Consider the following 51,896-nt stretch of genomic DNA (forward strand, 5'->3'; position numbering starts at 1 on the left):
GGTCTATATAAACACAATACACTTCTATGTCCAACTACTGCCACTCCTGTGACAGCTACCTCCTATCAGGGGCCTGTTTCAGAAATCAGGTTCAGTGAAAACCCGGAGTGAATGTTAAGCCAGAAATGAGAGAAAGTAAGCGCTCAATGGATAGTAGTAAGGTCTAAATGGATACCAGTTACAGACACAATGTTCCTAATGATAATGAACAAGGGTCTAATACGGGTTGTTTTTTTTTTAATTTACCCAGGGATTTGGTTAATTACTGCATACATTTGTATGCTTGTCTGCTTGATTAAACATGACAGCTAGGTTTTTACTGGTATTATTTTTTAAGGTAGGATGACTCTCTAGCCATCTCCACCACCTCTTCAACATGTAATTTCCAGTAATAAAATGCCATCAATATGGTGCTTTTCTTAGAAATTACATCCTTGTATATCCAGTACAGGGCGCATACTGACTACTCATGCGGTACTGAAAAGCCAGCAGCACATGCATACTAAAACCAAGCACTTAGCCTCAGTGGTAAGATTATCATAACTAGTTTGTGAAATAAGGCAGCACGGTGGTGCAGTGGTTAGCAATGTCACCTCACAGCATGAAGGTTCTGGGTTTGAGTCCCACCTTGGGCATGGGATCTTTCTGTGTGGAGTTTGCATGTTCTCCTCATGCCTGCATGGGTACTCCAGCTTCTTCCCACTGTCCAAAGACATGCAATAGGGGACTTATATCTGGTAGTGTGTATATATACTATTCTACCAGAGGCCTGGGAGCTTGAGGGCTCAGTATATAAATGCAATATTTTTATTTCCTCTTATTAGCATGATTTAAATCAGAATTCAGAAAAAAAAAGAATTCAGCATCAACAAGGGTCATCAAGAGGCCCATCTTTTTCTCTTTGTTTCCGTCTCAATGCTTGACAAGCAAAAAAATGTGAAGAAAGCCTCAGCAGCTGTTATTGCTGTTGCTCCACCAGAAGAGGGCATCCACTCACTGACTCGTCCTTATCTCTCACTGCTGCAGAACAACGTAACTGTATGGCAGTGTTTAATGTAGGTTACCATGGGAGAGCTTTTAACCTTAAGATCCCTTTATCTATCAATCTGGCAGACAAAACTTTCACTTCTACAAACATGAGGTTTAAGCTGCCAGCTAAACGAAATGGTTCTTCCATGAATTACTTAATGCTACATTTTTGCTTCAAAATGCAACTTGGTAGAAATGTATGACTATTCCAACAACTGATAGTTTGCTTGCATTCACTTCCAATACGCTTTCCAGGAGTGGCAAACTAGCATTCAACCTGACACTAAAAAGGGTAATGTTTGCCAAATAGGGCTTACGAGTACCGCTTATTACAGCTTAATAACCGTTAGAATACTGCATCATAGAGCACAAATTTCTGAGGTAACAAGTGCCGGGTCGGCTACTGCCGAGGAACTGAGGAATAATGCTGTCTCGAGTATGTTAAAAAGCACAAAGGTTGACTTTTAAACTTGACTTTAAAAAAAAAATTCTGTCAGAAAACCCCTTTTAACGCATTCTGTCAGTTTCGGATTAAAAATTCTCAAAGTCTCTGTCAGACTGACTGGCAGGAATCTTTGATTAATATATATATATATATATATATATATATATATATATATATATATATATATATATATATATATATATATATGCATTTATTTATTAAAGTCGTTTCTCCTACCTGTTCCCACCGGGACGCTCCTTCGCCGGCAGAGCTAGCAGCCGCTGGAGGAAGACCAGGCTGATGCAATACACAGTAAGCGGGAAAAGGGACCGCATCTCCGGGCCAACCTTTACTCTACACCCTCTTTGGAAAGAAGGAGGGAGCCTCACTGACTGTGCGACGTCCCAAGACTGTGCGAAAATCCCAAGGGTGTGGGAAATAAAATGAATATGGTCAAAAGAAAAAAAAATCACAGGGATCAGATTTCTTGCCTTGGCAGTTGAGATTTCAGATGAAACCTGAATAGAAAGCAAAAGCATAGGAAGAATCCGATGTAAAAAAAAAAAAATTTAAAGCAATAAAAGAAAAAAAACGCTGGAAGTGCGATTTTCATTTACTTAATAGATGAGGCAACTTTTAAAAAATACTAACTATTGATCCGAATACCAGATTAATTCTACATTTACTGCATATAGACCCCACCTAACATCCAGTCAACTTTTTTAAAGGAAAAAAAAAGTCTCATTCTCCTGAAATTGTGAAAAAAATAAAAAATAAACTGTCTGTTGAGCAAATCATTTAGTTAAGTTGGGTTCTAATGAGAGGGGGGGGGGTCTTACCTCAATTACATTCAAGAATCCTGGTTAGTTGTTTTTTGTTGTTGTTTTGTTTTGTTTGTTTGTTTGTTTGTTTGTTTTTTGTTAATGAACTCCAGACACTTCGGTCAAGATGAAGTTCCTGAATGACTCTGAAGGCTTTGCTGACAATGTGTGTTTAAATACTCAGTGGGCGGAGTTCATATGCAAGCGCTGATGGTCATTTTCAGAGTAGAGGGTGCTATAAAATTAACCTGTTATCCCTCACGTTTTTAATATCCTGCATTAATCACGTGATGATTGGAAAATACAAGCTATGAATTCTGCATGGTAAAAGGCTGTGTCATATTGTGCCTTTTTTCTACAAGAATGTGGTACGCATATGATATTTCAAAATAAAAGTACATATTGTAGAATAAGCTATTTAGTTGAGAGATCAAGACTCCTTCAAATAACTACATATTCCAAATGAATTAGTTTCAGGCATATTTAAATAACGATATTGATAAAGGAATTTTACAGTGATATTATATGAACCTACAGTCCCATCAAGCATCATCTGATCTGTATATTGCTTCCATCTCACTCTTTTGTCCAATTTGTATAAGCATGTAGAAATTGTACTCAATTTTTTATTGGTATCTCAGCACTTAAAAAGACAGACATACAACAAAGAAGATGAGAAGCTGAACAAAGTTTGTGGAAAATGATACAATTGCCTAAGATGAAATGAAAAAAATCCTTTATCAATTTTCACTGAGCTTGTGTGTTAGTCTATTAACATCTTTTAAACTTGGGGGGCAGATCCATTTAAAGCTATAGTGCATCACATTTTTGTATAAATGAACATCCCTTACTTTGAAGCCTGTAGCAAATCACAATGCTCATCAAGTGTATCACCAGCCAGCACAAAAAAAGAAAACATGAGAGTCTGAGCACCAGAGATTTATAGTGGCGGATCTGCAACTCTTCTACGCTTTCCAAATGTCCAGACCAAATGGTAAAAATTTTAATCATGAAATTTACATTTTGTGGAGGATGTTGGATGCACTACACAATTTATTCACCAATTTAAATCCACACCTGTAAAGGCTGCTATAGGCCTTCCACATTGAACATCTAAGGGCAGCTGCATGTTCATATTTACTTTCATACTACAAATGAGCTTCCTCATTAAGTAATTAAAAAAGGTGCTCCTGATTTTAGCTGAACAAGAACAAAGAGAGCCAAAAAGGGAATAACGATGTGGGCCAATTTTTGGGCAGGGTCCACATACCCTTGCAGTTATAGACAGATCAGAGGCCTCATTTATAAGCATTGTGTACAAACAGAAGAGGAAGAGCCACAGAGGAGACACTTTCTATGCAAACACTGAGATTTATTAAAAAAAAAAAAAAAGAATGGCAAAATGGATGGCCCTCCACCAAAGCTCTGACCAATGTGTACCAACTCTTTGGAGAGGAGGGAAGCTCGCAATCCTAGCTGTGAGGTTGTGAACTGATGACAGACTGTATAGTTAACCTCACACATTTAATTTAATTTAACATTATGCCTTGTCTTGCCTTGCCTTGCCTAGTTCTTAATAAAAGTCAGCTCGACTGGTGCTTTCTGACCATTATTAGCACTGGAGCACACAATATTATATTAAGGAACTAGAGACCAAACCTGCAATACTTTTGATACTATTGTCGAATGTTGTGGATCACCAAGAACCATTCTAATTTTCATGTAGTTTTAGTGGGTAAAATTACTGCAGTGTATATGAACTGTCAGATGAATCACCATACATTCTCCACCATGCATGCATGAATTAGGTTGCCTGCAAAATAAAATTAGTAGCAGCTCTTAATCATGACATTCCTCAAACTTTTATTACAGTGCAGACAAGTTCACCACCAAAGAAGCTGCACTGGAAAAAATAAATGGCCAAACTTCCATTTTTAAGTATCACGATTTATGTGGTAGTGCTGTTACAGTGTGATGTCATCAGTCAGACACTAACCCTTATGATGAGAAACAGATGATAAGCCAGCTCATTTAATTTATTCAGAATTCACCAGTTGCTTTACATGAACCATTCATGATTGGATGTATGTGTGTGTGGAGGGTGGGATGTTACGCAGATTTCATGGGTACATATTTCCAAGCAGACTTGATAAAAGAAATGAGGCATAGGACATGGACAGGCACTGTTCTATAAACAACCCAGTCTCATGTCAAAACGTGAAAAGGCTACGTTTGTCCACAGTGCAAAACGTATCAGTTCTACAATAAAGGCCTAAAAATTGTGAAATGGGTACGTTTTTTCACCTATTCTTTTCTATTGGAGCGCTGGTAGGTCATGTGACTCTTTCATGCGGGCCTCTCAAAACAAAAACATGGCGGTCGCTCCTGTCATTTTTTGGAGGAAAGTGCCTTATTCCAAGATAGTTTTGATTTAATAAAGCATTCTGCTGACATTTCTAGCAAGAAATATGCATTTTGTTTTCATAATATTCGCTCTTATATTCTTGTGTTTAATCTTTGGTTTGTTCGTAATTACGATGAATCTTTCACCTCTCGGAAGAGAGTCGTTACAGTGTCACGTTTTCTGCTGTTGCTATGGTGGTTGCTAAGGACGCCATTACGGACGAGCGTCATTTCAAGATAGGTTTGATTTAAAAAAGCATTTTAAGGACATTTCTGGCAAGAAATATAGATTTTATTTCCATAATATTCCCTCAGTTCTTGTGTATAATCTTTGATTTTTTCGTTATTACGATGAATCTTTCACTTCTCGGAAGAGAGTCATTACAGTGTCACGTTTTCTGCAGTTTTTATGGTTAAAACCACGGAAACCTAAATGGCGTTTATGTCATTGTATTTTGTCGTTACATTGCGTCCTTATCAGAGTTGATAATATAGTTGTGTGATTGTTGACGAATAAAAATAATATAAAACATATAGGCCAAGGAATTACCATCAAAATATAAAATAGCTACGCTTGTTTGTAGTTGTTTGTGTGATTGTTGACTACAGCTGTTCAATAAAAATAATATGAAATGGATTTTAGTGCCCCAGGAATTACAAACATCTGCTTCCGGAGAAGTCGGCCCCCGTTCTTCCGTGAGAAAATCCGGAAGTTATCGCTCACTCCGAGGATAAAAAAACAAATATTTTTAATACTTTATCTTTTGATTAATAAGACAATCAACAAATTCATTTAATTTCTGGATGTTTATTCAACCTACAAAGTACATTTGTAACCATTATAGATCTAACAATCAGCATTAAGAATATAAACAATGATGAAAACTCATGGGCGCGGTCTGCTGACGTCACATCTGTCACAGAGGCAAACTCATGCACTCAGAGGTGGCCTCTTAGTTCTATCATTTCACGCTATATTTACAGATTTATTATTGAGTGGGACAAACCATACTTATGTCTGGGTTAATCAAGGATATAATTAAAGAAATCCAAACTATTTGGCAAGTTAAATTTATCCTAAATGTTCTTCATATATTGTGCTGGTAATGTCATGTAATTTCTTTTCAAATGTAACTTTTTTCATTCTGATATGTGTATTTTTACTGCTCCAACAAAGCTGTTCCTCTTCTGGGTTAAATCAGTCATTCAGGCACTCAATAACTGAATGTCTCTGATGCATGTACAGTGTGTCCTGCATTACAACAGATGCGATCCTTATGGAGGACAGAACAACATACTAAAATTTCAACTTCCTAGGTTAAAAGAGAAAAAAACTATCCCCTGGGCAAAATCAGGGTCTGTGACTTCTGCACCCCGAGAGCCTTTTGGAGCAGAATTGAGGATCAAATCTGGGTTCTGGTATTTCTACTTGGGCTACATACACCAAACTTTAAAGTAAAGTGTAAAGTTTGGTGTATGTTGCCCACAGGTATGTAGAAATACCAGAACCAAGATTTGATCCTCAATTCTGCTCTCTGAAACTGGTCAAGTAAGGATTCCCTTTACTAGGCATTTTCTGGGCAGAGAAATAGCTTAGTGTGTTGTATAATGTCTATGAATGCTCTGTTTATGTGATGAAGTCCTGTAATTAGCAGAAATTACATAGCATTATATATTATTTATTGATGTTAGTTATTAATAACCGTGACCTCTCAAGAAGTTGTTACCGGTTATTAATACTGCACAAGTGTGGTAACACACACATTTTTGGGTTCATCTTTGTTCTTTCCTTCCTTCCTCTCTCTCTCTCTCTCTCTCTCTGTCTCTCTCTCTCTCTCTCTCTCTCTCTCTCTCTCTCTCTCTCTCTCTTGCTAAGCGCTCCGCTTAGTGATTAACATTCCGTAAGTTCTACCTCCACGGTGCAAACTAGCGGCTAGCTAGCCTCGGCTAACTAGCCTAGCTTTTAGCCCTGCTGCGACGCTAACTGGTTGCTAGGCAACCATACTCCCCCCCCCTCCCCTTCTTCATTCACTCACACACACACACACGCACACACACACACACATATTACACACTTGTGTCTTTCGTTAGATAACAGTTGTACCAACGTGTTGCTGATTGATTGATACACTGTGTTAATGAATATATTTTTATTTCATGAGAGAAGTAGTAGTGTCTTTTGTGTACGAACTTGTGGTCACATGTCTAAGCAATAGCCAGTGCTCGGATCTCATCCTTCAATCATCAGAGCTGTCCCTTGGTAGTTAATGTAACAGAATATTGACTGTTTAGTAGATAAACTCTGTTTAAGACTGATAACTGTTACAAGTACGGTCGTATTATAGTTTCCCTGAACTCATCAGGGTGGTGCCCCGCATAATTGATATTTAATATTAATTAGTCATTTATGTAGTAATCGATAATTATATTCATAATTATCAATTTCATTATTTTTGACGAATTCGCTCTTCAGCGCACAACACTATAAATCAGGATATTTTTGTGGGCATACAGTTTCTGTGTTTCATCCATAAGCCATCCGTTGTCAGGTTTTCTGGTCACAGATTTGTAAATGAGGCCCAAGGACAGGACCAACCAGTGTAGAATTATATATCCAGTTCCCCAAACAGACACGGGAACACATTAAACATGAACTGATCTGAATGAAAGAATAGGTTTCATTATGAGAATGCCCACCTCCATCACTTTTGTTTCTGTTTCAGTTGTGTTAAGTGGGTTTGATACTGAAAATTACAACTCTAAACATGTATGTTATTACTCAGCAACTCAGATTTTTTTGCTTCATTATTGAGGGTTTTGGAGTCCAAGCCCAACCAATGTTCCTCTATCTAAGTTGACTGGTGTTGTGACACATTCACTGATAACAAATACACCTGAACTTCCCTCAGATATGCATACGCAACTCTTATTTCCAAGAAAGTGTGTACAACCACTTGTCAACAGTGGAACTGATGCCTTTCCTGGAAGTGGAGTAACATGATGCTGCAGCAACAAAAACAAAAACAGAGCTATGACGTGCAGAACAGAAACTTCATGAGGAATTGAAGAATGTACTGTTTGTCTTTTTGCTGTTGCATAAATCATCTCAAGTTTTTTCTGATCTAAGTAATCACCAGTAGCTTTGTTTCTGAAAGCTGAGAATATATTCAAAGCAAAGGTAGAGGAAAGAACAGCCTCAGTTTCTGTTTCTCATTTAACAGAATATTATTGAGATGTTTTCTTTTTCTTAAATCCATAAAAGGAGAAGCCAACTTTTGGGGGGAAACACACTTATCTGACATCCTCTTCACAACACAACAAGAGGATAGACGTCCCTCTCTCCTCTTTGTGTGCTTTAGGGAGCTGACACCCACCAGCTTACCACTATGTCCTTATCACAATTAGTTGTAATGGATGGACTGTGCAGCATACACTGGAATGAATTTCACTGTAAAATAACAGTAAATTACTGGCTGCAGGGACACCAGTAATTTATTGATATTTTACATTCCATATACCGTATTTTAATTTAACAGTATATTACTGTATTTTGGATAACAATGTGTGACCGTAGGATAACAGTGGGTGTTGTGGTTACTTTACAGTGTTTATATACTGTAATTTATCTAACAGTAGAATACAGTTGTTGTTGTTTTTTTAATACAGTGCATAAGGAGAACTAGTCTATTATTAGTTTATTATTTGGTTTATTTTACAAGGCATCTACTGTGAGTTAATTAACAGCATATTACCATATTTTGGATAAAAGTACATGGCAGTAGGATAACTGTGGGTTTGGGTAATTTTACAGTATATGCCAGCTTGTCATAAAATCTGGTATCTTTTAATTTAATTCATATTAATCTTCACAAATTAAAAGACAGACGGTCAACGTCCAAAAGTCCTTCAATAAATACAGCTTGAATTTTCTAGTGGGCTATTTTAGAATCGAATTTAGAATGCCTTTATTGTCATCAAGGTCAGATACAATGAAATTGAGGTGCAACTCCAACAGAAACATATTATAAATAAGTACAAATTCTGTACAAGTAAAAATAAATATTATATAAGGTAAATAAAATAATATGCAACAAGAAATGAAGACAAATCTGGCCTTCTTGTGCTTATATCTTGAGTGAATCAGAAACAAATTCAGCAACAACACATATTCACCACTGTTAACCTCTGTGCTCAACTGAAGAAAAGTAGTGATGTGCGGATCAATTCTGAAATGTCGATACTTTCTATACCAGACCTTTATGCTCTAAAATTGATTCTCATATCAAAATATCCATACTTTTGATACTCCCATCATTTGAGGTAATGTGTATCATTAACAGGAACACAGTGGGAAGTAACTAAACTATTGAGATCTTGTCTAAATAATATGTGGTTGGGAGGAAATATTTTTCTTCCGCCTGGGTAAGTGCATAGTGAATAAGTAGAGAGGCACGCAGTATGCTCGTTCACTTATGCTGGGTCGATTCTATTTGACATGTGATGAGATAGCAGATCGCAAACACAGTTACAGCCAAGATGTACTTTGCAATGTTTGTGGTAAAATAGTAAAGAGTTTTAGCACCACAACAAACCTTGTGAAACATCTAAGGTTAAACCACAACGTTAAAAACGAGGCATTTACAATGAGGCAGGCAGAAGAGGAGAGCAGCACAAGCATAGGTGCTGCTGCCCCTGCTAGGAAAAAACAAACATTTCTGGCAGGGTCCTTCAGTGCAGGCAGGCACTATCCAGGTACAGAGGGAGAAAATATGATGGAGCTTTAAGCGGCTATGGTTACAAAACAAGTAACTATATAAATATATGCTTCAAATAGCTGCCTGTGTTTAGCCAGGAGTAATATGTGTATCACTGTCATAATATCAGATAGACAAAGAAATTTATCCAGGTAATGTTTCCTAAAGAAAAGATTACCGTATTTAAAATGGCTTACATAGACTAGCTGTTAAAGAATAAGAATAAAAATATTTTAATTATCTCACAATGGAGAAATTTAGGGTAGTTTCAGCAGTATTTACAGAGAGAAGGATAATATAAATTTAAAAGAAAAAAATATTTATGAAATAAGAAAAACTAAAATAAATCCATATCAATATTTATATTGGACAATTACAAAAAAATTATATGAAGTATGAACAAATAAGAATATCTCTTTGCATCATCATTGCACATTGCTGAAAACAGACACGTGAATGTGAATGTTCACTGGGTGCCGTTATACCGCCTGATGAATGTAGGCAGGAATGACCTGCATTACCACTCCTTCCACTGAGGGTACAGCAGTCTGGAAATGAAGGAGCTGCTCAGGGTTTCCACAGTGTAGTAAAGGGGGGGGGGGGGGGTGTTGTTCATGATGGATGTCATCTTGGCCAACATCCTTCTGTCCACCACCTCCTGGATGGAATCCAATCGACACTCCAGGACAGAGTTGACTCTCCTCATCAGTTTGTCCACTTCCCCAGCACACAATGGCATACCACACTGCACAGGCCACCACAGTATTAGAAAAAAGTCTGGAGTAAAGCCTTGCTAACCCCAAAGGACCTCAGTCTCCTCAGCAGGTGGAGGTGACTCTGACCCTTCTTGTCGAGGGCATTGTTATTATTAGTCCAGTCCAGTTTATTGCTCATGTCAACAGCCAGGTACTTGAATGAGTCTTCTATCTCAATGTCAGAGCCCTGGATGTTCACAGCTGTGTGTGGGGGAGGTTCCCTACAGTAATCAATCACAAGCTCCTTGGTCTTGTTGGTGTTCAACAGCAGATGGTTCTGCTCACACCTGTCCACAAAGTCAGTGATGACCCCTCTGTATTCCTGCTCATCCCCCTCTGACATGCAGCCAACGATGGCTGAGTCATCAGAGAACTTCTGCAGGTGACAGAGCTGTAGTTGAAGTCTGCAGTGAAGAGGGGGAACAGCAATGTGCTCTGTGGGTCTGAATACAGTGTCCTCCTCTACCTTTGTTGCAGTAAGCCTGTGACCTCACTTTCTGTTTCATCTGACTATGCTAGTCAGAGGTCACCAAAATTAATATTGAGTGTACATTTCCAAAGATGATGTCAGACTCCATAGTGTTCTCTGGACCCCTGCCTAATCCGGCCAGCGATGACTTGTTTAGCCACATGTCATTGTTAAACCACTGGCTGTCGAGGTGGTGTCCAGCAAACCAAGTGGGCTTCATTGACAATTGGAAAACTTTCTGGGGAAGACCTAGTCTGGTTCGGAGAGACGGCATTGTCATCCCACATTGGACAGAGCTGCTCTCATTTCTACACTGAAAAAAGGGATTTTGACCCCTAGTAAATGTTGCTGATATTAATTAAGCATATTTTAATAGAAATAGTTGTGTTATTTAACTCTGCTTATAAAATATATGAAATTTCAACCTATATTGTCAAAAATATGAGCATCGTATTTTATTTACTTAAATGTAGCTCGAGAAAATTAAGCGCAACCAAATCGCGCATACCATCCGGTTTGGAGTTTGAACTTCGCGCATGCGCAAGAACATACCGCCTTTTTAGGATTTTGGGGTGCAGGTCAGTTACGCTATTCACGCTGGAGTCTGGACACTGCAGGAGAACGTAACCCTCATCACAGGCTGAATTCCGAATGGTTTGGGGTAAGTCTTTAAAAATCATTGGTATGTAATAGTTTAACTTTCACCACGGTCGGTGTAAGCCCTATTTACTTTATTCAAACGATTATATACGCAAATAGTTACCGCTATGGGCCTATTTAATTCGGGTGGTTAAGCTAGCCATGTGAGGATGTGTTAGCTTGTTAATGCTCCTGATATTAGATTGTTCATGTGGCTAAACACGAATCAACTCGGCTCCGGGTGGGGTATCAGAAATGGTGAGTTTAATTTAACTTGAGTCAGTTGGACTTTGATTCAGTTAAGGCCCGGGACTTGTGTGTGTGTGTGTGTGTGTGTGTGTGTGTGTCGGGGCGGCGGCCGCCGAGGAGGAGGAGGCGGCGGAGGCAGAGGCTAAGCTGCGGTCCACCATACACACCGTGTTGTGTGTGGCAACCGGCACAGGTAGCAGGTGTGTGTGCGCGGCCGTTACCTCCTCTAAGTCGGTCTCTCAGCGAACTACGTCCGACTCACATGCTGTCCCATCCCGCGGCTCACTCATTTTGTATGTTTCTGCATTTATCGTCGGTTTACCACTGAGGCAGACTCGTGTTACATGATCAATGTTTTAAAAAAACGGCGTCTGGCTAGCTCCTGTTAATTCTTTGTCTTCTGCCGCCTTTTTATGTGCAACAAATAAATGCTGAATTTCAGCGAATTACAACACATCCACTCGAGACAACCTTCATGGCAGGCTGGACAGTCTTCAGCCTCAGCTGACATCAGTTTTCCAGAAAAAGGGAGGTGTCGCTGGCCAGAAACTAGCCAAACATCTGCAGATCTTACAAGAGGTAACTGTTCATTCTATGTTGTCTATATGTGTGCTTTAATACATTCTGTTTCATTAAAGCCTGGATCATTAATGTAAGACACATTTCCAAAGAAATATTTTACATGTTTACATGTTATGGTAGTAAAACCAACCCTGTTTTCTCTGGTGGGACAGTTAATGTACACCACCTGCACTGAGCAAGATTTTTGACCATGCTTAGCACAGTGCTTTCATCCTATACATCAGTACATGTCACATATTGTAACCACACCACAATTATTTTATAATCAAAGGAATAAGGTTATTTATAGTATAACCGTGGGTTGAAAAGTTCAAATAGTTTTGTAATTACTTTAGTTCCTGGAAATGTTTTTAATCAGTGGAATCTCTTCACACAGGCTACAAGTGATGCTCATTCAAAAAGGGCAGCAGTCCTTAGAGCACTTTGCCTCTACCTTGGTGAGGATGATGGACATCTGATCCATGAGTATATGCTAAGTTTAATGTTCTGAATGTAACTTGTATTTAAGATTTTGAAGTTGTTTGTCCTGTAGTTTTGGCTCCCCACTGGGTCTCTTCAGTGTATAGCAGAGTGTCTGTTGTGTTTAAAAGAATAATTTGCTGTTAAAGTGCACCATTATAGAATCTTTGACATGTAGTGATGTTTCTTGTGCTGCTTTACCTGTCCGAGTCAGTATAGTAAAATGTTTTGTTCCTGTTGCTGATATAATAGAGTCGAAACACAAAAGCACACCTTGGAACACAGTGCCCATAAAACACTTGATGCACAAATGGACAGTGCCCTGATTGAAATCTGAGGATGTCTGTTGTGCAGATGTACAATGTATGGTAAAAATAATGTTTATTTGTGGCAAAGCATTCTAATGTTTCCCTTTTCTCCTATTTACTTAAAATATGCAGGACATCGAAGGAAATGCCATCCTGACAGACATGCAGAAGTGGGCCATGGGCATTTACGTCATCAGCAAGGAAAATGGAGATCCTAGACATCATGATGACATCGGAATTTCTGTTGATGGAGCGATCATCCTGGACAACATTGGATCTGCAGCCCAGGCTTGCGCAGTGATGCTTGGAGTGATCTACGCATTGAACCTGGCCTACCCCAAGGAACTGAGACACTGTTACGAATTCATTCAAAAAGTACTCTTGGGAATGGATGGAGAAAAGCTTTCTCCCAAAGTCCATGGACGAAAGAACAAAATCGGTATTGCACTGTAGGAATTCATCAGCCACAGTTGTTTTGTTTGGTGTTTTTGTGAATTGTGGAATGAATGGTTGATGTGATCTCAAAAGCAGCATCACTAAGAGTTCCACACAGATGAGAAATGCTTTTGTAAGGGATGGAAGTATTCACACAGCCAGTGGTGAGGACATTGCAACAAACAAACTAACTTACTGGTAGTTATATGTGTTAGAGCAGTAATGAAGAATCACCTCTTGTCTGTTTCAGGCCAGCATCCAAGAGAGTGACAGGATATGCACTTAAATGAAAGCCACAGTTCATTTTCCTCAGTGAAGCATTGCCTTTTGATAATAGTCAATTCAGAGTCAGGCAACCTGTGTTATGTTTTCCAGATGTGGCCCCACTGTGTATGGTTTGGGTTTTGAAAGTTTGAAAGTTTTTTTTCTCTGGGTAATGTTTTCAATTGAAAGCATAGGTATACTTTTGCAACAAAAAAAAAGCTGTAAAGTAAGGTCTATAAAGGGTAAGTACCACTTTACATGTAACAGGGATAGAAATATTTTGCTGCCTAGTCTCTGATCAGGACACTACACAAAAGTGTCAGTATATATTGTTCATTCCATCCTTATGGTTATGGTTAACAGTATTTGATTAGCGGGTTTATCCTTTCTTGTGTTTGATCTCTTTCGTAGAGGCTTTTGAAACGGGTTAAAAGCTAAAAAGTATTGTTGTTTATGCACTTTGCATTTCACTAGTTCTTGTCTTATAAGAAGTATTGTACATGTTGAGAGCAAGCGATGCCTTCTGTCTTGTTGCATATCAGGAGACTTCACTTAACGTGTCAGTTTATTCTTTATTAATGGTTGTTTACACAATCAGAGCAACATTTTTTTTCTTTTGCAAACATTAATGTATCTGTTAAAGTTAACAGTGTTGTGATCTATGCACTAAGTCTTGTACAGTTTTTCATGTGAGAATAATATTCTTGGCTCATTAGACTGCTCTGATGTGAGATGTTAAATATTTGTACCATATTAAAGTTGGTTGTCTAAACACATTTTGTGGTTCTGTGTGATGTATGGTAGCTAAAAATATTTCATTGGAATCAACTTAATAAAAATAGATAGTATTTAAACAATTTAATTGATTTGAAAGTGCACAAATATTTTAAAAATCAAACCTAATTTATTTAAGTACATTTGAAATAGGTTTAATTGGATTTACTAAGAACATTTGAGTAAAATATACTCAAAATAATTGAGGAGCAGTTACATAATATCATTTATTTGAATTTACTTAAAAATTATTAGTTCAGTCAACATAATAGAAATATCTAGCTTCAGATGAAGTTATTTCATGCAACATAATAATAAAATTATGTTCATTCAACAAAACATTTTTTTCAGTGTAGAAATCTGGCCCAGTTTATAATAGAACCAAAACCCTGACAAGAGATCAGACAAGGAAGCAGAGCTGCCGTCTTACACGCTTCTCTGCACGTCCACCAGGGCAGTTACCCACCCAAAACTCCATAGATACCATGTCTGTCCCCCAACCACGTGAGTTTGTTCACTCTAATTCTATTTGTAGGGGAGTCAATCAGAAATCCCTATTATAATATCAAAATTAGATGTGGACTATTAAATATCAGATCTCTGATGCCAAAAACTGAATTACTGAATGAATTCATATCTCATAATAATATTGACCTGCTCTGTCTCACTGAAACCCGGCTGAGTGATGATGAGTATGTCAGTCGAAATGAATCCACTCTTCCCAGTCACATTAATACTGAGATCCCTTGAGGCTCTGGCCGAGGAGGTGGAGTTGCTGCCATTTTTGACAAAAGTTGAACAATAAATTCCAAACCCAAAATAGGTTTCAATTCATTTGAAAGCCTGATTCTCAGTTTGTCTCATCTAGCCTGGAAAACACTTCAGCCACTTTTATTTATTATTGTGTACCGCCCTCTTGGTCCTTACTCTGAATTCTTATCTGAATTCTCAGAGTTCATATCCAGTTTAGTTCTCAAATCAGATAGTCATTGTTGTAGGTGACTTCAATATTCATGTGGATGTTGATAACAGTCTGTGTACTGCATTTATATCTCTTCTAGACTCAGTTTATTTCCATCAGCCTGAACATGAACCCATTCACTCACTCTCACAACACACCCTCAACCTCGTCCTAACATATGGAATTGAAGCTGAACATTTAGTTGTATTTCCACTGAACACACTTTTATCCGACCATCATTTAATCACTTTCGAATTTTTACAAGTCGACTACACTCCACTGAGGAAAACTGTAGTTTCCAGATGTTTGTTTGATCAGGCCGTAGCTACATTTAAGGAGGCAATCTCATTGGCACTAAATTCAGTCTCATGTCCCATTTGTAACACAGGACGCTGTTGTCAACCTTAGTCCCTCCCAAATTGATCATTTTACAGATAGCGCAGCAGGAACCTTATGAACAACTTTGGACTCAATTGCCCCACTAAAATAAATAAAACTATAAATCTAAGGAAACTAGCACCTTGGTACAATTCTGCAATCAGACAGCTTAAACACAAAACTCAGAAACTGGAGAGAATATGGCACTCCTCAAAACTGGAGGAGTCACATATAGTCTGGCAAGATAGCGTTAAGACCTATAAGCAAGCCCTTCGTAAAACTAGAGCAGCCTACTAATCGGCACTAATCGAGGAACATAAGAACAACCCCAGGTTCCTCTTTAGTACTGTAGCCAGACTGACAGAGAGCCACAACTCTATTGAATTGAGTATTCCTGTTTCCCTGTGTAGCAAAGATTTCTTGGACAAGATTTCAATGACAAAATTCTACTTATTAGAGAGAAAATTCTTCTCCCCCTGCCATCTGCTGAGAACACGGTACCTATAACTCCAGAAACCCCAGAGGTAACTGTAGGACCAGACATACGCTGATAGTTTTTCTCCCATTAGCCTTCATGAGCATAGTACAGTAATTTCCTCCTCTAGACTCTCCACCCCTAGTTAGCCTTTCTCTCTTAGATATGATCAATGTGTCACTGTTATCTGGTTATGTCCCACAGTCCTTTAAAGAAGCAGTAATTCAACCCCTTCTCAAAAAAGCAATCCTGGATCCAGAAATTTTGGCCAATTACAGACCAATATCAAATCTTCCTTGTCTCTCCAAAATTCTGGAGGAAGCAGTTGCGAAACAGCTCTGTGACTTTCTCCACAGCAACAGCCTATTGGAAGATTTCCAGTCAGGTTTCAGGGTTCAACATAGTACTAAAACTGCACTAGTCAAAGTTACCAATGACCTCTTACTGGTATCAGAAGAGGGACTAGTCTCTGTGCTGGTCTTATTAGATCTCAGAACAGCGTTTGATACCATTGACCACCATATCCTTTTACAAAGACTGTGACATGTCATGGCATTAAAGGAACTGCACTAAACTGGTTTAGGTCATTTTTACTCAGCTGATCTCAGTATGCACTAGCTAATGATAATCCCTCTGGAACCACTGTAGTCAGTTATGATGTTCAACAAAGGTCTGTGCTTGGACCATTCTTCTTCACCCTATGCCTGCTTCCTCTAGGTCACATTATAAGGAATTCATTCATTAACTCTCACTGTTATGCAGATGATACACAGCTGTACTTATCAATGCATCCACATGAAACAAATCAGCTGAGTACACTGGAGGCTTGTCGAAGGGAAATAAAAACTTGGATGATCCATAATTTCCTTTTGTTAAACTCTAACAAAACTGCAGTTATTGTGCTGGGGACAAACACCTTAGAAACACCCTATCTAATGAGACAAATAACCTGGATGGCATCACCCTGACCCCCAGCACTACTGTAAGGAACCAAGGAGTTCTCTTTGATCAGGATCTATCCTTTAACTCCCACATTAAGCAAATCTGTAGGACTGCTTTCTTTCATTTACGTTACATTGCTAAGATCAGACCCATCCTGTCTCAAAGACGTTCAGAAAAACTAGTCCATGCTTTTGTCACTTCCAGGATGGATTACTGCAATTCCCTCCTATCAGGCTGCACCAATAGGTCCCTAAAGACTCTCTAGCTGGTCCAAAACGCTGCTGCCCACATATTGATGAGAACTGGTGGAAGAGACCATGTCTCTCCTGTACTGGCTTCTGTGCATTGGCTTCTCTCAAATTCAGAATAAAATTCAAAATTCTTCTTCTAACATACAAAGTCCTCACCAATCAGGCATATTTGACAGAGCTCATGGTCCCAAGTTTACAGCAAGAACCCTTCGCCCCCAGGATGCTGGGTTACTTGTGGTTCCTAGAGTTTCTAAATGTAAAATGTAGTTTCGGTCCAGGATATGGACACTCTCTCTACATTTAAGAGCAGACTGAAGACCTTTCTTTTTGAAGTTTATAGTTAGGGCTGCTTAGGCTAGCCCTTAGATATGCTGCTATAGGCTTAGACTCGAGGATCTCCCATGGTGCACTGGACTCCTCTCTTCTCCTCACTTTCCTCTCTGTCCTCCTGTATGTGTTATACATAAGTCATATTCATATGTTACTGACTCAACTTTTTTCTGCAGCCTTTAGGCTCCCCACATTCCAGATCCCAGGTACTGCTGGAGGAGGCTACAGACCTGAAGAGGCTCAAGCAGCCACCAGCTGCTCTCGTCCCCATCTGTCCATCAGTCTCTTCCCTCTCTTAAGACCTTCCTTTTTGATCAGGCTTATAGTTAGGGCTGTTTAGGCTGGCCCTTAGATATGCTGCTATAGGCTTAGACTGCTGGGGGATCTCCCATGGTGCACTGGACCTCTCTCTCCTCCTCTCTTTCCTCTCTGTCCCACAATGTGTGTTATATATAAATCATACTCATATGTGTTACTAACTCGTCTTCTTCTCCGGAGCCTTCGGGCTCCCCGCATCCCAGATCCCGGGTGCTGCTGGAGGAGGCTACAGACCTGATGAGGCTCAAGCTTCCACCGGTAGCTCCACCTGCTCATTTCCCCGCCTGCCCATCAGTATCTTTCCTTTCTCTCACTCTTTATCTCTGTCCCTCTCTTTCCTTCTGTGTATCTGTCTTCCTCCACTATCAGTCTTTGTCTCTGCCCCACCCTCGTGCTCTCTTCTCCCCCAACCGGTCATAGCAAAAGGCCTTCCACATTGAGCCTGGATCTGCTCGATGTTCCTGCCCCTTAAACAGAAGGTTATTGTTGGCACTGTTGCAGGATGTGCTTGCTCATTGAGAAATGTAGGGTGTAAGTTCTTTGAAGGAGTATGGTACTAACATAAGATAACTTTTGTTGTGATTTGCCACAATACAAATAAAATTGACTTGACTTGACTTGAATGGAGAGCTACGTTGCAGGTTACTCCATCACACACAGCCATTCGTCCTCACATACTGTGGTCCGTCAGAGAGGTAGTCAATTGTCCAAGCAGCCAGATGTCAGTCAACACCTGGCTCCTCCATTTTCCCCAGCAGCAGAGATGGATGGATGGTTTTGAAAGCGCTGGAGAAGTCAAAAAACATTACCCTCACAGTGCTCCCAGGGGACTCTCACTGTACTTTGAAGAGGACAGTGCAAGCATTAAATCAGGAGCAAGTCCACACTGAAACACCACCCACTAATGACAAAAGATGGTTGAGTGATGCATTTGTAAGAAAGATGTAAGAAAGTAAGAAAGGGAAATGAGACATTGAGTTTAATTTTTGTATTTTGTTTTTGGGGTGGCCTGGTGGTGCAGTGGTTAGCACTGTCGCCTCAAGGCAAAAAGGTTTCAGTTTTGAGTCCCGGCTCGGGCACGGGATATTTCTGTGTGGACTTTGCATGTTCCCCGTGTGCCTGCGTGAGTTCTCTCTAGGTATCAGTGTGAATGGTTGTCTGTCTATATATGTTGGCCCTGTGATCGACTGGCGACCTGTCCTAGGTGTACCCGGCCTCTCGCCCAAAAGCCGCCCTCCCCTTAACAAGATACGTGGAAAAAAAATGGATTGATGGATAGATAGATGGATGGATGGTATTGATATCGCTAATATCAGCCTGAATTTTACTCAGTATCAGATTGGAAAGGAAATCTGTGGTATCAAACATCACTAATTGAGAGTGTTAATGTGAAGCAACTCTTATTTTGATGTTGATTCGGAATAAATTGCATTTTTATTTCATAACGATTCATATTCATTTTGTACTTTTATGTAAAAGGACAGTTGATAATCAGAATTAATAAAAGAATGAAGCAGATGTCCATTATATAAAGGGACACTACATGACTTTTCTTACAAATGGTTGATAATTCATGTAATATTCACAGGTTAGAAATGTTAAATTCCTGTTTTGTGATTCCTCCATTCTTTCCTATGGAAACAATAAAAATAAGATTGAAACAGAGCATGTAAGGTAGGTGGTCCAGAGCTGACAAGCTGACAGTCAACCTGGCACTCATAAGTGTGTCTTTATGAAATCAGACCACAATTATATGGATAATATTTAAATAATCATTAAAAAAAAATACCTGATAATCATCAATCCATCAGAGGGCACCAGCAGGGTTTCAACCTGGCAAAATCATCCACTAGATCATCCACGTTTAAGGATTTCACCAATTTCTGCTCTACAGCCATGAGCATAGGGTGGGTGAGCCTTTCATCCCCCATAGTGGTCCTCAAATAAGTTTTTACTCTATTGAGCACGGAGAAGAAGCGCTCTTGAAGGCGGTAGAGATGGGCAATGTAGCCGCAATCTTAAAAAGCTTCAGTACCTCTGAGAAAGCAACAGGCAGAGTGCTGAGTTTTGAGAGGGAGGCAAGAATGCTATCACCATCATCATCATCATCTTGTCAAAAGTCAAAAAAGCCTGAGCTGAGTGGCACTGGGTCTGGAGCTGTGTTGAGTCAATATGGCTCTCATAGAGACGGGCAAAGTCTTTAACAATGCAGGGATCCATGAACTTAGGTGAGTTCCTATCAAAAGCTTGGAGGGAGGATATGAGATCCTCATTCTCAGGGAAGCAGCATGTGAATTCCATTCTGACCTGATCAACAACCTCAAAGAACATCCTCCTATTTTCATTACCCTGTCTCTGGCCACTGGTTGACTCAAGAAGGAAACTGGTCAGTTTGTTTGTTGTTGGCTGTTTGTCTGTTGGACACTGATGGAGCGTCGGACAAATGGGAGGTTACCTTATACAGTCCAGAGGATTGGAGCTTTTCTGCTGAAACCCGAACATAAACAAACGCGACTTCCTGGTAGTGACCCGGGGAATTCGTACACTGCGTCCGAATTGCCAAGTAGGTTGGATCGTAGGTCGCAGAGTAGGTCGTAGGCTGTCCGAAACCACAACTGGCGCGAGTTGCGACCTACTTCGCAACCTAAATTCCAGCCTAAACTCGCCCATATTGTAGGTCGGTTCAGGTGCATCCTACGGAGCTACCCATGGCCCACAATGCACCGCGGACTTCTTCTTGCTCTAAAAACTTGTGGACTTGTGGTGTGATGTGGACAAGTTTGCGCCACCAACAGTCTCACATTCTTATGCAACACAAACTTTTATAGTCATTGTTTATGTGTTCACATCAAACGCAACGCGGTGTGAACACACCTTTACAGGTGCGTTAATGTGCTTAATAATAGAGAATGAATGAAAAGTGCGCTCGAGTGGAGTGTAGTAGGACAGTTTTGGTGTCCTGTGGTGATTGGTGCCGTCTACATATTTGCGGTATCTGTGCTCTGCCAGCAGAGGTCGTGCTTCACCACCAATCTTCTAGGGTGTCTGAATGGTGCCGCCATGTTTAGGTTGTAGAAGTAGGCTGTAGCGGTAGGTCGAAGCAGTACGACGTAGGTTGTCACTTGGCAATTCGGACGCAGCCCCAGTGTGTGGTTTTCGCGCTATGTTCATGCGTAGTGACGTAGTGGTCGTGACGTAGTGGTAGTGACGTTGCGGTAATCACATGCACAAACAGCCCCAAAGATCGTTTATCCTTAGAGGTCTCACTTCAGAAACTCCTTTATATGTTTGCATGCAGTGCGCTGAGCACGGGCCAGACAGAGAGGAGCAGCAGAGAGGCGTTATCAGAAGAGATCATCGTCACGAATCAGTCCGCGAGAATTAGAACAGGACTGAATTATGTCGTCCAGCTACGCTGCAAAAAAGTCCCCGGTCCCCAAGGGGTTAATCTAGGAGTGTCAGTAGCATACTCCGTTCGTGCCACACCTGCCATACCCAAACAACGCCCCTGCTCCGTTCGTTCCACACCAGTCAAGGTATGGCAAGTAACAACGGCCCTGTACTCATGTCAAAATGGAAAAAAAAAGTATGGATATGCGAAAATTGAGTATGCAAAAGTACCTGGATGACGTAGTCAAATGAGTCAACATTTTTAGTGTGGACCTGTGGACACTCGCTGCACTCATTTCATCGATAAAAATGGCAGCAGACAGCTGTGGTGAGAGTCAGTCAACACTGACTCAGTATGTACTTCCATGCTTACTTCCATACTGCATACTTAAAAATTTTTAAATTGAGTATCCTAAGCATACTCTGTACTCAGTCGCGCAGTGCGTGAGTTTCAAGGGTACTGCCGCGAGGGTACTGCCGCGCTGTGCACTCATCAGACATGACAACACGATGTTCTACGCCGATTTGTGACCGGCTAGCACTGCATCAGCATAATTACCGCCACGTTTTGTCTGTGCTTGTTTGTCGGTTTTTGAAGTAAAACAGCAAAATGAATGGTCATCGCACATTATTATGCCACAATTGGCGCCGACAATGCAATGTCCTCCTTCTATTGGCTGAAGATGCAACAGTATGTATCGTTTATTTGTGTTATCTATTTAGCAAAACATTTTGGTGACAAGTCATTTTTCAAACCCATGTCCACACAGAATTTCAACCCCCCTTTATTTAATTTAAAGATTACTCTATACAAGTCAAACTACGAAACAGTAAAAATACATAAGTATTATAATTATGACTTTTTTATTGCAATAGTTTGACTGACTGGCCCATTGTTACACAAATTACATCATGAATATTGAAGCATGAGTGTTAGATCAGCATGTTACTGAAGTAACTGTGAGGGTTTAGGCATTCAGATTCAAAAGTACAAAAAAAAACAACACATAACCATTAATATAAATCAAACAGATTTTATTTCAAACTTTTTTGTCTTTTCCTCAGCCTCCACCCCCCAAGGTTATACTGCCAGGTCAATGCCGCAGTGACACTCCTGGCAATGTACTGTGATTAGGAAAGTGACCTGCGCCCAGACTTCCGCCTCACCAGAGAGTCCTTCAGGGCTCTGATGGCCGTCCTCAGCACCCAAATGGACCATGGCTGGGGGCCCATCATCGAGGCCCTGGTCTTCTTATTCTGGTTGGCCAGTGGGACCTCTTACCGTGTTTTGGCCAGAGCCTTTGCCATGCCCTAACCCTGCTCAAAACCATCCGGAAGATCGAGACCCTCCTCCCACTGGTTGTCTGCCTTCCCTCAGTGGAGGACCTTTTCACCTTGGTGCTGGTTTTGCCAGGTTGGCTGGATCAACAGCCTTCAATAAGGTTGTTGGTAGCATTGATGGCTGCCATGTGCAGGTGAAGCCACCATCCCTGCATACACCCTGTTATCTGTAAAGAAAACTATTTCACTCAGTTCAGTTCAGTTGCAGGCTGTGTGTGATCACACAGCCAAGTTTATTGACATTTTTGTGGGCTTCCCTGGGTCACCACACAACCCCACAGTGCTGAAGCACAGCCCTAATTACCTGCAGCAGAAATATCCTCTGCCAGGCTTCTGCATCCTGAGTGATGATGGCTACCCCTGCCTCAGGCAGCCCATGGCCCTCATCACCCCCTATCGGCAGCCTCTCCAGAGCCAGCTCTAGGTGTGTTTCCATGGCCACCTGTCAGGAACCAGATGCATGGTGGAGAGAGCTTTTGGAATTTTAAAAACCAGGTGGGGGTCCATCTTCTTCAAGGCACTGGAGGCAGATGTTACTTTTGTGATGGAAGTCATCACCTGCTGCATAGTCCTCTACAAAATTTACCTCAGCAATGGGGACTTGCTGGAGCCAGATGCAGATGATGTGGAAGAAGTAGCAGGGGACCTCCCAGAGTCAGCACCTCCGGACGCCATCTGTGGAGCAGAGGACAGGCACAGGATGGCTGTGCAGTGTGACACCAATGGTTAAGTGGAAAATGTCAAGTCATTACTTCTGTTTGAATGCAAATAGATTCTGTAAATACCCCCCAAACTAATTTAATGTAAATAGTTCAGTGTACATAGACCAAAACTGATGTTAATAGTTCAGCGTATATGGCACAGAACTCACATTGTCCGATTACTCGTATTGTCTCATATTAAAAATGTCCTTTTGTTATGTTCCTTTGCATTGTTATGTGTTCAGTTTTCAATCTGCTTTAAAACATCACTTACACTTCCCTTCTCATGTCTGAACATTTATCATGCAGAACAGAGAAATTAAAAACTATTTACATATTAAACATTTAGAACTAGACAATTTAAGATAAACTATTTAAATATCACTACTTTTAAAAGATATTCTCTAAAAGTGATAAAAAAAACATTCCTCCCTTGCAGCCATCCCCGTACCTCCGCTTATCCCTCTCTCTCATCTCCTTCCACATCTCCTCCCTTCCCTGTGTCTTCTTTCTTACCTCTCAAGATCCTCTCTTCTTCTCCTCAAACCTTGCCTCCCGCTCTTTCGCCTCAGGCTCAAACTGGGCCTCCTTTTCCCCCAGCTCACTCAAAGCCTCCACAACAGCCACCTGCTGCCACCTGCTGCCTCTTCGGGGTTGAAGTTGTGGAGCTGCCCCCTCCTGACCACAGAGGGTGAGACAACCACCCCATCCTGGGCCTGGGACAGTGAGGCAATGAGGACAGGGGGTGTGATGGACGGCCTGTCCCTAATTGCCTCATCCATCAGCGAGTATCACTTCAAGGATGCAGCAGTGGTCTCACCCCCCCATGCTGACCCCAGTTTTTGGGCACTTGAGGTCTTGTGCAGAAAGGACAGCAAATTGCAGAAAAACAGTTAGAATTATGTAATAATGACTGCGTACCAAGAGTGCATACCATAAAGAATCAACTTATTGCCACATTGAATCAACCTTATATTTTTGTTTTAAGTTCTCCCATATTTTTTTTTTAATACAGGCTGGGGTAACCCTTCCCTCCAGCCCCTTTTCTGCAATGAACCCCCTGGCAGGAAATTTTACAAAACGTTTCATACAGTTTGTAACAATAGTTTAATATTATAACTTGAGTGGCATTATGCCTCCCGGTGAACAGGGAGGTTTTCTGATTCCGCCAGGCAATAAGTGTCCTGGTTTCCTCATCTGACCCTAGAAAGAGCAAAACATATAATGAAGCAGACGAACAAAAAGTAAACATCCAAATAATGACATGATATGCTGCGGACAAACCTCTGTGGCTGATACTGCCTCTATTCACAGGCTATCTAGCCTAGCTAGCCAACAATAGCTGCCGTATTTTGCTATTATTTATGATGAAATGAAGGCTTTACTGATATCAGTGCGGCAAACTGAGGCAACCAAGAAAGCACCCCAGTGTGCCGCCGCAGCTAAAATACACCAATAACTTAAAATGTCAGAGTCTGTGCTTCTAGCCCTATAGTCCCTGAGCAGGCTCTGCTGGCCCACTGGTTATTTGTATTTGCCACGGGTAACACTTCGGAACCTGGCAGCTATCAGCTAACTAATATTAGCATTCGCAATACCGTTCGCGGCAAAGGACAAGAGGTTACACCACAAAAATACTCAAAGTGACAAGAGCTGGCGGCGCTTGGTGAAAAGAACATGTTTAAAAAACAACTTATTACGTACATTTGTACAAAGCTAACATGTCAGTCGACCAACTCTCACCACAGTTGTCCACTGCCATTTTTATGATGAAATGAGTGCAGTGAGTGTCCACAGTCGCATACTCAAAATCTTGACTGATTTGAGTACATCATCCGGGTACTTTTGCATATTCATTTTTCACATACTATCCATACTTTTTCCATTTTGAGTTGAGTACACTCAAAATTTTAAGCGTGTAGTATGGAAGTATGCGATTTTGGGACACACCAACTCTTTACTATGGCCATGCATTCAGGGGCTAAGGGGCTAACTCAAGCTAACTCAATGATGCCTGATCAAAATGATGAAATAACATATGAACAGAATTTAAATTAATTAACATATTGACATGCACTTAACACTCTAGAAGGGAAAATACAGCCGCCGCCGCCCCCCTAAACAGCATGGCTATTTTGAAATAAAACGTAAATTCCCACAACAAATGTCCTTTAATCAGGGTTGTCTTCTGGAAGAGCCAACAGCTGTACCAACCACGCCATCGGTCTGTGAGCATGTGGAAGTTTAGGATTGACAATAATCACAACTTTGTTCTTGGGTAGATGATCTGTGTGTTGCCGCCACCTCTGTGAGTTTGAACTGTATCCAGAAGTGATCTGTCATCATCTGGCAGTGACGCCAGTGCCTCCTGGTGAGGGTGTCGGAAGCATAGGTGACTTGTGGGAGGTAGGCATCCAGCCAACACATCAACAACATATTAGGTGTGTTGTGCGCTGAAGAGCAAATTGGTCAAAATGAATGATAATCGATAATTATGGATATAATTATCGATTATTAAATAAATTATTAATTAATATTAAATATTAATTATTTGGGGAACCACCCTGATGAGTTCAGGGAAACTAAAATATGACCAAACTTGTAAAAGTTATCAGTCTCGAACAGAGTTTATCTACTAAACAGTCAATATTCTGTAACATTAACTTCCTAAGGATAGCTCTGATGTTTGAAGGATGAGATCCAAGTACTGGCTATTGCTTAGACACGTGACCACAAGTTTTGTACACAAAAGACACTACGACTTCTCTCTTATAATAAAAATGTATTTGTTAACACAGTGCATCAATCAATCAGCAACACGTTGGTATAACGGTTTATCTAACCAAAAGTGATAATGTGTGTGTGTGAGAGAGAGTGAGGGAGTGTGTGTGTGTATATGGAAGAGAGAGTGAGGAGGGGAGAGGGAGTCTGGTTGCTTAGCAACCAGTTAGCGTTGCAGCAGGGCTAGCAGCTAGGCTAGTTAGCTGAGGCTAGCTAGCCGCTAGTTAGCACAGTGGAGGTATGAAATATGGAGCGGTTAATTACTAAGCTGAGTGCTTAGCGGAAGGGAGAGAGAGAGAGAGATAGAGAGAGGAAAGGACAGAAGTAAACCCAAAAATGCGTGTGTTAACACACTTGTGCAGTATTGTGCAGAATTAATAACAGGTATCACCTTCTTGAAATGTTACAGTTATTACTAACTAACGTCAATAAATACCGTATAATTCTATGTAATAGTATCTGCTAATTACAGGACTTCTGTCACATAAACAGGACATTCATAGACATTATACAAACACAACTAAGCTATTTCTCTGCCCAGAAAATGCCTAGTTAAAGGAATCCTTACTTGACCCGGTGGAGCGGTAAGGGATTCGATCTCCATTGATCCAGAGCGTGGGTCGGCTCGATTCGGAGGGCAGCAGAGCAGCGGTGGGGCAGCCTGCAGGATCTGCTGGAGTTGACTGGTAGAAAGGGTGAAGAAGCTGGAATGAGCTTTCTTTCACCAGGGATCAGTTCACGCGGATTGCGTGGCTCAACGGTGGCTTCTGGACTAGTGGACAGGGGGGTAGAGGTGTCCTTTGCGGATATCTCTATCATCGCTGCACTGCCAGCTCAAAGAGGAGAGCCGAAGAGGTTGAAGCGAACCGAAGAGATTGAAAAGTACAGAAGAGCTTGTAAACCACCGAAGAGGTCGAACCTTCTTTGCGCTGAAGTTTTATGTGGACCGGCAGATGATGTCACTTCCCGTGGGAAGCAGTGCATCACGTGATCTTCCGGTCAAGCGGGGGCACGAGTTCTTGGGGGGGGGGGGGTCAATGACCAGATTGAGACCCATTTTACAACCCTTTTATGACCCTTTTTTTCAAGAACATGTGGCCACTCAAATTCAGGCTTTGGAAAGGGGTGTTTGGCCTCACAGGCCGAAAGTCTTTCCTTCAGGTGGATTAATTGTCACATCTCAGAATGAATCTCTTGATCTGGTTGAGTTGGCACAACAGGTGTCACCAGGTCTGGATCAGCCACATCAGAGGATACATATCCTAAAGAATTGGCATTGAGGATGCCCTCTACCTCAATGAGGAGCATAAGCAGAACCTTTTCTTGAAGCACTTGTGCTCCTATGACCACCTCCAGGGATCTCTTGACTGAACAAATGTCACTCTTCCAAACACCACCAAAGTGGGAAGATACTGGTGGGTTAATGCAGAACTTAATCTGTTTCTCTGCAAGCACCTCCTGCAGCTGAGACTTCATCACTGCAAAACCCTCTCTCAAGTCCTTGAGACCTTATCCACTCCTCTGAAGTTGGTCCCCCTGGTCAGAGAAGACCTCAAAGGGGATGTCTCTTGTGCGATGAACCATCTCAATGCAAGGAGGAAAGCATCCATGTCAATGCTGGTAAACAGATCCAGGTGCACACAGCGCATTGTTGGTGTCACAGTCCCTGTCAGTGTCTGTGTTTTGTGAGTGGGCGTGTGTTTTTGGGCGGTGGCTTGGCTCCGGCTTCCAGCAGGCGCACCTGGTTCCAGTTCCCTCATCGTCCTCACCTGCCTGCCATCAGCTCGTCACTGGAAGCCTATAAGTGTTTGATCTGCCCTGCCTGCGATGCCAGATCGTTGCACCAATTCCCGTGTGTGGTAACGCTACTAGCCAATTCTAGTTTTAGCCTATTAGCTCTAGAGAATCTCTGCTCTTTTTGTATTTTTTGGAAATCCATTTTTTTTATCCCTGTGACTTTTTGCCTCTTGTGACTTTTGACTTCTTTCTCTGCCTCCCCTCAGCGACTGCACCACCAACTGCCTTGCCTGCCCGCCTGCCCGCCTGCTCGTGTCCACCCCTGGTCTACACCGCCACCTCCTATCTTCAGCTTTAGTTCAAATAAACACCCTTGAACTTTCATTGTTTGTCTGCTTTTGGGTCTGCCAGTTTTTGCAAATTGTGACAGTTGGACACTTGAAAATAATCCCCCAGTGCTTTTCACTTCATCTTCCAGCCTTGACCATGTATGGCCCAAAGCAGTCCACACCTGTAGAAAAGGATGGAGGCTTGAGCAGCCGCAGACGAGCAGAGGGCAGATCTGCCATATTTGGCACTACTGGCTTCTCTCTCCACTTCATACAACCAGCACAAGCTCTTTGCTGCTTCTGCATAGTCTACCTTCCCTTCAGAACCATTGATGCCTCAACTCAGCAAACACCCTATCAGGCCCAGGTTGGTGTAGTTGGGTATCCAGGTCTTTGATAAGGCGTTGGGCAACTGCGTGGTGTGGATCCAACACTACTGGGTGAATGTCAATGGCGCTAGCACTGTCTATGCGCCACAGGCATCACCACTCAACATGTATAAGATCTGTGATGGGATCTAGTTCAGGAGTGAGATTACTCATCTTATTGCTGGGGGGAACCTGTCTCCCAGCTCTGAGACACCTGACTTCCTCCAAGAAGCAATCTGCTTGGCTGGCTTTCAGCAGATGGCTTTCTGCATCCCGAGGATTATACAAAGGTGAAGTAGAGCACGCTGCTGCCCCATGAAGAGACTGCCAAGTTGCTTTGACCAGCTCTGTCCAACTGCTGAACTGGGTGACATCTGACATCTTGAGTGGCGAGCTTGTCTGTGTAAGGGCAAAAAATTTCTGTTTAAGCTCCTCTGCCTCTGTGTTGTTAGGGCGTGTTAGCCATAGAGCTGATGGACATTGAAGGAAAGCTGGGGCCTCATGTATCAACGCGGTTTACACAAGAAAAACTTGCATAAGCCAGGATCGACGCTCACGTTCAGATGTCCATTCCATCCATTGTCTTCCACTTATTCCTATATTAAGGGTTGCGGGCGGGCTGGAGCCTATCCCACCATCAACAGGCGAGAGGCAGAGTACACCCTGGACAGGTCGCCAGTCCATCGCAGGGCCAAGACAAACAACCATTCACACTCACATTCATACCTACGGTCAATTTAGAGTATCAATCAGCCTAGTCCCCAATTGCATGTCTTTGGATGGTGGGAGGAAGTACCTGGAGAGAACCCACGCAGACACGGGGAGAACATGCAAACTCCACACAGAAAAATCGCGTGCCCGAGCCGGGACTCGAACCAGGAACCTTCGTGCTGTGAGGGGACAGTGCTAACCACTGCACCACTGTGCAGCCCCACGTTCAGATTTATCAACGCAAAAAGTTTGTCGATTCTTGCGCTGTTTCACGCCAACTCCGGAGTTCCCGTAGAAGTTGGCGGAAAGCCGATTCTTGCATTAACTGCACTTTGGTCCGTTGGCGACACCCTGTGGCGCTGTTTGGTAACTGACATTATTTGATAACCGCACATACATCGGGCACAAAAAAGGCTTCCAGCGGGAGATGGCGGACCGTTCCGGGGTGAGTCAGTTGACCCTCAACTGGGCCATGCCCTTGGTGGATCGACCTGGTCATTGAACAGGCCAATATTAATTTGCAGCAATAGCCAGACTCTCTAATGTAATCGGAGCCACTGACAGCACTCATGTTGCCATAGATGCGCCGTCCCATGAGGAACACACTTATGTTCATCGTAAGGGTTCCCACTCCATCAATGTGCAGATCATCGATGCGCAGAGGCTGGGGGGATGGATGCCAATCCCAGCCGGGCAGCCGTCCTCTCACGCCAGAATTTCACTTCCACAATGTGAATGGAAGCTAAGAAGCTACAACACAATTCATGAAGCCAGATTAATTTATTTCGTCTACGAAACGTTCCAGAACATCCAGGCGGTTCAAGCTCATTGATCCCCATTATGTCCTCCTGTGACCTCAGGACCGCCTGTGTGAGGACGGGCTGGCCCGAATGCCACTGGTCCTGGCAGATGACTCTGAGCCAGCGGACGGGCTGGCGTGGAAGTCGGCGGGGGTGCTGCACTTCGGCGGCATGGCTGACGGTTAAATTTCGATTAAACATATTGGTTTATTTAAATGGCTGTTTCTGTGTATTTGTTGCATTTACCTCTGTGGCAAAGCATGTGGAAATGTTGTGTAAGAAATGGTGTTGCCACTTACCCTCCAGGATCTCAGAGTCAGCGTGGGTGGTCGCGACAATCTTCCACACAGAGGTGCTGCCCATTACCCGCTGCTCAAATTCCGTTAGGCGCCCCACTCCCTGACCCCCACCTGTCTGGCCAGCACTCCTCCTACGGAGGGCAGCTGTATGCCGCTTGACCTCCACCTTGAAGTCCTGTTAGTGCCATTTTCCATATTGTTATTTAAATTTAGATTTAAGCCAATTGATTATTGTAATAATTGCATTTGGTGATTGCGCAGTGTTGAATTTAGTCATAGCTTGCATTGTTTGACATGCATTAGAAATAGAGATAGGAAACCTTTTCTTCAACATTATTTTGCGAGCAGCAGAGACCCATTTAAATTAATTTGTGGATTTATAGGTGGGCGTAACATGGGCGGGCCCGGTCCTCCAACATCTGCGCTCAATTTAACGCTGATTGGGATCGCACATATTGATACATCAGGATTTTTTTGTGCGTACGCAACTTTCGTGATTCTTGCGACCGCAGTTTTTTAGTATGAGATCCATGCAAGTATTGATACATGAGGCCCCTGGTCCCTGGGTCCACTGATTTGGTGCTGCCAGCACTGCTAAAGATCTTCCACATGTGAGAACATTGGCTGGAATGTTAGCTGTATCCACATACCGCCAGGTGTGTAGGGCAGTCAATTCCTGGATCTCAGAAACCCGAGTCCCCACAAAGACCTTGAAACCTACAGGATTGAGATGTCAGCCAGGTAAGACCTGTCATGGAGTCAGTCCATAAAAAGCCTGAGCAATATGTAAGGTGAGCTCTTTATGGATGAGAGGACACTGGGCTCCTGTCAGTGTTGCACAGAGCTCAAGCTATGGCATTGTCTGCTGGTGTTTTGGGGCCACCCTGGACCTTGCTATGACGAATGAGTCATGGACAGTGTCATCGCTCATTGCGGTGAGGTACGTCACTGAACTATATGCTTGCTCAGATGAGTCACAGAGCACATGGAGAGTGTACTCTGTGGTGTCAGTAGTGAGCTTAGATGGTGCATAGGTTCAAGGGATGGAGATGTTAGCCAGCTTGAGGAGTTCTCTCTCCCAGCTGGACCTAGCCCACAGGATGTCAGGCAGGAAGTTTGGGTCATCCCAGCTTCTCTTCTTTGCCTCAGACTCTGAATAGGATGATGATCTCCAGCGGATCATACTGTCCGGCGAGCGCCTTATCTATGTAGCACATAGTAGGGGGGTCACACTCCCTGGAGGCCTGGGTTTGTAACTGAGCCAATCAGTAGGACAAAGCCAATACAGACCGAGAGCAGGCTCCTGTGGATCATTGCTCTACTCAGCAAGCCACAGCTCTGTGCTTTCCGATCTGGCACTAGACAGTAGGTCTAGAAACCACAGATGAAAAGTTATTTGCCCTCTGTTTGATCTCAAAGCCTCCTGAGGCCAGACACTGTCTCATCTTGTCCACTAGAAGCTGAGCACCTCCACTGTTGACAAGCTCTGAAGACAATTGTCCACATTAAAAGGACAGCTCAATAGACCCCAGGACATCTTAATTTCCTACAACATTCTCCTTAACATGGGTTTGCAGAGCAAATGTTGCACAACATGGGCTGCCTGCAGTACCAAATGGCAGGACCTGCCACTGGTATGCATCAGGCTGTTCCTCTCCTTGCAGGTTTCTCAAAACAAACCCCAGCAATGGCTGGTCCTCAGGTAAGAGCCAAATCTGATGGAGAGCAGGAGGACACCTATGAGAGATGGTTTGAGGGTTGGACCTGGGAGCAGCTGATCATTGAAAGAGAGACCGTCGTGATTGAAGGTACAGTCAAAACACTAGGGGATGTTTGCCGTTGTGGTGGACAAGATGATGAGGTATAAACCATGACTTACTTGAACTGTTCACCTGTTCCATCTGTAACTTTGTTACACATCCACCATCTATAAGCTACTGGATCCCAGCTTCATACACTTTAGCTTTGGCAGGGGCTTTTAGTAGCCTTCTCTCTGTGCTGCATAGCTTTGGCAAGGGGGCATCAACATGTGCTCTCAGTAATGCCGCACCCTACACCAGTAGAAGAGATGTCACCAACCTTCACTCTCTTAGTCTGTGCTTTTAGGATGTTCACTGCCTCCTGGTTCAAGTGGATCACACTGCCCACCGCTCACGGCAAAATGGAAGCACATCAAGCAGCCAGAGGCATTCAACATACTGATAAATGTCGTCTTGTGTCGGCTTGAGATTGGTGTAGTAGCATGTGATGGTATGTGACTGGGAACCATGTGGACCCTGGAGCACTCAGCCAAGACCTGTATGGAGGGCTGAGGGTTCTCCTTTTGCACCAGATCTCACAGGCTCTGAGGCAGTGATCTGGGGCCTCATGTATTAACGCGGTTTACGCAAGAAAAACTTGTGTATGCCAGGATCGACGCTCACGTTCAGATGTATCAGCGTGAAAAGTTTGTCGATTCTTGCACTGTTTCATGCCAACTCCGGAGGGGCCGTAGAAATTGACAGAAAACTGATTCTTGTGTTAACTGCACTTTTGTCCGTTGGTGACACCCTGTGGCGGTGTTTGGTAACTGACATTATTTGACAACCGCACATACATCGGGCACAAAAAAGCCTTCAACACAAATACAAACACCTGATGGCATTACTTAAGTGGCTATAAAAGAGCCTTCACGATTGTGCTGAATGTGCAACTTTCAACAATGGCAGCACTTGTGCTGTTGGAAGACGTGGCAAACGGTGCAACCAGACGGGAGCGACATTTCAGGGAGCGGGAGGATCTGCTGCACAATTCTGACAAGTGGCTGATGAGCCGGTTCCAGCTACCATGGGCAATCCTCCAAATTTGTGAGGAGCTGCGACCGGTGCTCCAGTGCAGAACCACCACTGGCTCCTTCCAGCGAGAGATGGCGGACCGTTCCGGGGTGAACCAGTCAACCCTCAGCCGGGCCATGCCCTTGGTGGTGGACCTGATCATCCCCCTGTCTCACAGGTACATTAAATTCCCTTACAGTGCGGTTGAACAGGCCAATATTAAAGTGAAATTTGCAGCAATAGCCGGATTCCCTAATGCCATCAGAGCCATTGACTGCACCCATGTTGACATAAAAGCGCCGTCCCCTTGAGGAATACGCTCACGTTCATCATGAGGGTTCCCTCTCCATCAATGTGCAGATCATCTGTGATGCACAGAGGCTGGAGGGATGGACACCGATCCTGGCTGGGCAGCCGTCCTCGCATGCCAGACTTTCATTTCCACAATGTGAATGGGTAAGAAGCTACTACATGATTCATGAAGCCAGATTAATTTATTTTGTCCACTAAATGTTCCAGAACATTTTTCACCCGGTCGAGCCACTCATTGATCCCCGTTATTCCCCTTATGTCCTCCTGCGCCACTGGGTCTGGGTGGGCTGGAGGACTGTCCACGACTTGTCGGCCTGGTGCTGAGGCCGGGGGACAGGCTGGCCCGAATGCTGCTGGTCCTGGCGGATGACTCTGAGCTGGCGGATGGGCTAGTGCGGGAGCCGGCAGGTTTGCTGCTCGTCAGTGGCATGGCTGATGGATCAATTTCTGTTAAACATTAAACATATTGGTTTATTTCAATTAATGATTCTGTGTATTTGTTGCTTTTACATCTGTGGCAAAGCATGTGGAAATGTTGCCCTAAGAAACTGAGTTGCCACTTACTCTCCAGACTCTCGGCGTCAGCAACAATCCCTCCCCTCCACAGAGGTGCTGCCCATGACTGCCGCCACCCGCTGCTCAAATTCCGTCAGGTACCCCTCTCCCTGACCCCCACCTGTCTGGCCCGCACCAGTTGTACGCCGCTTGACCTCCACCTTGAGGTCCTGTTAGTGCCATTTTCCATATTGTACCCAGCCTATAGAAACTGTGTCTGCCCTGAGGCTTTATAAGCCTGCACCCAACTCTGGAGGAGTAACTTATAGCAACTTAGTTAAAATTAAAACCACTGCTCCAGCAAACCAACCCAGTAAAACTATTAAATGTGGTTTGCTTAATATTCGATCTCTTGCATCCAAGTCTCTCCTAGTGAACGATTTAATTACTAATTATCAGATTGGTGTATTAGCACTCACTGAAACCTGGGTGCAGCCAGATGAGTATGTTAGTTTAAATGAATCTTCCCCTCCTGGTTACATTAACTACCATGTACCTCGCACCACTGGCAGAGGAGGAGGAGTAGCTGCAATCTATCAGTCAAATTTGGTGCTTAACCCTCGACCTAACAGTTCATTTAACTCATTTGAGAGCCTTATTGTCAGCTTTTCCCACCCAGACTGGAAAGCAGAGAAACCACTCTTACTTGCTGTGGTGTACCGTCCTCCTGCACCTTATTCTGAGTTCTTAGAAGAATTCCCTGACTTTCTGTCTAACTTGGCATTGAACTCAGACAAAGTCATTATAGTGGGTGACTTTAACATCCATGTGGACGTCAATGATGATTCTCTGGCCACTGCGTTTAAGTCGCTTCTTGATTCTGTTGGCTTCTGTCAGAGGGTAAACAAACCCACTCACACTTTTAATCACATCCTTGATTTAGTACTCACTTATGGAATAGAAGCTGACCGCATCAAAGTTCTTCCTCAGAACCCCGTCTTGTCTGATCACTCCTTAATTACATTTGAATTTACTTTAACAAATTATATTCTACCTGGGAAAAAGTCCCGCTTCAGTAGATGTCTATCTGACACTGCTGTTTCTAGATTTAAGGAGGTTATTCCAGCAGAGCTTGCTGCCACATCTTGAAATAATATATTGGGCAGTTATGCTGATTTCACCCCCTTGCAGGTAGACTATCTTGTGGACAGCACTGCAGCAGCACTCCTTGGGACACTTGATGCCGTAGCTCCCCTGAAGAAGAAGGTTATCAACCAGAAAAGAATAGTTCCCTGGTACAGCCCAGAGCTGCGTGCCTTAAAACAGAAGACCAGACAACTGGAAAGGAAGACACATTCCAGCCAGCACGAGGAAGTCCACCAAGCCTGGAAGGAGAGTTTATTAATATATAAAAAAGAACTCCGTAATGCCAGAAGCGCTTACTACTCGTCCCTGATAGAAAAGAATAAGAACAACCCCAGGTTCCTCTTCAGCACCGTGGGCAGGCTCACCAAGAACCATAGTGCTGTTGAGCCATGCATCCCCCCAACTCTCAGCAGTAATGACTTCCTTTCTTTCTTTACTGAAAAGATTGTGAATATTAGAACGAAGATTGCCAGTAATGGAGGACAGACTACAGTCCCCATAGAAGCACCTCCCAGACTTGGTGCATACTTGGACAGCTTCTCCCCCATCGACCTGTCAGAATTAACTTCTGCAGTCACTTCCTCCAAGTCAGCCACTTGTCTGCTGGATCCCATCCCAACAAGCCTCCTTAAGGATGCCTTCCCTCTAGTCAACACTTCTATATTAAATCAAATTAATCTTTCCTTAGTCACAGGTTATGTGCCACAGGCCTTTAAGGTGGCTGTCATCAACTCTTTACTTAAAAAACCTTCTCTTGACCCAGATGTGTTAGCCAACTATAGGCCAATATCCAACCTCCCCTACATCTCCAAGATCCTTGAGAAGGTTGCCCTGGAGCAGCTACATGAACATTTGCACAGCAACGAGCTCTTTGAAGCCTTCCAGTCTGGATTCAGGGAACACCATAGCACTGAAACAGCACTGGTCAGAGTCTCTAATGAGCTTCTTATAGCTTCAGACAGAGGTCTTGTCTCTGTGCTTGTCCTTTTGGACCTCAGTGCTGCATTTGACACCATCGACCACAGCATCCTGCTACAGAGACTAGACCATGACATTGGGATTAAAGGAACTGCCCTAAAATGGTTTAAGTCCTACTTATCTGACAGGTTTCAGTTTGTTAATGTTAATAATGACCATTCGGAGTATAGCAGAGTTACATATGGTGTACCACAGGGTTCAGTTTTAGGACCGATTCTCTTCACTCTTTACATGCTCCCATTAGGTGACATAATCCGGAAGCACTCGATCAACTTCCACTGTTATGCAGATGACACACAACTTTACTTGTCGATGGAGCCAGACGACACAAGCCAGCTTACTCATCTGCAAGACTGCCTGAAAGACATTAAATCCTGGATGTCTTCTAACTTCATAATGCTCAATTCAGATAAAACTGAGGTAATCATTTTTGGACCTAAACACCACAGGGACACACTCCTGAATCGGATCTCTACTCTAGATGGCATCACCCTAACTTCGAGTACAACTGCAAGGAACCTTGGGGTCATTTTTGACCAGGACCTGTCCTTCAGCTCCCACATAAAGCATGTGACTAGGACCACCTTCTTCCATCTGCGAAGTATCGCTAAGATTCGGAATATCCTTTCCCAGAGTGATGCTGAAAAACTGGTGCATGCATTTATCACTTCTCGGCTGGACTACTGCAACTCTCTCCTGTCAGGATGTCCTAAATACTCTCTAAAGAGTCTCCAGCTGGTCCAGAACGCTGCAGCGAGGGTTTTGACGGGAGTTAAGAAGAGAGAACACATCTCTCCCACTTTAGCTTCTCTCCACTGGCTTCCTGTAGGATCTAGAATCGACTTCAAAGTCCTTCTGCTAACTTATAAGGCTCTCAATGATAAAGCTCCATCCTATTTGAAAGAGCTCATTAGTCCCTACTGTCCGACCAGAGCACTCCGCTCCCAGAATGCAGGTCTTTTAGTGATTCCCAGTATCAATAAAAACAGACTGGGAGGTAGAGCCTTTAGTTACCGGGCTCCTTCACTGTGGAACCAGCTCTCTCCATGGGTCAGAGAGGCAGACACTTTAACTACGTTTAAGTCCAGGCTTAAGACCTTCCTCTATGACAGAGCCTTCAGTTAGGACTGGTTCAGGTAGCTCTGAACCATTGATAGCTATGCTGCTACAGGCGTAGACTGCTGGGGGACACATCAGGTTACATGGAGCCCTTCCCTCCTCTCCTCTCCTCTCCCCCTCTCTCCTCCTCTCCTCCCTGCACATTTTTGGAACTGTCATTACCATTACTTGTTGCACTTTGTAGTTTGGCCTTGGTGTCTCGCAGTCTCTCTGTGTTTCCACAGATCCACCAGAGCCCCAACCGCCGCCTGCATCGCCCCCCCCCCTCTTATTCCCTACTGTTACACCGGCCTGCGCTCCCCTTCCATGAACCAGTCTGCCATCCAGTCCCCCATCAAGCTGGCTTGCTCTCCCTGCCTCCCCTTCCAGAAGCTTCCTTCTTCAGCTGTTATTAACATTTCCGTGTTTCCCACATTTTGTATTGTAAACTGTTTTCTTGTCTGTAACAACATCTACTGCACGTCTGTCCGTCCTGGGTGAGGGATCCCTCCTCTGTTGCTCACCCTGAGGTTTCTCAGATATTTCCCTGTTAAAAGGGTTTTCTATGGAGTTTTTCCTCAGTTGATGTGAGGGTCTAAGGGCAGAGGATGTTGTTCTGATGCCATGTGAAGCCCTTTGAGACAAACTGTTTGTGAAAACGGGCTATACAAATAAAATTGCCTTGCCTTGCCTTGCCTATTAGGGCCTGAGCCTGAAGGTACTTCAGGCGAAGACCCTATTATGTTTGCTTGGCAGAGCAACACATTTGCAGCACTAAAAACACACACTAAACAGTGTCCCAGCCACTTTGACAATGGCAGAGCGGAACATGGTCCTTTTGAACTTAATGCCCGCCACTGCCCCTGGGATGCGGCCAAAGCCCTGCCGGAAGTGGGAGTTGAAGATCACCCTGACAGGTTCTTTCACCAGGCATTCCCAGCAAACCCTCACTACTCATTTGTGCTTACATCCTTATGTCCAAACATGGTGTTAGTTGTGGACAAACTGCGACTTGCACATAAGTCCAATAAGTGCACACCACTCGGGTTCAGGTCAGGCCTGCCGTTCCTCCCAATCATGCCCCTTCAGGTCATGCTGTCATTGCCCACATGAGCATTGAAGTCCTCCAGTAAGAAAATGGAGTCCCCAATTGGGGTGCCATCTAGCACCCTTCCCAAGGACTCCAAAAAGGGTGGGTATTCTGAACTGCTGTTTGGCACATAAACACCAACACCAGTCAGGACCCATTCCCTGACCCAAAGGCCCTGGTAAGCAACCATTTTGTCCAATGGCGTAAACCCCACCGTACAGTCAGAAAGTCTGGGGGCTATCAAAAAGCCCACCCCAGCCCTACATTTCACACCTGGAGTAACTCCAGCAAAGGAGAGAGTCCAAACTCTCTGAAGGACTTGGGTTCCGGACCCGGAGCTAAGTGTCGAGGTGAGGCTGACTTTATTTAGCTGTTAATGCTCAACCTCTTCCACCAGCTCCAGCTCCTTCCTCACCAGAAAGGTGACAATCCATGTCCCAAAAGTCAGCTTCTGTGTCCAGGGATCAGACAGCCAGGGCCCCCACCTTGGTCTTCAGCCCAAACCACAAAGCACCGGACCCTTCAATACATCCTGCGTGTGGTGGGTCCATGGGAGGATGAAACCATGTATCCATGGATTTCCATGTCCTTGCTGTCTCTTCCATGAAGGGTCTTTTGAACTGTTCTTTGTCTGGCCCTTCGCCTAGGACCAGTCTGCCTTGGGTGACCCTACCAGGGGCAACATCCTCCGACAGCATAGCTCCTAGGGTCATTAGGGCACTCAAACTCCTCCACCATGATAAGGTGAGGGTTCAAAGGATTTCAATTAAAAAAAACAAAACAGGTCTGTTTCATCTAGAAAGTGAAATTCTGATTCTGGCTGATTCGTTCCAATCCAATTCAGCATGTATATTCATCAACTGTTCTTTCATCATGTACAAATAGGGATGATAAGATGTTTCTTGAATAACATAACAATACAAACGTGACAAGAGATAACCCATTGACCAGTGACTGTGGAACCAGGTTGCTTCTTCAGATCCTGATCTGGTTACACAATAAGTGTAATAAGTAATGTAATAAGTTAGTTGCACTTGGCCTGGCCCTGAATACCGGCTTCCCACTAGGTTTGTACTGAGTACTGATTCTACTTTTGATTTAGGTTGCAATTGGTGCATGCTTGTATGTGCTTTGTGAAGCCAATGAGAGGCATTTTGAAGGATCTTCCATTTGTGGCTTTGAAATCCATCTGGAAATGACTGAATAATTGAGGCTAGGGCATGAGGGTGTTTCAGATTATATGAACAGTTCTGGTAAAGAACTGAGTTGTTTTCAGTGAAAAAATGTATTTAATAACCAGGCTTGGTAGGATGAACTGGCAAATCTGTTCCCACAGTCAATGTGTCATCAGATTTTGCTGAATTGTTGGTCTAGAATTTCAACAAAAGTTACCTCTCTGTAAGTGCAAGACAGTGTGCAGGAGATTTTTCTCTCATCTTGCGTGGATGTATCATCTTCTCCCTCAAATTTGTCATTAAAAAGGTGTGAAATATTGTTGTGCTTCGCTTCTGGATTGGCTTCTAATCTCACATAAGAAGCCATGCATGTACCTGTTACTCATCTTTGACTAACCTCCTCCACATTATTCATATTCTTTTGAGCCACGGATAACTGTCCTCCTCCCCATTTCATCTTATACAAAATAATGATAATAATAACTTATATTTATGTAGCGCCTTTTAAAATACCCAAGATGCTTTACGTAAGCATTGGAAACAGGTAGGGGTAAGGAGGGGTGAAGACAAACAGACCCAGAAACCTGGGTGTCATGATTGATGACCAGCTGACCTTTAAGGTTCATGTGGCCTCAGTTTCTCGGTCTTGCCGTTATGCCCTTTACAACATCAGGAATATCAGACCCTTCCTGACCCAACAGACCACACAGATTCTGGTTCAGGCTCTTGTCATCTCACGCATTGACTACTGCAACTCTCTTCTGGCAGGCCTCCCTGCATGCTCATTCAAGCCTCTGCAGATGATCCAGAATGCAGCAGCACGTCTAGTCTTCAACCAGCCCAAAAGGGCACATGTCAACCCGCTGCTGGTTTCTCTTCACTGGCTTCCAGTGGCAGCCAGGATCAAATTCAAGGCACTTCTCTTGGCTTACAAAACAATCACAAGAACGGCTCCAGCCTACCTGGAATCCCTGATCCAGGTCTACTCTCCTTCTTGGCCACTACGCTCTGCATGCGAAAGACGCCTGGTGCTTCCAGCCCAGCGCTGCTCCAAATCCCTAGCCAGACTCTTCACTTCTGTTGTTCCCAAATGGTGGAACGAACTACCCAACTCTGTGCGTTCTGCTGAGTCCCTTTCTACTTTTAAGAGACAATTGAAGACTCAATTGTTCAGAGAGCACCTAGGCACTTAACCTGACTGTTCTCCTCTTTAGGGTAGAATAAGTCAGAGGGTCCAAGACCCAGCACTTCGTGATTATGTAGCACTAACTGTGTTGTGTGATGTTGTATGTCCGTTATATATATATATAAAAAAAGGGAGGGGGGCGCCACTTCTTCTGCCACTAGATGGCAGTACCTGTGACCAAATCACAACTGAAGCACTTTTGCGCTTCCTATGGACTTTTCCTTAATTAGGTCTAAATTCTTGCTTGTGCTGTACGTTGCTTTGGACAAAAGCGTCTGCGAAATGAAATTGTAGAATTGTAGAACAAGAGGAAGGCAAACTAAGACTGATGGGGAAAGGCCATGGAAAAAAGATGGAGCTTGAGAGATGTTTTGAAAATGTCAAGGGTTGGGGCATTGCAGATATCGGGAGGGAGGGAGTTCCAGAGGGTTGGTGTGGCCACACTGAATTCCCAAAGCTCTTTGGTCATCATGTCTTTACAGTGGTTGGCACAGGTGGATTCCCTCAGTTTAGCCAGGTTATCTTCAGCACATCTAGGAATTTGAACTACATCTCATGAAATGCACCATGGTTTGGGGTTTACCACATACAGGCATCAGGAGTTGATATTCTCTTTTTCTTCATGGACTCCTAGCAGAATCCCTCAACCGCAGTTGGATCAGTGTTTCCCAGACAGCCCAAGGTTGGTCGGGGCTGGTATAGCAAGGCATTCACATTGGATAAAACCTGTCTCAAAATATTGTGTTGTCTAGCTGCCAAGGCTGCTCTATTGATTGTGCCATTTCATGATCAAGGCATCAGCTGAGTTTGTCTGCAGTTATTCAGTCCACGGAACTGCTCCTGGAGCTGAACTGTTTCCAGTCAGCGCAGCTCTTATGGAGTGGGTATCAAATTTCATGGGACCACTGACCTCAAATGTCAGGGGGAGTGATACCAGTGATAACATACAAGCAGCGTACTTGGGTTGTTTTGATGCACCCATTCCTTGTCCTCCAGGTCTTTTCAAGGATAAGGTCTTGTTTTTAGTGTGGTGTAATGTATTCCTTGCTGGTCAGGTGTATTTAGTGATGTACATCAGCGCTGATGTATGCATTGTGTTTGGGTGAACCTCCCACTATGAGCTAGTTAACTGGAGCAGAAGGCTGGTCCTGGTGGAGACATTGACTCTTGTTTTCTGGATGTAACTGAGGGTGCAGTCTATTTAAAGTTACACCCAGACTGGGTGCTGATATGTTGAATGCTCCATGTCATCCCAGGTTATGTTTAGTGCTCATTTAGGCTTACTTGATGTTTTGCGCTGAAGAGAGAATTGGTCTAATGACCTTGGTCAGGGGTGCAACAACACTTCTCTTGTATTGTTGACCATTGGATGCATTCTATTTCTGATGGTATGTTGTGAAGCACCCCTGATTTGCATTCCAACACAAGAATACATTGCATTTTTGGCATTTCCATCTCGATACTCCCTTTGGACAGAGGTTGCACCGCCCCCGCTTGTCAGAGTGAAGTGGCAAATGTCCACAGTTGTCATATCGTACATCTGGTTGTGGCTGTGAGGTTCTTGGGGCGTTTGATTTTGTCTGAGATGACTTGTGTGGTGGAGAGGACGAGTGTGGTTGGCCAACTTTGGATGGTGGCTTGTTGACTTGTGCCAAAGTGTGGGTGACTGCCAGATGAAATCTTTTGAGAGGCAGCGGTGTATTGTTCAGGAGGCCGTAGTCCCTCTTGTAGATGAGCCAGGCATTTGAAATGCACAGGTCAAGAATATATCCAAACAGGGGAAAGTACCATTGCCTTGACTTGACTGGGGTCTTATACATGTGTACCAACATGTCAGAGAGATCAATGCCTCCCATATGCTGATTGTAGGCAGGGATGAGTGATGGGCAAGGAATGGAAGGAAAGAAAGGAAAATCTTTGTGTTGGCCTCTTTGCTCCACCGTTTGACAGAGGAAAGAGGTGCAATCCCACAGGCATTGCTAAGCAGGTTCACACATTTGTTGTCAAACCATTTCACTGCTATCAGCCCTTCAGCAGACCGGTTGTCAAAAGCTCCACGTCCTTCCTTCATCAGCTCTTTGTCCGTCTTCAAGGTTGCTCCACCCATGCGTGTGCTGTATTGCAAAGGGGACTGAATAAGTTGATATTTGTTTGAAAAAATGTTTTTACGTTTTATGTGGGAAAAATAGTGTTAATGGTGCACTGGGAGAGGGTATCGCATTTTGTGTGATTGTTCTGAGCGTTTTCAGTGATGGAGTTGTTACGGTAATGTCACTTCGGGTTTCACGATGTCACTTCCGGTTTACTCACGATCGCTCCGTTGTCAGATTAACTGTTTCCTGCTCAACTCGGGACATCGTTAACCCGCGGTTGTGGACAAGTACTGCTATGAGTCAATTCATGTGTAGGATTGTGTGCGTGTTTTTTAATTTTTTTGGCGAAGATATTATAATTTAGTAACTGTTTGTTGTTAGCCGAAAACAAGCTAATCGTTAGTCATTGATATGACTGGGCAATTGAGTAATGTGTGTCTGTATGTTTTGTTGCAGTTTTTACCACATACACATGTATGATTTCAAATACAAAGAAGAAACGCCACTCCACGCCTCTTTCCTCTTTCTTGGAATTCATACGTGAAGGTTAGCTTGGTTTATTTATTTTGGCCTCCAAAGAGAGAACATCACAATGCGGTTTGGCTGGACAGTGCCAATGCACCTGATGCCCAGGTTTTCATGCAGGTTCTGGACCAAGTCGAAACTGTTGAAGTAGTTGTCACAGAAGACAACTGAATGAAGTGGCAGTGTTATACTTTTGCATAACGTTGTCACCAGTTTGGCCCCTTGAAGAACGTGGACGGTCCTGATTCAGCAGCAAGTCATGACTGATGGCAGATGAACTGGCCCTGCAGAACAACTTAAAGCCCCACTTGTCTGGCTTGCTGGCAATATACTGGAGGAGAGAGCCAGCCCTTGTGCCTTTATATGGCACTGTTGTGCGCTGAAGAGCGAATTGGTCAAAAATAATGATAATCGATAATTATGGATATAATCATCCATTATTAAATAAGTTACTAATTAATTTTAAATATTAATTATTCGTGACACCACACTGATGAGTTCAGGGAAACTAAAATACAACCAAACTTGTAAAAGTTATCCGTCTCAAACAGAGTTTATCTACTAAACAGTCAATATTCTGTAACATTAACTAGGGATAGCTCTGATGTTGGAAGGATGAGATCCGAGCACTGGCTATTGCTTAGACACGTGACCACAAGTTCGTACACAAAAGACACTACGACTTCTCTCTTATAATAAAAATGTATTTATTAACACAGTGCATCAATCAATCAGCAACACGTTGGTATAACGGTTTATCTAACCAAAAGATACAAAGTAATTAAAGCTGTCAGCAGCGTTGTTAGGGCCTGAGCCCCGTCCTTGACACCGGCCCGAATCCAACGGTGTAATCGGCAAATCCCTAGGCCTTGTAGTTTAGGAGATAGAAGCCTCAGTGCGCTGCACAGTGTGACTGCAGAGCTGAGAGCAGAGCTGCCAGCTGGCCCTTTAAGAACCCCTCCCCCGCTGCACTTTCTCTGATCTGTGCTGGAGTGGAGAGAGCGGAGGATTAAGAGAAATGTAGTGTGTAAAAGCTGAATACGTCGGCATACGTTGGTCAAAAGTCACACAAAATACCATGTTTTTGTAGGGATTTTTGTCAGGAATACAGTGGTGTGTTTTGAAAAGCTGTGGGATGTATGGTGTAGATGTGAGAAGCATTTGTTTGAGAGTATGTACCCTGAGAGGACACGCTCTCCCCATAGACTTCCATTGTAAGGTGAAATGTGTCTCCCCCACTTCGACGACTCATAAAATCCAAACCGAGCGCGTAGTATATTAACCTTGAACAACTTTTAATCAGCACAGTTGGGAGAGTAATGTGTGAAAGTTTGGAAGCCCTGGCATTTACGGTTTAGGAGGAGATAGATTTTGTTCGGGGCGCAAAATTGTCCAAAATTAGACATTCGTGTCCAAATTGTGGACATTCTGTTACAGTTAGATCAGGGGTGTGAGTGTATGATTTATCCGTCTTGATGAAGCGAGTTCAATGGTGTTGGTCCCATGTCTGTAGGACATTCCTACATGCTGTGGCGTGGTTTTTTGTGTATGTAGGTGGCGCTATTGAGTAGAGCGCCTCTTTTTTTTTAAATCATCGAATTTTTCGCCGCACCCGATGTGCGTACCAAATTTGGTGAGTTTTCGAGCATGTTTAGGGGGTCAAATTAACTTTTGAAGTGGCGAGTGTGCCGAGCAAACATAATAGGGTCTTCGCCCAGAAGTACCTTCTGGCTCAGGCCCTAATAATGTCTGTGTGTTTGTGTAAGTGTGTGTGAGTGAGGGAGTGTGTGTGTGTATATGGAAGAGAGAGTGAGGAGGGGAGGGGGAGCCTGGTTGCCTAGCAACCAGTTAGCGTCGCAGCGGGGCTAGCAGCTAGGCTAGTTAGCTGAGGCTAGCTAGCCGCTAGTTAGCACCGTGGAGGTATGAACTGTGGAGCGGTTAATTACTAAGCTGAGCGCTTAGCAGAACAGAGAGAGAGATAGAGATCGGAAAGGACAGAGGTAAACCCAAAAATGCATGTGTCAACACACTTGTACAGTATTGTGCAGAACTAATAACAGGCAACACCTTCTTGAAATGTTACGGTTATAATAATATATATAACTATATATAACTAACATCAACAAATACTGCATGCAGTGGTCCCTCGTTTATCGCGGGGGATACGTTCTAAAAATAAGCCGCAATAGACGAAATCCGCAAAGTAATCAGCTTTATTTTTTACAATTATTATATATGTTTTAAGGCCGTAAAACCCCTAACCACACACTTTTATACACTTTTGTCAGACAGGCATTAACATTTTCTCACAATTCTCTCTTATTTAAACACTTTCAAAGTTCAAACTTTTGCAGATTTAAAAAAAAATAAGTACAATATCAGTAAATGAAACCAAAGATCAAAACCTCTTTTCAAACCCAAACATTTTTAACAAATTTAATTTTAATGATCAATCTTCAAGGTTTGACACATAAGAAATTATTACCAGTAACTCACGCGTATTTCACAGTTCCTCTGACGGTACGTTATTGTCCTGACACTTCTCCGCTGTAACGTCTTTTTCCTCTGAAGGCCTTGGTGCAAGTTTTCTACCCGAAACCAAGTTTTAAGCTTTTAAGTTTTAAGTAGAGAACTTGCAAACATATAGAACTTCAAAGTCACACTGCTAGCGATTGAACATTTATGTAAATCTGGCTAGCCGAACACATTCTGTACTCCCTTAGCTAATCAGGACGCAAAACACATGTGCGGTTCTCCCTTAGCCAATCAGGATGCCAAACACAATGTGCATTCATACTGTACGCTGTAAACGCTTGCAAACATACAGCACTTCAAAGTCACACTGCTAGCGATTGAACATTTATGTAAATCTGGCTAGCCGAACACATTTTGTACTCCCTTAGCTAATCAGGACGCAAAACACATGTGCGGTTCTCCCTTAGCCAATCAGGATGCCAAACGCAATGCGCATTCATACTGTACGCTGTAAACGCTTGCAAACATACAGCACTTCAAAGTCACACTGCTAGCGATTGAACATTTATGTAAATCTGGCTAGCCGAACACATTTTGTACTCCCTGAGCTAATCAGGACGCAAAACACATGTGCGGTCCTCCCTTAGCCAATCAGGATGCCAAACACAATGCGCATTCATACTGTACGCTGTAAAAAAAAAAGCATGCAAAATTACACTAAAAAAATCCACAAAACAGTGAGGCCGCGATAGGCGAACCGCGTTATAGCGAGGGACCACTGTAATGCTATGGAATAGCTCCTCCTGGAACCATCACCTTATCGTGGTGGAGGAGTTTGAGTACCCTTGTGACCCTAGGAGCTATGCTGTCGGGGGCATTTTGCCCCTGGTAGGGTCACCCAAGGCAGACTGGTCCTAGGTGAAGGGCCAGACAAAGAACAGTTCAAATGACCCCTCATGGAAAAAACAGCGAGTGCGATGTGTACCCTTCCCCGAGGGGCACCGGGGCCCCGCCCTGGAGCCAGGCCCGGCCTTGGTTCGTGGGGCCCGGCCAGGCCCAGCCCGAAAAGGAGGCATGAGGACGTCCTCCCTTGGACTCACCACCCATAGGAGGGGTTCGGTGCAATGTGGTTTGGGTGGCAGTTCAAGGCGGGTGCCTCGACTGTCTGAACCCCAGACTGGCTTTTGGGACGTGGAACATTACCTCTCTGGCGGGGAAGGAGCTGGAGCTGGTGGAAGAGGTTGAGCGTTACCGGCTAGATATAGTCGGCCTCACCTCGACACATAGCTCTAGGTCTGGAACCTGAGTCCTTGAGAGGGGTTGGACTTTCTCTTTTGCTGGAGTTGTTCCAGGTGAGAGGCGGAGGGCGGGGGTGGGCTTTTTGGTTGCCCCTAGACTCTCTGCCTGTACGTTGGGGTTTACCTCGGTGGACGAAAGTGTTGCTTCCCTGTGCCTTCGGGTAGGGGAACGGGTCCTGACGGTGGTCTGCGCGTATGCGCCGAACACCAGTTCAGAGTACCCACCCTTTTTGGAGTCCTTGGGAAGGGTACTGGGTTCCCCGGCTGGGGACTCCATTTTCCTACTGGGAGACTTCAACGCTCTCGTGGGCAACGACAGCGTGACCTGGAAGGGCGTGACGGCAGGCCCGACCTGAACCCGAGTGGTGTGCAGTTATTGGACTTCTGTGCAAGTCGCAGTTTGTCCATAACGAACACCATGTTCAAACATAAGGATGCCCACCAGTACACATGGCACCAGGACATCCTCGCAGGTCAAATGAAATGACTATAAAATCAATCATAGACCTGCGACCGCATGTTCTGGACACTTGGGTAAAGAGAGGAGCTGAGCTGTCAACTGATCACCATCTGGTGGTGAGTTGGATCAGATGGCAGGGGAAGACGCCACGCAGACCCAGCAGGCCCAAACGAGTAGTAAGGGTTTGTTGGGAACGCCTGGTGGAAGAACCAGTCAGAACTATCTTTAACTCCCACCTCCGGCAGAGCTTTGACCACATCCCAGGGGTAGTGGGGGACATTGAGTCCGAATGGGCCATGTTCCACTCTGCCATTGTCGAGGCGGCTGCTGTGAGCTGTGGCCACAAGGTTGCTGGGGCCGGTCGTGGCGGTAATCCCCGAAACCCACTGGTGGACACCAGGGGTGAGAGAAGCCGTCAGGCTGAAGAAGGAGGCTTACAGGGCATGGCTGGCCTGTGGGTCTCCAGAGGCAGCCGACCGGTACCGGCAGGCCCAACGGTGTGCAGCTGAGGCAGTCACCAAGGCAAAACCTTGGGCGTGGGAAGAGTTCAGTGAGGCCATGGAGAACGACTATCGGTCGGCTCCGAAAAGTTTCTGGCAAACTGTTTGTCGCCTCGGGGGGGGGGGGGGGGGGGGCGGCAACTTGCCCACACTGTTTACAGTGGGGAAGGGAGGCTGCTGACGTCAACTGGGGCGACGGACGGTTTGCCAGGAACTTTTCGGAGCCGACCGATAGTCAGCATATGGGGAGATAATTGGGCGGTGGAAGGAACTCCTCAGTCCCACCAACACGTACACCATGGAGGAGACAGAGTTTGGGGAGTGCTTGGGGGGGGGGGTCGTCCAATCTCTGGGGCAGAAGTCGCAAAGGCAGTTAAGCAACTCCGCGGTGGCCGAGACCCGGGGGTGGATGAGATCCGCCCTGGGTGTCTCAAGGCTCTGGATGTTGTGGGGCTGTCCTGGCTGACACGTCTCTGCAACATTGCGTGGACATCGGGGGCAGTGCCTTTGGAGTGGCAGACCGAGGTGGTGGTCCCCATCTTTAAGAAAGGGCACCAGAGGGTGTGTTCCAACTCTCGGGGATCACACTCCTCAGCCTCCCTGGTAAGGTCTATGCCAGGGTACTGGAGAGGAGGGTCAGGGCAATAGTCGTACCTCAGATTGAGGAGGAGCAGTGTGGTTTTCGTCCCGGCCGTGGAACCGTGGATCAGCTCTTCACCCTCGCTAGGGTGCTGGAGAGGTCATGGGAGTTTGCCCAACCAGTCCACATGTGCTTTGTGGATCTGGAGAAGGCTTACGACCGTGTTCCCAGGAGCATCCTGTGGGGGTATTCCGGGAGTATGGGGTGGATGGCCCTTTACAAAGGGCCATTCAGTCATTCTACTGGAGGAGTGAGAGTCTGGTCCGTGTGGCCGGTAGTAAGTCAGACTTGTTCCCAGTGAGGGTTGGACTCCGCCAAGGCTGCCCTTTGTCACTGGTTCTGTTCATAACTTTTGTGGACAGAATTTCTAGGCGCAGCCGGGGGTGGAGGGAGTTGAGTTTGGTGGCGGGAGGGTGGCGTCTCTGCTGTTTGCGGATGACGTAGTCCTCTTTGCGCCATCGGGCCATGACCTCCAGCTCTTGCTGGGACAGTTTGCAGCCGAATGTGAAGCGGCTGGGATGAGAATCTGCACCTCCAAGTCTGAGGCCATGGTCCTCAGCTGGAAATGGGTGGTTTGCCCACTCCGGGTCGGGGGGGAGGTCTTACCTCAGGTGGAGGAGTTTAAGTATCTCGAGGTCTTGTTCACGAGTGAGGGTAAGATGGAGCAGGAGATTGACAGGCGGATTGGGGCGGCATCCACAGTGATGCGGGTGCTAAACCAGTCTGTTGTGGTGAAGAGGGAGCTTAGCCAAAAGACGAGGCTCTCGATTTACCGGTCAATCTACGTTCCAACCCTCACCTATGGTTATGAGCTTTGGGTAATGACCGAAAGAACAAGATCGCGAATACAAGCGGCCGAAAAGAGTTTACTGGGCTCAAACCCAGGGTGGCTGGGCTCTCCCTTAGAGATAGGGTGAGAAGCTCAGTCATTCGGGAAGGACTCAGAGTAGAGCCGCTGCTCCTCCATGTCGAGAGGAGCCAGTTGAGGTGGTTCGGGCATCTGATGAGGATGCCTCCTGGACGCCTCCCTCAGGAGGTTTTCCAGGCATGCCCAACCAGGAGGAGGCCCCGAGGCCGACCCAGGACACGCTGGAGGGATTATATCTCTCGGTTGGCCTGGGAACGCCTTGGGATCTTCCCGGAAGAGCTGGTTGAAGTGGCTGGGGAGAGGGCAGTATGGGCTTCCTTGCTGAGACTGCTGCCCCCTCTACCAGGACCCACCGGATAAAGCAGAGGAGGAGGAGGACGACGACAGCTATGTAATAGTATCTGCTAATTACAGGACTCCCGTCACATAAACAGTACATTCATAGACATTATACAAACACAACTAAGCTATTTCTCTGCCCAGAAAATGCCTAGTTAAAGGAAACCCAGTGGAGCTGTAAGGGATTCGATTTCCGTTAATCCAGAGCACGGGTTGGCTCGGTTCGGAGGGCAGCAGAGCAGTGGCGGGGCAGCCTGCAGGATCTGCTGGAGTTGACTGGTAGAAAGGTGAAGAAGCTGGAACTAGCTTTCTTTCACCAGGGACCAGTTCACGCGGATTGGCTCGACAGTGGCTTCTCTGGACGAGTGGACAGGGGGAAGAGGTGTCCTTTGCGGAGTTCTCTGCCGTCGCTGCACTGCCAGCTCGAGGTCCGAAGATGAGAGCCGAAGAGAACCAAAGAGGTTGAAGAGAACCAAAGAGGTCGAACCTTTCTTGCGCTGAAGTTTTATTATATTTATAGCCATTTTGACAGGCAACTTCCGGTCAGGCTCAGGCACAGGTTCCTTTGATGTGGTCAGTGGCCAGAGTCATCCCTTTTTATGATCCTTTATGACCCTTTGTTCAAGAACATGTGGTCACTCGAATTCAGGCTTTGAAAAGGGGTGTTCAACTGGACTAATTGTCACATCTCTGAATTAATCTCTTGATCTGGTTGAGTTGGCACATTAATGACAGTATGGATAATGCACAAGACCACTGCGTGTTTTTCCATGCAGAGTCAACAAGATGAAGGCCAGCCACTAAAGCAATAATATGTAATTTTGTCCACTTCTGCCACTTCTGTAGCCCCCACACCAATTCATTTTCCCCTGTACACCAAAGAAGTTTCACCCACAGCAAGGCCCCCCCCCCCCCCCCCCCCCACGTAACCCACCAGCCGAAACTGTGCAATTAAAAGGCCATTCCACCAAATGTTAACAGGTGTACAAAGCCAAATAGCATGCAGATAGCAGTCTGGTGAGCCAGTCGCACAGTTTGGACAAATTTTCATTTGTGTGAGGCCCATCTGGAACATCCTTTGTCCTATATAGTGTGTTTTGTGGAGAACCTTACCATTTCGAATCATTCTAAATGTGTTGGAGCAGATTTGTATCCAAAAGTTAGGGTCTGGGTTGATCGACAGATCTTTCTCCCATTTGGAGGAAGGAATAGAGAGATACTAATAGATACTATTGAGTTAATTTTAGACAGTAGCTTGGGGGGTGAAAGCTGTAAAATCTGAAAGCTGTTATTCTGGGTGGAAGCTCAAAGTCCAACTGGGTAAGGTCAAACCATGCCTGTAGTATAGATTTGAGCTGAAGATATTCCAGATTCCAAGAAGATATTCCAAATTTGTTTTTGTTAATACCATAATTTGCTGTAATTTGGTTAAATTGTATGAATTCGTTGTCTTGTAAGATATGCCATAGATGTTTTATCCCTTCATCTAGCCATTCAGCAAAATGTATTGATTTTTTTTTTTAAACCTGTCCTGTTCAGCAGCTGGGGCAAGCAGTGCAGATGTTCCTGGTGCCTTGTTGTACTGAGGCAGTTTTACTCTGCAAAGGAGGACTCTGATAAACTCCTCCTAAAAACAATAGCAGAAAAAACAAACAAAAAAACAGTAACAACAATAACAACAGAAAAAAAAGAAAAACATTGGTTGCAGAATTTCCAGTGCAAATTTAACATTTGGTTTAATATCATTTTAAAATAAATGTCTGAGTGTGTGATTATGGATCAGTTGTGCACCGCATGTGTGTATGCGCGTGTATATGTGTGTATGTGTATGTCCAGGATAGCAGGCAGGTCAGGACCAAGCCAGCAGGGCACCCAGAAACCCCCAGAACACAGGGAGCAACATATCC

General features: G+C 44.1%; 3 long non-coding RNA genes across 6 annotated transcripts in view; 1 reads left to right on the forward strand and 2 right to left on the reverse strand.

The window, feature by feature from the left end:
- Positions 1-2,144, reverse strand: part of LOC147262228 (uncharacterized) — a 4,118-nt gene extending 1,974 nt beyond the window's left edge. Inside the window, exons 1-2 of the long non-coding RNA XR_015112522.1 lie at positions 1,712-2,144; positions 594-702 (exon numbers count right to left, since the gene is read on the reverse strand). This is a non-coding gene — a long non-coding RNA (uncharacterized LOC147262228). The remainder of the gene's footprint in view (positions 1-593; positions 703-1,711) is intronic.
- A 9,095-nt stretch (positions 2,145-11,239) lies between these two features.
- On the forward strand, positions 11,240-12,539 carry LOC147262229 (uncharacterized). Of its 3 annotated transcripts, none has more exons than XR_015112523.1 (4): positions 11,240-11,337; positions 11,682-11,764; positions 12,007-12,143; positions 12,523-12,539. It is a non-coding gene; the product is annotated as an uncharacterized LOC147262229 (long non-coding RNA). The 3 variants fall into 3 exon arrangements; XR_015112524.1 differs by having other exon boundaries at positions 11,242-11,337; positions 11,685-11,764; XR_015112525.1 differs by having other exon boundaries at positions 11,272-11,337; positions 11,688-11,764.
- Positions 12,540-22,539: 10,000 nt separating this feature from the next.
- LOC147262230 (uncharacterized) lies at positions 22,540-24,139 on the reverse strand. Of its 2 annotated transcripts, XR_015112527.1 has the most exons (4): positions 23,990-24,139; positions 23,359-23,447; positions 23,077-23,214; positions 22,540-22,939 (listed from the first exon to the last, which is right to left on the reverse strand). It is a non-coding gene; the product is annotated as an uncharacterized LOC147262230 (long non-coding RNA). The 2 variants fall into 2 exon arrangements; XR_015112526.1 differs by having other exon boundaries at positions 23,359-24,139.
- Positions 24,140-51,896: the final 27,757 nt, after the last annotated feature.

The sequence above is a fragment of the Aulostomus chinensis genome, chromosome 4 (assembly GCF_037954235.1).
Source record: "Aulostomus chinensis isolate RoL2024-O1b breed Wild chromosome 4, RoL_Achi_v1.0, whole genome shotgun sequence".
NCBI classification, from domain to species: domain Eukaryota; kingdom Metazoa; phylum Chordata; class Actinopteri; order Syngnathiformes; family Aulostomidae; genus Aulostomus; species Aulostomus chinensis.